This window comes from Pollicipes pollicipes, unplaced genomic scaffold (assembly GCF_011947565.3).
Source record: "Pollicipes pollicipes isolate AB1234 unplaced genomic scaffold, Ppol_2.1 Scaffold_3216;HRSCAF=3773_pilon_pilon_pilon, whole genome shotgun sequence".
NCBI lineage: Eukaryota > Metazoa > Arthropoda > Thecostraca > Pollicipedomorpha > Pollicipedidae > Pollicipes > Pollicipes pollicipes.
This window is the reverse complement of record NW_023596251.1, coordinates 6,389,393-6,461,109: the sequence shown is the minus strand read 5'-3', so window position 1 is coordinate 6,461,109 and position 71,717 is coordinate 6,389,393. Positions and strand designations below refer to the sequence as shown.

At 52.4% G+C, this 71,717-nt stretch overlaps 2 protein-coding genes and 1 pseudogene across 2 annotated transcripts; 2 read left to right on the top strand and 1 right to left on the bottom strand.

The window, feature by feature from the left end:
• The first annotated feature begins 14,986 nt into the window (after nt 1–14,986).
• On the top strand, nt 14,987–36,947 carry LOC119090932 (protein transport protein Sec23A-like; annotated as a pseudogene).
• On the top strand, nt 18,836–20,458 carry LOC119091055 (syntaxin-16-like). Its single transcript, XM_037213772.1, has 5 exons — nt 18,836–18,842; nt 19,533–19,660; nt 19,715–19,861; nt 19,943–20,128; nt 20,207–20,458. Exons 1-5 carry the CDS (start codon nt 18,836–18,838, stop codon nt 20,456–20,458), a joined length of 720 nt encoding a protein of 239 aa, XP_037069667.1.
• A 1,689-nt stretch (nt 36,948–38,636) lies between the features above and the next one.
• LOC119091054 (calcineurin B homologous protein 1-like) lies at nt 38,637–40,309 on the bottom strand. The gene is given in 4 exon segments (XM_037213771.1): nt 38,637–38,640; nt 38,899–38,974; nt 38,977–39,088; nt 40,124–40,309. Coding segments are annotated over 4 exon segments (378 nt in total).
• Nucleotides 40,310–71,717: the final 31,408 nt, after the last annotated feature.

Here is a 71,717-nt window from a genome sequence, read left to right as displayed (position 1 = left end):
TTGTCAAGTACTTCTGGTTTCTGTAGCAAGCGAAGCAAAGGCGGAAATGATCTTCATGCACATTACTTATCACGACTATCGGTAAAACCAAAACATGACCTCAAACAATCAGTAAAACCGTGTCCCCCATGCCGCTCATTTATCTTCGATACTGCGAGAATCATGTCACCATCAATCAGTGGTAAAGTGGCTAGCGATGTAAGCTTGCTTGTCTGCGCCGATTATTCTGCATGCATCTGTTGTACAGTCCACTGGCTTCCTTTATAGGCGTGGCTACAATGGTGCATGCTGGACAGTATAGGAAGTCTCAAAATGACGATGTTTTTTAAGATATGCGCAACATGACCTGCCGCGTACAAAAGTCAATAGCAGGACGTATCGCAGCCTTTCCGTAGTTCATCCTTCAGAAAGGAATTTGGCATTTACCAGCATGAATGCAGCACTGGGCTTCGCAGTGCTGATGTTGTTGCATCAGTAGTGCCAATAAAAGACGGTCGTCTGGTGCGAACTGCAAAATTACGTTTGAAAAGGGCCGATGAGTCATGCAAGCATGCGCTCAACTGCACGCCACGCGATGTGACCAAAGCAGAACGGTGATTGCTCTCCAGGATTGAAATTGCGTTGTCACGCAATATACTCGCAATATACTCTATTTCATCATGCGTTTGTCTCCTTTGCATACGGTATATTCACGCCCCTCTTTATCGCGCTGTCTGATCAATCCCAGCCCTTTGTGTCCAAGTCACTTCCGGTTGGAAATACAGAGCGAACACATCGGAACTTGTCTACATGGTACGCTTTCGTCAAAGGTAACTTTTCCTGTGCATTTTTAATCGAAACAGATGGTTAGGCTGAGGAGAGTACTTGCTCAGTCTCGGACCACTGACGCGTACATCCAGCGCACGTGTCCCTGGAAGACATTGGCGAGAGAACCGCCCTCCAGTTGCTAGGGATGCACGTGGCTTGGTGCGTGGTGCGCCCAAGTGGAGACCATTATGTTGCGTAGTAGCCGCGGTCACGCATCTCGCAGCGATCAATGCACGGGCCGTGTGGCCGGCCGCCTTGTCGCTGTGCTGGAACGGCATCGGATTGCGCAACAGGTTTGGCTGACGTTCTCTCCGACGGGAGGAGCTCGACTGTAGGCGCCAGTGCACCGGTAGGCACTCGATCGGGCCAGTTCAGGTCAGCAGTTCAGACCGTTCTCACCAGCGGAAGAGAGAAATCACTCGAGAAATAATTTCTTTCACGGCTTCATGATAATCATGATAATCCACGGAGAGAACTGCCACGCCGGTGGGGGTGTCCTGTGGGACCCCTTCTTCCTTTTATGAAAATTCCGTGTTCACTTTTATAGTCTGACCTGCGGCTTCCATTTCGCTGTGTCCGGTGGTGTGAAGGAACTCATGCAATGCTAGGGAGGTTTCAGATCCTGATTAACATCAGCCCAAAAGGCCTAGTTGACTAGAGCGCCTTCTTTTCGATGTTTTCACCGGTGGCCAGGGGGGGGGGGTGAGTCGCTTTAGGCGCTTACTTTTTGTCCTTGACGGGTAGATGGCTTGCGGCCGGTGGCAATGGCCGCGCTAAAGGGTCAGGTGATGTCACGGGTCGGCTGAACCATCCCCAGATTTCCGACACTTTAAACGTCCGCCACCACATTCTACCACTGACCTGGCATTGTATGATTGGATGGTAGAGGTCGAAGCCCACACAACAATCAATTCTTAGCGTCAGCTCTGACCCCAGAAATCCATCCATTCAAAGGGGTCGGATCAAATCATTGAATGTGTTTGCGATTTTGTCACTTTAACACAAACACTGCGTACTTTACATGTACCATGTCATGCCATGCCGCAGTTCAGCAAACAATGCCAGGTCGCGTGGTAACAAAGCCTCTGTTGGAACCCGACCGCGTCTTCCGTAATTACCTGGCGACTGGACTTTGCCAGCAGGAACATGCGTATGACGTATAGCCTGCAGTAAGGCGCCACTGAGCCCCGGATGTGACGCCAGGGCCGGAGGTGCTGTCCTCCTCCTCACGACGCAGTTCGTTTGCCCAGCATTGCTGGTGCGGCGCACGGGCAGCGCCGTCGTCGAGCCGGCGATCCGCTCGACCCAAACACCGGCCCATCATTTCCAGTAGCGCAGCGCCACTGAGCCGGGGCGAACCACTTCCAGTGGGGCATGTCCGGCTGCCAGCGTGCTGCTGGCAGCGGCGGATGTGCCCGAAGCGACTGTACCGTGGATGGGGAACGTGCCCACAGGATGACGAAACTGGCGGCGATGACTGTCTTGGTGGTCTTCGTTTCCTGGTCTTGTGCCTCTGAACCACTTTACAAGCATATTTTGCACTGTTCCTGCTAGTCAGAGAAAGACGCCGAAGTCGTTTTTTAAGTAGGCACTGAAATGTGCCCGGCGGCAAACTCTGCACTAGCTTTAAATAATATGTGCGAAGACAGCTGTCTAAAAATCGTCGCGGCGTACCGACGAAATACAGCTGCGTCTGGCCGTTAAGTGTTCCACCGGCGCCCGGCAGCCGTCCGGCGCGGCTTCGGTCTGACGGGCAGCACCACTGTGGAAGCCGTCACGCAGGCACCAGCCGACACGACCTGGACCTGTGGCCGCCGCTGCCATGCGCGCGCCGCCGCGCGGCCCGCGCCTTCGCGGAGACTCTGTGACGGTCGCCGTCACCAAGTCACCTCCCGGAGTTGACGGGTCGCCGTCACCAAGTCACCTGCCGGAGTTGACGGGTCGCCGTCACCAAGTCGCCTGCCGGAGTTGACGGGCCGCGCCTGATGGCATGGTCACCCCATTCACCAGGTGTGAACCTGAGTGAGCCGGCGCTGCCGGAGCGCCGCCGCCCGGCATAACTGAGAGCCGTCGCGCTCCCGCCGGTTCGTGACCTCAGGCATCACACTGCTGTGAGATCACGCAAGTTGTTCAGTGCATTTGCGAGGAACGTTATTCAAATAGATAGTAGTAATAGCCTTATTCCTCCGGCAGAAACCACAAGATGCCCATCTATATTTCCATGCTCCTGGTTTTCTCCGAATAATAAGGCTATTAGTACTGTCTTATCTGCTGTGAGATCACTGAAGGCCGCCCCCCCCCCCCCCCCCCACGCGTCAGCACGGACGTTGGCCGGGCCATCGCCGCTGATCGGCTGCCCGCCGCCGATGCCCCGCGGCCGTCACGGTGGCCCGAAGCGTCACGTGACGCCTGACAGTGCGCGACCGTCGGACCCAGAACTGGGCCCGGCCGAGGCTCGAGCAGCGGCCTGGAGCCTGGGCCGACTGCTGCCCTCATGTATCAATGTACTGCCGCACGTGCCAACGGTAGTTCTTGGCAATATCAGAAGAGTCCAAAGAGCACCATTTACAGACTGCAACTAAACAAAATGCAAACTTTATGATGCTTTACAATTTTTGACAACGCATTGGTGACAAGATCAGGGAGGCTTTTCCTGCACGTGTTATATCGTTTGTTGACACGGTCGATGCAGCCTACTCATGCCGGGATTGCGGGAACTCAATAAATCTCGCCAGGGTTCTTGACCGAAAGCACCGGGAACCAGCTTGTCAGAACTTGCTTTGGTAGAGAAGCGAGGCGATGCATGAAAGTGTGTTTTAAAGATGGAAATATTATGTTGACAAATGGCTGCTTTTGACTCAAATACTTCAGGCCTGATGAGCCGGAATTGCTTCGCCGATTTTACGGGTATACCTAAAATCTCCACGCGATTTGGCGATCAATGTTGCCGAACTGCAGCAGCCAGGCAACCCAGTCTTATCAAAGCTGGAGTAGCTAAGCAAACCAGATTTTACGCGGAGATGCATTAAATGTCCAGCATCGGGGGAAGAAGGCACTCCCCCGACATACCAGAATGGGAAGAGGGCAGCGCAGCGTTGCCAAACGATAGAATGAAATACGATACCACATCTCCCAAGGGTTCGATGCTGATGCTTTCTGTAAGTTCACAAAAGCGTGGTATAAGGCAATTCCTATCGTCATGCACGGTTTTCGTCGTTTAGAAGTGTTACAGAGGTATATTATAGGTGCGGTATTATGTGTATAAAAATAACAATTGGCGGTTAAAATAATAACCCAGTGGTGTTAGCCGGGTCTCCTATTGTAAAAATAACATGTTTTGTAGGGAAAAGCATTTATTTCAACCAGATCCTATAACGGGCTAATTCTGCATGGCAGCCTCCTTTAAAAAGGCTGCCTCAGTGCAGCAAAAGCCCATTTTGATCAATGGCATCACACCCAGATATACAATGTTACGGCATTATATATCTACTGCTATGATGTCCGGCTCGATGAACGACCGGACGGTATAATGAAAACGCGTGTTGAACTGAGGCCTTGTTACCCAGAGCCTTGCCTTCGAACCGGTGGGGATATCATCTTTGCATCAAACTCACAAATATCGGGACATTTCCCTTCTGTTCGTGTCCAAACAACTCGGTTGGCCCGCCGTGATGTCACACAGACGTTCAAACGCCACATCAGAGCATAGGCGGGAGTGCGTGAAGGTGAAAGCGCGTATGAACCACCTCTACCCTTCTCAAACCACTGGCCTCGGAAAGTGACGTTATCACTTAAGTCGAATTTTGATTAACCAGCAAGGCACAAGATCTATTTATCGGGTATTACACGTCAACACCTTATTAAACGGAGCCGACTCCTGAAGCAAATACAAACGGAGCCGGCTCCTGACGCAAATCCAAATAGATTTCGATTTCGAACGTACCCACATCCAGTTTGTTCCAGCGAGTGCGTGATGGCACGGACGTACACACGCGATGGTCGGAAATGCTCGCTTTTAGGCTAATGAAAGCCACAGTCACGACGCGCGACGAAAACACAGCTTTGTCCATGCCTTGATGGCCGTGTTTGGGGATCACTCATTGCGGCTCGTCACAGGCCACCGGCTCCTCTCCGTCTTCGGTTGAAGTTTCCCGGTGGGGCCGATGCCACAATTTCAGGGTCGATGTTCGGATCGAGTCGTCACGGCCCGTTTATCTTCATTGTCGGTCGGACGGCGGCGAGGATAAGGTCGAGCGAGACAGTGCGTGTCGTGCCGTGCCATTACACTCTGGAGCAGAACCAGCCAAACCGCCGCCCGCAGCGGTGTAGCGCGTGGCAGCGGTCACGGGTCATGGTCAGTGGTCACGGGTCATGGTCAGTGGTCACGGGTCATGGTCAGTGGTCACGGGTCATGGTCAGTGGTCACGGGTCATGGTCAGTGGTCACGGGTCATGGTCAGTGGTCATGGGTCATGGTCAGTGGTCACGGGTCATGGTCAGTGGTCACGGGTCATGGTCAGTGGTCACGGGTCATGGTCAGTGGTCACGGGTCATGGTCAGTGGTCACGGGTCATGGTCAGTGGTCACGAGTCATGGTCAGTGGTCACGGGTCATGGTCAGTGGTCACGGGTCATGGTCAGTGGTCACGGGTCATGGTCAGTGGTCATGGGTCATCAGACGCGCCGGTCCACCATCGCTGCCGACTGGTAACGAGAGACACATGGGCGGGTCGCTGGGGAAAACTGCTGAGTTTTCTCAGACGTTGAGATTCTGAATTTTTTGCAGGAGCCATCACCATTCAAAACGTGCTGGAGCGTGCCCACAATAACCACTGCGCCTGCAAGTGCAACAATATGGCTCGATTCGTCAAACAATAACCGATTCCTCTCGGCTTTCGTTCGCTAGTAAACAAACTAATCATCACAATAGATATAAGAAACGATGAACGAAGGAGCAAAACAACAATGAGTTGAAGATTGTCCGATTCATGCTCGCTTTCTAGTCCATTCCGTGTCGCTGGTGAGAAATATACTGATTTCGTAACAAAAAAAAGATCCGCGACAAGACATGCTGCGGCCCGATTTCGAGAGCAGAGACCGGACACAAGCAGAAGCGCTTCATTGTTTTCGCAAGATTCATCGAGCCAGACGTATGCATACTGAGCGCGTTTCCGTTCTCAAAATTTCACTTGGGTGCTGCCATGATCACTGGGGCTTTGGCCCTGATCTTTATGGGTCGATGGTCTCGATCATACCACCTCCTCGTGCGAAACAGAGACCGCAGTGATCACCGACTACGCATCTCCCCTATCATTGCGTTGACTGTATTATTCCGTACCGCTGCAGAGCCTCGGACAATGAATTAGCACTGGGCAAGCCAATCTAAAGAATTATCATAGCTCCCACTCCTCATCAAGTAGGCCTCTCGTAAGTTGTACAGTGCATTAGCGATGAACGTTATTCACATAGATAAGACAGTAGTAATGGCCTTATGCCTCGCAGAAAAACCAGAAGACCAAATATATAGCTGGGTTGATATTTCGGCAACATGCCTTTATCGAAACAATAGCAGAAGCGAGTTCAAAATTGTCTGTCGATCATCCCACTCGATTTTTCAGTTTTTTTTAGCAGTGTGCCACAGTTTTTTTTACAGGACACCAACACTCAGAGGATTGAACAAAGTGCGATTGCCAGCCATTACCACGACACAGCGCATATCTCAGAAATAGCATACGCGATCATACGTGTACATGCAAACGAATTCAAGCAAATAGGCATCACGCATTGCGCTTCATTCAACCATGCAAGCGAGTTGAAGTAAACAGGCATCACACATCGCGCATCAGTCATGCATACAAGCGATTTCAATTACACAAGCATCGCACATCACGTGCCAGGCATCACTTACATACGTAAACGATTTTAAGCTAGCACACATCACACATAGAGGCACATATTCCGTTCGCATAATCGGCCATGATGAGCCCTGCATGCTAGGATTCGGTCGCCGACTTTGTGTTAGGTGTCATCGTCATCGAAAGGGGTATTCCCTGTTTGGATTTTAGCATCCCGCAGGTGTTCATTATATCTCAAACGAATAGGGTGCATGGACTCCCCGACATAGACTATGTCTCGCCCTTGTTTTCACGCAGCCTAAACTTGATTTCTTAAACCGCGCTTTTGCAGCAAGCCCCTTGAAACCCAAAACTGCATAAATTGCATCTAGTGCCATCCGGACACATAGGCTTCGAGATGGAAAATTTCACCAGATATTTTTCTAGCTTATTGTCGTTCTTCCGAGCTATGCCTACGCGCACTTTAGTTTTTTTCGCGATGTTTTCGATTTCCAAAAGCACATGCTCTTCTATATAAGGTAGCGTCAAGAATCCGTCTTCCGATAGGACGTGTTTCCGCCTGCTACCACCCATCCCCCCGCGCTCTAGACTTTTATACATCTTCCAACATTCTGCCTAAATGTCGCAGAGAATATCCATTGCTCAACAGCAAAGCCCATAGTTTGGTTACGCTCTTTCTTTTCTTTTCATCACTCGATGAGCTGGTTAGAGCGCTACGAAATATGTTACGAATTATGTTGTGCTTAGTGGAAGTTGGATGCGCAGATTCGCAATCCAGAATTACACCAGAGTTGGTGAGCTTGATCAAGAGCACTAACTTTGTGGGCTTATTCTTCCAATACCGAATACTAGCCGTCAGAAAGTGCTGGCTGACACTCTCACGAACACAGAAAAACTACCTAAAAACTCAACCACGCATTGAATTCTTAATCGCCTACGGGAAGAAAAGCTTAGTCCCACCATTTATTGAAGACTCACTGTAGCCTGTGGCGCATTTTCTCTTCAAGAACACCAAGAGATTAACTCGTTCTGTTAACTGCTAAGTTTTTATTGAACGCGGCAGTCATGGAAACTTTTCGAAAGGGAACCTTTTAAGAACAACACTCACGGTTATTTGGATCAATCTCATCCTTCCTGGAGTGCAAAAGGTACGCTGACATATGTGTAAACGAGGCAATCACAGAAACTTTTCGAAAGAAGGCCTTTTTAGAACGACAACGCTCACGCTTATCTCGATCAATCTCATCTTTCCTGGAGGACAAAAGGTCCGCTTACATATGTGCGACATGCGAACGAGTTTTTGAAATCACTTTTCGCGGAAATAGAACAAGAATGGTTAACAAATTTGCACAAGCTTCAAGGCAAGCGCCCGGTGAAGCATTGCTATGAAGAACTGGTTGACAGCCAAGCAAGTCAGAGAAGTGTGAATTATTTATCGTCCACAGAACTTAATACCGCAAGACTTCATCTTTTACCCAATGGTGCGAATCCTGCGCAAACGCAGACAGCATCTAAGGACATTTTACTTCAAGTAGAAAAAATGCGAAGCGTTTTACATACGGCAAGCGGTGAAGAGACTACATCTCGAAATTGCGTAATGGCAGCAACACAACAAGCACTGCAACTGCACCGGGCCAAGATCGACCAGCTTCAGTAGACGACGCAGCAGTACCATCAGCAGGGGAGGTAAAACTTGCCGACTTGGTGGATGGAGTCGGCGAAAAAAATACACTCACGCAAAGCTCGGCTCCAGAAATGCTTTTGCTGTCAAAAATGAAAAAAAAATGAAATGTTTGTCAATGTCAGATGAAATGTCAGAAATGGTTTTGCTTCGAAATTGGGGATAGGCCGAGGACCCAGGTGAAACGCATATTTTGTGATAGGGTGAGACATTTTCCGCACTCCCCCCCCCCAAACAAATTTTTCAGCGACAGTATGCCCTTGTGAGGAACTGTGAGCCTAACCTCGCCCTGAATATATTTTTATCGACCCTTAGGCCACATGATTTAAATGTACGGTAGTTTTTTTCAAATTAGTGGCACGGAAAAGTCATTTCTTTTAGTAGAACGGTCATCAACCGCAGGTCATGTCTGAAGAAGATCTCTGTTACATTTATATTTTCCGGAGATTTTGTAGCATTGGGGTCAAGACTTGTGAACGGGGAGGGGCAACCAAATATGGTAGACGGGTGTCAAACGAGGGCCCTCGCATACCCACAAAGGGAACAAACCGACTCCTGCCTACATGAGATCGTAGCCGTCAAACCCTGCTGTCGCTGCTGTTTGACTGTTTTTGGAGGAGCGCAGTGAAGGGGCGCTCCATTCTGCCCACAGATCTTCATCTTTATCACAGTGCTCTCAAAAAAATAAATTGGCGTGATGCGTTCTCGCCGAGGTGGGCGCGGAGGCTAGCTAAGCACAGATGAAAAAGAGCCATTTTGTCTTATCATGGGGCCACAGCGCCTGACAAGGTATCCTGTGTCAGCAAGGGAATCCGAGTCGGCAATGGGCCCGTTTGCTAGAAGGGGACAGTGACGGGACCTGGAATGTCAGCGAGCCTCTTGCAGTGTTGGGGCCCCCGACAATAAAGGGAGATAGGAAATCAGGCAGTAATAGGGCCCGCATTGATTAACACAATGGAATGGTTATGTGCCGGACAGTGCGCCCAGTAACCGACAAACGACCTTGTTCTGTGTTGCCCAGAGGCCTGATTTTGTTAAAAGTGATCCCTGTGTCATTTAGTAGATCTCCTGTACCTGCAATAAATTATTGTGCGTCACTGAAAGCCTCTACTCCGAGTCGCACTAACTGCTCCCGTCAGAGGACGGCCAGCTTCATAAAGGAGACCAGTGTTTCTTCAGAGGGCCTCTGAATCGATCATCAGGCCCGGCGACCGTGTCACCAGAATGTCGCACCATAAGTATTCTGTGGCCCCCCAGTGTTTCACTGACGACGCAGCCTGAACGAAACAAGTATGTGTTGTCAGTGTCCATTCCATGGCCCCTTCATTAATACGCCCGTCGGAATAAGTGGATAAAAACAGAAACGAAAGAAAAGGAATCTTTGATGCCCGCTCTAAACCTAGAAACTTTCACCAGGGGCCTTCCATAAAGCCCTGTGTCACTCCTGCTCCACCAGGATTCTGGGTGCGACCCTGGGCACGTGCACATGGATAACACAGAAACCAGCGCCGAAAGAAGCGGGGACAGCGAGAACGGCGAGCCCGATTGCGTGAGCCTGACTGCATGCAGTGACACCAACGTCCCGCTCGGTATGGGAGATGCAATTTAGGTTAGGTTTACCGACATTGCACCGAACTAATCGTTTGATGACGCAACGTATTTTTAGAGACGGAAGGAAGGAAGGGTGGCTTTTCCCAGCAAATTTGGCATGCAGTGCAGCTGTGACCAACGGAAACGCAGATATCCAGATCGTAATCTGCATCATGCGGGGCTGTGCGCTGCTCTCGCTGTTTCAGGACTCCAGTGACGTCACGTCAACGTTGGGCGTATGGGGTGCTAGAAAGCCGGTCAGGCGTACTTGTTTGGCGTCCTTGGCAACGCCGCTGATTGGCGGCGACAAATTACACACAGCGCGGAGTTTTACAACTGCAATTCTACAACTCGCGCTAGTTCTACGAAACAGTTGTGAGATGTAGTTTGTAAATTCTAAATTACAACTTACAAACACAAACCATTTGCAACCACTCTTTGTGAGAAAGGCTACTGGAGGGGGATAGGTTCGAAGTTATTTCGCGGCACCATTGATTTGGGCAATCTGTCTAGGGATGAGACGTGTGCTTTTGACGGGTCGTTGGAAACACCTTTGTCTTGGCCAGCATTTTTAGAGAAGCCTTTATAGTTGTTGAATTGCTTTTCCCGTCGGTGTTATCTCAGAAATCAACTGAGAGGATTCCTTAGATAAGACAGTAATAACAACGTCATTTCTCGGAGAAAAACGAGAAAAACCAGGAGAATGGAGATATAGTTGGGTTGATATTTCCGTAACCTAGCTTCATCAAAACAATAGCCCAATCGAATTCAAAATCGCCTGCCGATGATGCTACTCGATGCTTCAGGTTTTTTTTTCACAGCAAGCCACTGTTTTTACAGGACAGCATTCATTAAGCAAACAGGATAAGGACAGGATTAAGGAAAGATAAATTTGTCAAAGGTAAAAAAGAACAATTTGTTTGGGGGGGGGAGTGCGGAAAATGTCCCACCCGATCACAAAATATGCCTTTCACCTGGGTCCTCGGCCTATCCCTAATCACTTGGAAAAGGTGAGGCCCCTGCTTGCAGGATGATAGAAACACCAACCGAACCAATACGACTATGTTTGACACTCTAATCAAAGTTTGAGGGACTATTAATTGCATTGCTTCCGACCACTTTAAATGCTGCATCTACCCAACGTTTCCGCTACGCCACGGCGATGGAGACAGCAGCGGCGGGGCCCAATGACACAGGGCGCCAGTGACGTCATTGCCCTGTGCTGAGTCGCACGGGATTCCACCAATAGGAAATCCAATAATGCCCCCCCCCCCCCCTGCAGTTTTTCACCCGCCAGCTGACATTGCCAATGCCCGACGAGCGCAGAAAAAAAACAAATTATGCTATGGATCATCATAAATACCGCAGTTTGTAAACAAAAACAAAATAGCAAACAAAATGAAAATAGCAACCCATCTTACTTCAATTAGTTATGCTTCATTTATGTTCTCCGTACCAAAAGATACCGAACCGAACCGAACGGAACCAATACGACTATGTTTGACACTTCTAATCAAAGTTTGAGGGACTATTAATTGCATTGCTTCCGACCAATTTAATTGCTGCATCTACCCACTCACTCCAACAGTAGTGCACTCCAACAGTAGTGCACAATTTTTCTTAGGTTCCCCAATACCAGGTTCCCCTTTAGGTTCCCCAATACCAGCAATCAAGTACATTTGTCATTGTATTCACCGTGCGTCTTAAACAGAATACTGGCACCATCATGGCAGCCAGCAAAACAGTGACTTAGTGAACCAGCATAATACTAGTGTTCTCTTACCATGATAGACACCTATATTTTACTTACAGACATGGGATTTATGCATCGTTCATACCCGGCGATAACTGTCTCCCTGTCTGGCGTCAAGGTGAATGTCGTCGCATGCCCGCAGTTTGATAGTATGAGTATACCTGCTTTCGCTTGCATGAGTAGAAACTACACTTAACATTAAGACATTTCATAATCTATTGGTGCAGACATTTCATCCTGGCAGTGACTTAGATGCCAGTAGGCCTGCTCACGGAAAATGATCACCTTCGTGTCATCCCCCCCCTCCCCCCCCCCCCCCCACCTCATCAACGCGCGAGCACAACACAACGCAGGATTTCGATCGGATCGGTGCGGCTGCCAAGGTCACTTATAGTGATGGGTAATAGCGCAAAGGAATACATTTGCTGCACGCTTGGCTGCACGGGCCGTTCACCGAATTCGACATGATTAAATCCATTAACACCACCACTGGGCTGCTTCCTCTGAGCGTTGTGTTCTGCGAGCTTGTTTGACCTTCCACTTCCTCTGAGTACTTGTTTATTTTGCCCCGGGGGGATTCTTGCAGGCCTCCTTCTTATGCGAGCTTTGCGTCCACAATCCATTTTCGCTACTGGCATTGCCTAGGCCATCGTTGATTAGGTAAGCCATCGTTGATTTGTAGTTGTAATTTGTACTTTTAATCTTACAAATGCACCGCGGCTGGAAAATCAGTTAGCCTCCATGAAACATACCAGGTTAAGGTTGTAGAAATTCTCGGGAGATTTGCCAATTTTTGTGTGTGTTTTTGCGGGCTGCACACAAACGAGACGTGTCTTCTTTAGCTTTAATCATCTCCACGGTGCACCTTTGTTTTGCTTCTCCCGCAAACACTGGAGGAACCGCTAATATGCTTTTGTCACGTAGTAATGGAGCTGAATATAATGAAAGCTCGCGCCATGCATCCCACTTAACTCATTTTCAGCAATCCGGCTTCAAGTCTTCAAGTCTTCAAGTTCAAGTAAATGCAGACTTATTACATTGGACGCCTTTACCATCTTGCTGAGGCTCTGGAGCTCTTATAACAAAACAAGATGGCATGCATCGGGTTTCGTTATTTCCAAGCTCTTTTACAATCTCGCCGCAAACGATTTTTGACCTAAATGAGCTTTTAACTTTCCGCTTAAACAACAGGTAGGTTTACCCGGGACGGTTTTGCTTCGCGTACATCCTGTATCATGCACGTAACAGTGCATGATGCATCAAACCTGGAAACATTCAAACGAAAAAACTTCTATGACGCCACAATTCGCTAACGCGCGTGCTCCCAACATGACCCAGTACACCAGCGGTGCAGCCAGGGCCTTGGCAAGGGGCAGGCACAGGGCAGGGCAAGTGGCAGGCACCCAACAAATCGTCGGAGATGACCAGTTGTTATTGAGGACATGCTTTTTTCCAAATATATATATATATATATATATATATATATATATATATATATATATGCATATATAGTAAATATCTTGGATCTATATATATATATATATATATATATATATACATATATAGTAAATATCTTGGATCTATGTATATATATGTATATATACATATATATATATATATATATATATATATATATATATATATATATATATATATATATATATAGATCCAAGAAGAACACAGCCGAGCGTACCATTACACTTTTGCCACCCGGAGCGCACGTTCAAACAAACACGAGCGCACTGTGACCCCAACCCAACACAGGAGCCCCCCATTGTGTCAGGAACCCTGAAAATTGCAAATCACGGACCCGGCCTCGTTTGTGCTTGGGGAAATGGGTCTCAAAGGCTCAGACATGGAGCCGACTGTTCGGTGTTCGTGGACTTTGACCGACTTAGACACCCGCGTTGTCTCAGGGGTCCCCAAAGCGGTGCATCTCTGAGGGTCTCTGATGCTTCAGGCCACGATTCTACGGACCCCGATCCTTGATGTGACCTACAGCCAGTCCTTCGGCCCCTTACGCTCTCGCAAGCGGGCCTTTGATAATCGGTTCCAGTGGGCCGCCCGGGTCCCTCTTTAGCCCTCATCAAACACTTCCCTTGGTCGGCTCGGGCCCTTGCGAGCACAGAGCCCTCTGTTAGGCTCTGTGGGCCCCCTACAGATACAAGACCCCCGACCAGTGTAAACCACTGACCCTGGCTTTATGGCTGATTGGGAAGTGGTTCCCCAGGTCCATGCCGACACCAGGTCGGCTATGCGGTACAGTGGTACCTGACCAACATTTAGCCCCATATCGGCTCAGGGGGTCCCCGATCGGCGCAAAGGGCCCTCTGACCATTATATGAGGGTTCATAATTGCAGGTCTGGCCCCTGCATAAGACTCCGACTAGCCCTTTATGCCCTAGGCCCTCCAAACGGGCCTTTCATCGTCGAACTCGGTGGGCCTTCTAGGCTCTTCGGACCTCCCGAACACTGCTTCCTGCGGGCCCGGGGGCCCTTGACAGCACGGGGCCCCAATAAGGCGCTGTGGGGTCCCGAACAATGCAAATCACCGGCCCCGACTTTTTCTTTGCTTAGGAAATGGGCCCTTAGGCCCATGCCGCCACGGAGCCTACTGTGCATTACTGGTGGCGTCTGACCAAAATGTAGGCCTTTATCGACTCAGTGGGCCCCTGATCAGCACGCAGGGCCTTCTGGCCGACATTTGAGTGCCCGCCCCCCCCCCCCCCGGCCCTGTTGAGTATATATATATATATATATATATATATATATATATATATATATATATATATATATATATATATCACGACTTGACAACACTCGGCTCTCGGAATGCATCAGCCTCCGCTTCCGCATGGGTAACAATCTGTTAGCAGCTGCAATGAAGCATTTAATCGGCGTAGTAGAAACAGCAGATGGTTTGGAGTATGTAAATATCCTGGTATGGTATAGATACCGAACAGTGCAGATTGTTTGGGAATCGTACACTCAATGCTTTAATGTCCTTTCCAAGGCAAAATGTCTGCAACACTCATTTACTAAAGGCTTTTTGGTAACATGGCTCACATTTATCGACGTGGTCGCAGATGACACTGCCGCGCCGTGCGTGATATTCGCAATCCGTTTATCTTGACTTTTTAACCAAACAGGCCTCCCCTACGCCAATCATATCGTTCACAGTAATATTTTGACCAATCATAGCGCTTCAGCAAGGAAAACCTTTAACTGCACTGCGTGTTCGATCACGTTGCAATAATACGTGGAACTTCAATGGATAAACAGCCCTCTGCTTATTCCAGAGGTGTCGGCCCTTGCACCGGAGGTCGAGGAGTTGAGTGGGGAGTCTTTGTACATCAAGCAGGCATACTCTTGAGTCTGACAAGTACATACAAGAAGTTTTGCCCTATTTGGTAGGTACTGAGTGAATGTTTGTGTACTCCGTGCGGTTTCAATGGGTTCCAGGCGGTGTTCAGCGCAGTTCTGAAGAACTGCGCTGTGGGTGGCTTAGTTATTCGGCTAGGCCGAGCCAGAGTCAATTTTTTGTACGGATTTAAATTCAGTCAGTGTTTGCGTCTTGTAAACATGATGGTAATTCAGTTCTCAGCCATATGATAGGTAGGTATTTCAGTTCTCAACCATATGGTTGGTAGGTGGTAAGGATTCCAGTAAAAAACAATCCACTTTTAATGATTTAAGCCATGGTGAAGCAAAATGGAAGCTGTGATATTCCTAGATAAGACAATATATAATAGTTTTAGCTTTATTCCTCAGAGAAAACAGAGAATGGAGATGTAGTGGAGTTGAATGTTCGTAGCTGATATTCATCTGTGATGCAGATGTGATGTGCCAACAAAATTGTGAGAGGTGCTTGTTAGGTCCTTGGCTGCTCTGGCTCAATTTTTGAGTTGTGCTGAGAATGTGTGTGCTCATCATGAGAAATACGTCAACCAAGTGGATCTTAAATATGGATGTGGAATGAAACCCGGAACAAATTGCTGTCTGTTTTTCATTCTATCATGAACAGTTCTGAATTTGAAGAAAATACTGCACATGCACAATCTGAGAAAGAGAATGTGGTCAAACATTTGGCTCAGGTATTCTGTAGCGGTTAGAAGGCTGGTGAATGCCCAGCTGGACTGCCCACATTCAAAAATAACCTTTGACAGTGAATTAAACCACAGGTGATGCCTTTCCCCGCAGCCCTACTGATACCATGCTAGCTATACAATTGCCTTACAGTGTAGTTATTTTGGAGTGATGTTCAAGTTGGCTGTATGCTTGTCAAATTTATGATTTCCCTGGGGTGCAGTCATTCAGAGCCATGTTTCACATCTGGCTTTAGCACTGGCTTTGTGCCATTTTAATAGGTGGGGATGGCATCACAATTTTCAGCTGTATGCCAAATGCAAGGTTCTCACAAATTCCCAATTTTGGGCATCACACAATGAAAACACTGCATGAAAGCAAAGCCTGATGTGAACACCAGAAAAGCCTGATAGAGAACTTCACTCCATATATTTCTTTTCCCCAAAAAACTTGACCACTAAATTGCACCACCCATAAAATATTTCAGTGGAAAATTCAAGAAATGCCTCCTGAATGAAATCTATAAGCTGAAGGTCAATGTAAGCACTCATTTTCACAGATGTCCAATCAATCTAGTTTATTACAAAAGTTGACCAACTATCTTTAAGTCTATATTGTGACAACTGCCAAACTATGGTTTATTCAGGAAGTAGTACACTCTTGAACTAGACACTCAACCTGCACAACATGCAAAGGGGTCAATAGCTGGCAACAAGCCATACACATCATGCAGCCTTGGGGGCTAGCATAAGGGCATGCAGCACACAGCAACAACCATGTCCATGACTACATGAGCCAAGCAACCATCATGCAAGCCACAACCATCATGCAAGCCACTACTGCATGTGACACCAACAGTACATGCACAATCACCAAGGCATGCACATACAGCATGTCACAATATCTATTTGGTTATTTTTGTTTCTCTTGACCTCATGTGAGTGTGATGCAGCTTCATTTTTCCTCCCTTTCCAAGTCATCTTTAAAGACATCATCTATAGCTTAAAATTTTGATGAATTTCTGTGCAAAATTATCCAACTTCAAGCTTACAAATATTTCATACATAACTTGGATTCATTCACCAGCTGCCTAAACATGTTTGACACCACCCAAGAGAGAACAATTTGTGGGGAATGAAGGAGACAATTTGAAGTACCAAACTCATTTTTACTGCCATTTTTGCTGTGCGAAACCCTCAGTTAGCCGTTTTTTGGTTCATGGTGGGGCTCATTAATGATAAATCTAAGCCACTCCAGTTTCAGTACCTCACAGCATTATATTATCTTGCTGTACATAGCTTTGGCATGGACCTGACGCAGCTAATACAGAAGTGTTTGTTAGCAAAATGCATTTTAGCTTGTAGGCTTGTGGGTATGGTTGTTATTTGTATCTTATGGGTGGATTGCATGACCCTGTTTGTCAGCAAACCATACAAGATATACTGACTTTTCATGTAGGGGGAGCAGAAAGAAGCCTGCCCCTAAAATGCAGTTTCTCCTGTAGAGTGACTAATTGCAAACCTAACCTGCTTTCATCATATTTGTTACCAGATGCATTCAGTTCCTGTTTAAATGTATCAGGTTTTGTTCATAAGACAAATTGTGATTCCCTGGTTTTGGTATGGTTTTGAGCAAATAGACCATCCCATTTGAAATGTGAAGCCAACATCTCAAACTTTAAGTCATTAAATATGAATGACCAAACCTTAATGGATGCCCTTGTTGCACCTGAGACTGCAGCAAAAATGGTTTTGTGGCCATCTATAAGTTATATTTGGAGGAGAAAGAATGTTTTGTGGAACATACTCACCATTGTCCTTGACAGAGGCTAACCATGACAGTCAGAATAAGTTGTTCAAGGTGACTTGAGGGGTTTTTACTTGTGTGTTGTTAACCATCTGCTGTCAACAAGCTGACATGAATTAATTTAAGCAAAATACAAGTTGAAAACAGCTAAAAATGAGCTTTATCATGTTTTTATCACAAGTGCTGTGGCAAGAAATAGTTGGGTGACTTAGGATGATGTTCAGCATATGGGCTACTCTGAGGTGGCCTAAGTTGGTTAAATTTGTGACAAGTGGCAGTAGGAACTTTGCAAAAATCAGTGACTCACAAATCCTGCTGTGACACAAATATGTTAGACAGAATGAGAAGGTTGGGCTTCTTTAGGTTAAGCCTAGTTAGGTTACATTCATGGAAATAAGCATTGTTATTGTGCAAGAAACAATGACATGATATTCATACTTCCTGACCCTGTCTTAACAGAAGCTGGAGGTATTGCTGTGGTATTTGATTTGGTGATGTGCTGACATGGAGGAGTCCAAGGTTTTGTATTTGAATGCTTTTTGCATTTTTGCTTGCTGTTTTTTGTTGTTGAATTCCTTTGCTTTCTTTTGCATTAAAAAAATCATGTGGAAGGGATGCACAAAGTACAGCATAAAAACATTGGTGCTACATAGTTTTTCATGCTCATTACACTATTATGAAATGCTATTATTTAATGCATTATTTTTCACTGTCATGGGCTGGAATGTTATAAAAACACTTTTGTCATGTTTCTGATATTACATTCATGACAATTTGAAATGCAAGTATTTGTTTGCTTGTGCATATCTCACTGACTCACAAGTTCCAACATTGTAACTTGAATTTCCCACTCTTCTATGGCCTTGTGATGTATTATTTCACTCCCACCCTAGTTCAATAGCAGTTCCAGCTCACTGTTCAGAAGGAGGCGCTACAGGTTGCTGAAGACCACAAACTGTGATGAGTGGATGCAAAGGCATGAGCTCTTTGTAAGCGTGATGCCGATACCGGGATGGGCTGGGTTAGCCTGCTCATGCTGTAATTTTGTCCTTGTTCAGGTGGTATTCGCTGGCATAGCGGCCTCGCTCATAACACAAGTAATCGAAACACGACCTTTCGTTTATTCACGGGTGACGGTACATGTCGTAGCTCTAGCGGTGGCGTCACCAAACATGGCACGAGACTGACGAGCTGAGGTCCAAGCAATGGTGCTAGGGCGACGGTGTACCGAGGAATAGGGATCTGAATTTGGAAACAGTATGGTCGGTACGGCCACCGTGGGCACGCTATCCTCCCTCCACCCGCCCCCGCCAGTGGCCAAGCCCCTGGGATCTGGTGGATCGATGATGGTATTGGGAGCACCAGTCGGCTTCCTTTGTGTGTTGATGCACAAGTCAGTGACGTCATCAGTTTGTCCGGGCCACCTGGTTATTTGCTTTCATAGTTGTGTTTATTGAGTTCGTGCGTACCTTCCTATCTTGTGGTGCGTCTGGCTTTATTAATCAGCGGCAGATTCGCAGATGTGACCAACACCATGGGTTGTCATTTGACTGAGTGCAGCAGCTTTTCGGGATATTTTGGTACAGCAGGTCCTGAAGCAGCACTATCCGGGGAAAGTGGTGACGTCGTAGTTGTTCTAAGCATTTTCTGCGTCTGGCGATAAAGGCGAATTTTGCGGTCTCGTGGAAGTTTTGGTCTGCTTGATATGGTAGTATGGATCACTCGATTTGTAGGCTAAGGACCGTTTATTGTCACACAGTGACGTGGGTTCTGCCCAATCAAGCACATATGTGGACAAGCTCTTCTTGCATACGTATTGTAGTGTTCGTTGTTTGTTTAGTTGGCGACATCGGTCGTAAAGCAATGCTACCAAGACCGGCGGGCTGAGCGCTCGGCCCTGGCGGCGGCCGCCTGAAACAGTGAGCGTCAGCGCCAGCTGTCTGTTTCCTGTTTCAGGCGCCGCCGCCATGGCCTCGCGCAGTCTCACCGACGTCTTCCTGCTGATGCGCAACAACGCGCAGCAGACGCGTCACATGTACTCGGCGCACGGCACGTCCGACTCGGAGGCGCTGGTGGCGCGCGAGGCCGACCTGGAAGCCGGTGCGCCGCCGCCGCCCTGGCTGGCCACCGTGCAGCAGGTGCAGTTTGCCGCGCGCGACGTCCAGGAGAGGCTGCACGAGCTGGACGCGTTGCGCCAGCGCCACCTGACGCGGCCCACGCTCGACGATAGCACGGCCGATGAGCAGCAGATCGAGGCGCTCCAGCACGACATCACGGCGGCGCTGGCACGCGCACAGCGCAGCCTGCTGCTGGTTCAGCGCGCTGGCCGCGCTGAGCCGCCGCCGGCCGCGCGCCTTTGCCGCCAGGTGGTGCTGGCGCTGGCCACGCGACTACAAGAGCTGAGCGGCGAGTTTCGCAGCTCGCAGGGGCAGTACCTGCGCCGGCACCAGCAGCGCGAGCAGCGCTCGCAGAGCTACTTCGACGCCATGATGCTAGAGGAGAGCGTGCCGCCGGACGCGGGCGAGGAGGACCGGGCGTTCATGCAGCACGGCGCGCCGCTCAGCGAGCGCGAGCTGCTCCAGCTGGAGGAGAGCAGCGCGGCGCTGCAGCAGCGCGACCGCGAGGTCCAGGAGCTGGTGCGCTCCATCACCGAGCTCAACGTCATCTTTCGCGATCTCGCCAGCATGGTGGCTGGTCAGGCGCAGCTCGTCGACCGCATCGACGTCAACGTGGACAACACCCAGGTGAAGGTGACGCAGGGCCTGCGGCAGCTGCAGAAGGCCGACCAGTACCAGCGGCGTGGCCGCAAGATGTCCTGCATCTTCGGTCTGGCTGGGCTCATCGTGCTGCTCCTCATCATCCTCATCTCGGTGAAGTCATAGACCAGCGGCGCCGGGCAGCGTTGACGTGCAATCGGAAGCGATTGTTCGAGGCTAGGGGTGCTCGGAGGGGAAAGAGGCTGGCGACTTGCCAATTGAAGCAGACTGGTCGTGCGTCCCGGGCGGCGTTCATAGGAGCGGCTGTGCCTATTGTCGCTGTTGACCGTTTCCGATGTTTTCCTTAAAGCCGCCCTCCTGCCTTCTTCTCCATTCAAATATTGCGTAGGAATGGATGTGGCTCGATTGCTAGTGACTAGTGACCGTTGAAGTGATGGTAACGTGCTGCAGTTGGCGGATCGTTAGTGGCGTGGCGCGTGGTAATTGGTCGACGTTGCTTTTACCAGGCTTTCGCTGGTGCATTCCGGATGATTGCCGTCAAGGTGTACACGGGCTCTGGAATATTCTGTGCATTCCTTACTGATACAAAGGCGACGTTGACCTCAAAATGGTCAATGATGGACGTGCGCCTCAAACCAACCTTAGCTGAAGACAATGTCAACTGCTATAATTTGACTGTTTTATTCAGCTCCTACAAATAGGCAGAGGCATTGTTCATTGTACCCGACTTACCTGAAATCACTGGACTATAAAAACACGCGTGTGAATGACATGAGATATTTGAGCAGTGTAAATTTTACGCACTGTAGTTTCCAGGACTTGGTCAGGATACAAACACTAGGAGACTCAAAAAGTGGCTCCAGTTGATGAAACCATTCCGGGGAGCCATCAAAACGTCCAGGATTGCAACGTCTGGTGTTCATACCGTCCAGGATCGCAACATCCAGTGTTCATAACGTCCAGCATGCCCCATTTCGTGCCCATTGGGGGCATTTATAAGGTCCAGGCGTGCAACGTCCAGATTCGCAAAGTGCAGAATTGTAAAGTCCAGTCTAGAGCTCCAACAGAGGCTTCAGCCAAGACTGAAGACCCCGTGGACATCCCGATTTGGGCTGAGGGTCCTTTCCGTCCACTTTCTGATTGCCTACCGGCTACTATTGATACACGTGATACACTGGTCTCCTCTCTGACGCCGAAGGCCCTCTGACCGGGATGGTTGACCCTGGATCAACGCGGAGCCACTCAACGACCCAAAAGGTCCCAAGGGTAGCGGGTTAAATAAACGGCACAGGGATCCCAGTTCGACGCATTTGGACGCTGAAGAAAACGGGCAGAGGCATCCTGTCCGGTGCTGGTCGCCTGATTGATACGAGACACTTCCATTAAGACACCCGTCAAGAAGGAGGGGGCCAAGGAGGAAGAGGGGGGGGGGGGGGGCGGGAGGCAGCTCCGGTCCAGCACGGGCGAAGTGCTGGGATGTCCGACGTGTCAGGGGCCTCGGGCTCTGACGCGAAAATGGCAGCACACCCGACTGAGCTGGTAGTGTTTCGACCGTGGACGGGCCGCCCCACCGACGGGCCTCGCGCGCGTGTGGCGAGGCTACGTTTTCGGACGATGGACGGCGCGCGCGGCGTGCGCTCTTCATTTGGCGGCCGGGCTGCCTCGTTCGCCGGCCCGCCACGGGCGTGGCTGCCGGCCGGACCGTCAGCTGGGCAGCCTCTGGGCGGGCCTGTGTGCCCGGGCTCCGCGTCCAACCGATTGCACATTATTATTCCCACATATGTACAGTGATTGAGCGGAAGCATTGCGAACTTGGTGGTCGTCGGTCCGTTTGTCGGACGGGCTGTAACACCGATCGAGGCTTAACGTCTCACCGGCTGTCACGGCCATTTCGAGTCAGAACGCCTCTGTTGCGTATTTATCAGGCATTAGGTACGTGGGATGCGGTGGTAGTGTGGCCAGGACTACATCCCAGAACAGAAAAGTCCGGAGACGAGCACCCTAATCACTAACCAACATGCCCCCATCGCCCCTCAGGCGCGCCCTGCACCCGTCTCGATAAACCCCAGACTGGTGCTGCTGGATCCCAAATGCTACATTCAGGAGGTTCTGAGGCGTAAAAGAAATAAAGCGTGTTAAGGTTGATGAAGTGGATGGCGAATGCAAGCTCACGATTCTTCCAATTTATCCCGCTTATATATGGCAAACTAGCTCAGTGACATACACTCAGCTCCACTGTTGAGATGGTGAATCACCAACGCCTTTCAGCGTGGCACGTGCGTAGTGTTTTGCATGACCTGTGGCAGGCGGTGAAATACGTTCGCAGTCAACGCTTGCTTTTTTACTCCCTATTTACTTGCAACCGGGAGTGCGGTTCCGCATTCAGTTGCAGCAGTCTCATCCCCCGCCGTGATTTGGGTTGCAGTCTGCAGATTTATGAAAAGCGAGCCAAATTCGGAGTGAAACCAAGCTGTTGGCATGTTATCGCGGTGCTCTTCGTTGTTTTTCATCGCTCAGCCAACCAACTTATCTTGGGAAACTACGCCCCCGTTTTAAAGGGACCTAATTGAAACGAATTGTTTGTAGGCTGGGCCATTGAACGTGTCTGACCATGGAGTAGTATCCGGATTCAGCTGATGAGACGGCCCCCACCATCTATTTGAGAGGAAAGGCATGTAAAGTTCGGAATAAGCCCTGTTTGTGAGAGCGTGTGAAAGCATTTGCAATTGGAGAAGTGAGGGGAAACAGCCAAATAAACCACCAATAATATAGGTTAGCGTGGCAGGAGCTGGAGATCTACATGCGCGTCTACCTGGAGCACTCGTCAAATCAGTCAGCCTTACACATCAGTCATCATTTCCTGAACAAAAACTAGTTGGGAAACATCACCAACACATACAGTAAACAACGGAACCAAGTACCGCGGATTTTGTTCATAGCCCGCAATACCAAACAGCGGGCACCCGAAATGCCTTCCACGATTACCGCGCAGCTACTGCCGAGTAACCGGCTATTTCCGATGCCACGGGCCAGAGATCAAAGTTTTGAATTATTTAATGCGCCTGCTGCCGAGGTCGTGCTGACGCGGTACAGTTTGTGTGCTCCAACAAAGCGTTGTCCACATCCATCCACAGCCGCTCAACTAGGGCAGCGATGTACCGCGTGACGTCACTCGTCGGGTGAGACGGGCGGAATCGGCTACGGTAGCCCTCTATCGGGCGATATCCAAACCATCATGTGAAGGGCTGCGATGCGCGATGCCCCGCCGCGATGTGCGATACTTTCCCCGCACTGAGCGGCGGGGTGACGGTCTGGCGTCACCGCTCCGCCGCGATGTGCGATGCTCTCCCCGCACTGAGCGGCGGGGTGACGGTCTGGCGTCACCGCTCCGCCGCGATGTGTGATGCTCTCCCCGCACTGAGCGGCGGGGTGGCGGTCTGGCGTCACCGCGCCGCCGCGATGTGCGATACTTTTCCCGCACTGAGCGGTCGGACCGGGAAACCGCTAAAGACCCTGGGGTGCCGGACATATCGAGGGATGGACATCATCGCCCTCGCCTCCTACCCCACAGGAAAGCTGTTTGTTTACCTCGCCAGTCGAGCGTGGTGCGACCGTACATCTTCCCAAGCGGCAGAACTCCTGCCCTGCCGCCGTCGGCGGGGGTCCGGCTGCAGAGGACCCGTTCGTGTGCGGTGGCCCGCCCTGCGGGTCATGGTGGGCGATCGCGCCAAATCAGGGGCCCTAACTCTGCCCTCTGTCTTGCAGTGAGCGATGGCGACGTACCAGGAGTTTATCCAGCAGCAGGAGGACCGGGACGGCGTGCGCCTGACGTGGAACGTCTGGCCGTCCAGCCGGCTGGAGGCCACGCGCCTGGTAGTGCCCGTGTCGGCACTCTATACCCCGCTCAAGGAGAGGCCAGGTGGGGCTGGCGCCGCGGACGTGCGCACGGGCGGCCCCACGGCCCGTCCACAGCCGACCTGTGTTCAGCTGGAACACTAGTGTTGTCTGCACGAAACACCGACCGTGGCCTGCTCGTTTGGTTCCTCCAGCATTACCAGACCTCTTGCCGGAGGCTCCGGTCCTCCAGCATTACCAGGCCTCTTGCCGGATGGTTTGACCGGTTCATTATCACCAGACCTTCCGCCGGATGATCTGACCGGTTCATTATCATCAGATCCCTGGCCGGATGGTTGGGTCAGTTCAGCATCACCAGACGTCTGACCGTCCGGCGCGACGTAGTCATCTGACGTATAGCCTGACCCCTGTCTGACGGCCTCGCCTGTCGTCGCCAGACCTCCAGCCGGTGCAGTATGATCCCGTGGTGTGCACGCGCACCAACTGTCGCGCCATCCTCAACCCGTGCTGCCAGGTGGACTACCGCGCCAAAATCTGGGTCTGCAACTTCTGCTTTCAGCGTAACCAGGTGAGTGTTGCCGTGGCTCGTGTTCGGTGATATGAAACGTAACTGCACGGATAGGTTTAAGAAGGCAAGTGGATGCAATGTTACTGAGGGCCGAGTTGGCTAATTCCCTGGTACGAACAGACTTCGAGGTCTGCTTAACATGTCTAACTTTTATACCGTCTGCCCAGCCTGTGCTTTCCGTTCGCGAGGCTTACTAAGGTTCACTGACCGAAATGGAATGCGATAAACCCGATGTTATTCGTTTATTTTCTTCAGTTTCACTTAGTTTGCATGTAATTAGGTGTCTTGGATGGCCCTTGAAATGTAATAATGTATGAATAAAAAGCCATTTGCGTGTCGTATTACAGTGCGTCATTTTCCGACATGGAAGTGCCATCCAGCCGTAATTATAATGCTGCTCATTGATGTGGCTGGTGTCGGAACCGCCGGTGCGAGCGTGCCGCCGACCGATGGGTGTGGTGCGGCGCGGCGCCGGTGGCGCTGCGGCCCGTGGCACGCGGGGGCCGTGTGTGACGTGGGCTGGCCTCGCGCGCCGCCAGTTTCCGCCGCAGTACGCCTCCATCACGGAGCAACACCAGCCGGCCGAGCTGATCCCGCAGTTCTCCACCATCGAGTACACCATCACGGTAGGTCCGCCGTGCTGCGACGCCGGCCATCGGCGGACCTGGCGCCGGCTCTTGCGTCAGTGGCGTGACGGGGCCCTTCCCCGATGTACGCCGAGTGCGGTGCTGTGATGTGGCCGCCAGACTGCGAGGCAAGGCACACCCTCGTGGAAAGTCCTACACAGTGTGTGTGGAGTCCATCACCCTAGACACTCCCGCTGTGGCACAAGACACTGACGGCAGGCTCCTCGCCGTTGTCCATGACACGCCAGACCGATTGCACGCACGGGTGGCGCGACTGTGGCTCGTCCGTCACACGAGCGCAGGGTGGTAGGTGCAGGTTATGCGTGGCGGTGTGTGTGATTGGGCGGCGCTTCACTGTCCTTCGACCGACTCTGGGCGGATCCTGCTCGGCAGCCTGCAGTGCGGTAGATGCAGCGAGTCCGTCTACCCCACTTGAGGATGTGACTGCTACCGGGTCACACGCCGGCCCGACCAGTGCAAACACTTATACCTTTGGTGGGATAAGGACCCGCCACGTGCCGTCCCTATGCACCGCTGCGGCCTGCTGGACGCAGCCACATGGCATGGGGCCCGAACCCGCCGCGTGTCGCCCCCACCGACGGTCGCGCTGGGAGGGACCGCGAACGGCCCCACCGCGACTGTCCCGGCGCCGGTCTGTCGTGCCGCGCCGTGACGCTGCGTCCGTCCGTCCCGGCCCCGGCAGCGGGCGCAGTGTATGCCGCCCATCTTCCTGCTGGTGGTGGACACGTGTGTGGATGAGGACGAGCTGGCGGCACTGAAGGAGTCGCTGCAGATGTCGCTCAGCCTGATGCCGCCCAACGCGCTCGTCGGCCTCATCACCTTCGGCAAGATGGTCCAGGTGGGTGTGAGGACGAGTCGCTGGACGGCGGTCAAGCGGCAGAGCACACTGGTGTTGGCAGAGAGGCTCCCCGCCACTGTTGCTTCGGCCGTCGCTGGAAGCGGAGTCGCAACAGGCTCTGTCGTCCGTCAGTGACGTGCTTGTGACATCATAGGCAACGAGCTCAGACAAGTGTTTTGCCATTGAGAGACTGGCGGGACTGATCTGCGCCAATGTGAACTTACCTGGCGCTGAGACGGAAGAGCCGCGCCGAACACGTGCCATATATTCATGAACCGTTTCCAGCAAAAGTTTCATCTTGCAGCTGGCGGCAGTGTGGTACCGCCTGTAACACGCGACCGCGCGGCAGGTGCACGAGCTGGGCTGCGACGGCTGCTCCAAGTCGTTCGTGTTCCGCGGCACCAAGGACGTGACGGCACGCCAGGTGCAGGACATGCTGGGGATCGGACGCGGCGGCGCGCCGCAGCAGGCGCGCGCGCCCCAGCAGCCCGGCCAGCCGCAGCAGCCGCAGCAGCAGCAGCAGGCGCAGCTCAATAGGTTAGCTGGCAACCAGTGAGTGCATGGCGCTGGCGGAGGTGGTGGTCACCGCGGCGTGTGTCGGAGGCTGTACCCGGCCGCCATGTCGGAGGCTGGATCCTCGCGCTCGTGGCTGGGGAGGCTGAGAGACGAGGAGTCGAGCTGGGTGATCAGTCTAAAGAGGAGTTAGTTACCCGACTCGTCGAAAGAGGAGTTGCCTCAGCCGCACCTCGGTTGACGTTTGGTGGCTCAGGAGGACAAGCACAACGGATGCCTATGGCGGGACACAAACACACGCACTGCAGTTGTGCCTCTATACAGTCTGCGGTGCGGTCGTACTCACAAGTCTTACGTGATGGTGGTACGTCGCGGTCTACAAGTGTGAAGACCTTTGGATCCATCCTATTGGGTGGTGGTACAGACTACGCGGTTTGCTTGCGGGTTCGGATCTGGGCCAGTTTTGCAAGGGAATTTTGTTACAGTCATAGCATGCTGCTGAACCTCACTGGGGATGGTATACTCAGTCTTAAATGAGAGCCTGAATTTCTGTTGCGTAACTGCCACCTTGTCATTTGCGTTGTATTCAACCTCGTCTCTTGTACCAACGCCGTTGTGTTGGTTGGGTGATGGGTGCATGAACTTAAAAACATCGGCACACAAAACGGTGACGGACCAAGGCCACGCCTTCTTTTGTGTGTAAGCTCATGATTGCGAGACCCTCATGGCTGTTTTTTTGTTCCTTGGCACTGAGTCTCACAGCTTCTGATGCGAGAATTGGGCGAATTTTGCGCTCATGACAAAGTAAATTATATATTTAATATTTAGGTTTACATAACCATAACTATATATATATATATATATATATATATATATATATATATATATATATATATAATATGCATGTCATCGGAGGCATCGTCGTCGTCAAACTTTGATATTCAAACCAGTGACGCACAGGCGCGGTTTCATCCCAGCATAGTGCATCGCCAAGCCCCCATGTATCCGCCGTGGCCCCTGCCCGGGGAGCCTGACCTGTCTTGCCGCCGCTGCTGACCCGCCCGGCGTCGGTGCTAGATTCTTGCAGCCGCTGCACAAGTGCGACAGCAACTTGACGGACCTGCTGGGCGAGCTGCAGCGCGACCCGTGGCCGGTGCCGCAGGCCAAACGTCCGCTGCGCTCAACCGGCGCCGCGCTCTCCATCGCCGTCAGTCTGCTCGAGGTCAGTAGCTGTCCATAACGCGCCGCGCCACTAGCTGTCCAGGAAAACCCCGTCTGCACTCGAAATGCGAGTAGTCATTGCTGATTGGCGAAAATAATGCACGTGACACTGGCCGATTGACACGTTCTGTGCTGGTTTTAACAGCGCCATCTGGCGCAGCCTAATTTGACGGACGCGATGCATTTGAGAGTTAACCAAGATTGAGCTGTACATGGCGCCTGATAACGACATGGTGTGGTATGTCGCGCCACAGATAGGGCTAGTGTATCTCAAGTCTTTCCTGTCTTTCCTCTGCTCGCTTGCTTTTCTGTTCTCTGCTCCCGGACTGGTACGTGCAACTGTTCTCTGATCTACAGGTGTCATTAGGGATTGACTCCTCCTCTAAGGAGCCGTTCGCGAGGGTAAACGCCTGTCGGGCAGCCTGTGCTCGTGCTGTGTTGTCCCGGCCTCGCGCCATTGGGCGCCCAAGTCACGTGCAATGCCAGCCACTTTGTGACGTCCCGATCCACGTTCGGTTTTGGCATAACAACGACAGACATAACTGGATTGCATGACTAACTCCTTACATGGGATGTTGGGCTTGAGTATCATTACCACATAGCTCTGCTTATTTCTATGGTATCCAAAGTGGTTTGATGGCCGTTTCCATCTTTGGAAATACCAAGTCATGTACAGTGCTACCATTTTAAGCTGATTTTGGCTGGGATGTGGTGGTTTAGTATCATGGTGGACTACCTGTTCTTGGTGGTGGCTATCGTTGCGAGTTTCGTCGGGACTGGGATATGGTGATTTGGTATTGTTGTTTTATTACCTGTTTTTTATGTAGGGTATCTTACAAGCTTCGTAGATCGATTAATCAGGAAATCCTCATGCACATTCTTATAAGCATGCACTCATTAATGGCATATGTATTCCAGTATGGCTTTGGTTCTCCTCCAGTCAGTGCTTTGGTCTATTTTCCCATCTAATGTCAACACCATCTGAGTTGATTAATTTTGTACGTTCTTTTCTGTCGAACATCATTTTGCTCTGATCTTTCTGCCTTCCTATTCTTGGCCTTCCCGTCACTGACAGTATTCACCGTTACCGGCTGGTAGAGCCGGCCTCGTTGCCGGCCCGGCCGCCGGGCGGCGCGGTGTGGCGTCCCGGGCCGGGCCTGACGTCCATTGGCACGGCGCGCTTTCAGTGCACATTCCCCAACTCTGGTGGGCGGATCATGCTGTTCGTGGGCGGCGCGTGCTCCCAGGGACCGGGCATGGTGCTCAACGATGATCTCAAGAACCCCATCAGGTGAGCTCCCCCCCCCCCCCCTCGGACGGGGTACCGGCGGCCGGCGGCGGCTGGGACGCTCGCCTCTAGTGAGCAGCTGGTGATCTCTGGCCATCAAGCTGGCCGTCCCTCGAGGTCAGTGGGTTGTGAGGGTGCGTCAGCTGCAGTTATCAGCCGCATTGCGGCCATCAGCTGCAGATATCAACCTTGGTGTGGCCATCAGCTGCAGTTATCAACCGTAGTGTGGCCGTCAGCCAAGCCATTGGTCTCTTGGTTGCTGCTGCCAATGGGAGTTCGCTACCATTGGTTCTGGCAGACCTCGCGCGACGCTCTTTTACGCCCGTGCGCCGTCCATTTGTCCTACAAAGTGGGACTCTGGCGAGGTCGCGCGTCTGATGCTTTAGTTTACCTTAGCCAGTGCGGTGATGGTGCTAAGCGTGAGACCGCAGAACCTCAGATGGCCCGCTCATTTCGGCCCGCTGGTGCAGGTTCCACAACGATATCGAGAAGGACAACGCCAAGTACATGAAGAAGGCCATCAAGCACTACGAGGCGCTGGCGGGCCGCGCGGCCAACAATGGCCACACCGTGGACATCTGCAGTTGCACGCCGGAACCAGACCGGCCTCATGGAGATGAAGTACTGCTGCAACCTCAGCGGGTCAGTGGGCATGCGGGCTGGCCACGGGGCGGGGTGTCACCGGACCAGACCGGCCTCATGGAGCTGGAGCACTGTTGCAACCTCAGCGGGTCAGCGGGCCTGCGGGGTGGCCACGGGCGGGGTGTCATCGGGACCAGACCGGCCTCATGGAGCTGGAGCACTGTTGCAACCTCAGCGGGTCAGCGGGCCTGCGGGGTGGCCACGGGCGGGGTGTCACCGGGGGCACGCCGGGACGGCTAGTTCTCGGGGAGGCGCAGGCACGGCGTGCCGTCGCTGCGTCCGTGTATGGGGCGCGGCTGGTGACCGCTGCGCGTGGGTCTGGTTCGGCAGGGGTCACATGGTGATGGGCGACTCCTTCAACTCGTCGCTGTCCAAGCAGACCTTCCAGCGGGTGTTCCCCAAGGATCAGCGGAGCGAGTACAAGATGGCCCTCAACGCCGTGGTGGAGGTGAAGACCTCCCGGGAGATCAAGGGTAAGAACCCAGTCTGTCAGCGACAGCAGCAGCTGAACGAACTAACCAGAACGCGACTGCGTGGTGCCGGCAACAAATCGCCGAACCGTCCGCAGCCGTGTCACTTTTACTTGATCCCGAGCAGCTGTGAGAGGCCTTCGTAAGCCACTGACTCCATGCCCCCCCCCCCCCCACATTGACTTCTTATTGTTGTTTGTCTCCCCTGCGCGAGTCCTCGTGTGTTGTGCTCGGTTGCCTGTGCAGCTGCCTGTATCTGGACCCCGTACTCGGTGGCAAGTCCCAGGGCGTCATTACTAGTGATTCACCACTTAAGCTGACCATTCGCCAGTGTCGGGCTGCCTGGGACCGTGCGTGTCGATGAACAACACGGCGCCGAACGTGGGCGGGGTCGAGGTGGGCGTGGGCGGCGCGTCCCAGTGGGGGTTCTGCTCGCTGACGCCCAACACCACGCGCGTTATCGTGCTGGAGGTGGTCAACCAGGTGAGGGCCCGCCGCCGCACCAGGTGCTGGAGGCGTCTGAGCACACCTCAGGGTCTGAGCTCCTCACGCGTGACCCGTGCGTGGCCGTGTTCCGTCGTGTACTTTGCCTCAGTGCTTCACTGTGACCCGTGTCTCGTGTGGCACGCTGACCCGCAACCCGGCCGGCAGCACGGGGCGCCGATCCCGCAGGGCGGCCGCGGCTGCCTGCAGTTCATCACGCAGTACCAGCACTCCAGCGGCCAGAAGCGGGTCCGCGTCACCACCATCGCCAGGAAGTGAGTCCACTGCGCCCGCTCGAGGTGCGGACAGGCACGCACACCATGCGCACGGTCCACGTTCAGATCAGCGGCCGGCTGCGGTGTGGCGAACCGCGCAAAGATGTCATTTTCTGGCGCTGTCGGATCACGTCCGCTGGCTGGGCCAACGTCCTCTCCTGGTCACTTGGCCACCGTTGCGCCGGCGGACGGGGCGTGGCTGGGTGCGTCGCGGGCGTCCGCGGACTCCAGGTGACGCCGTCTCTCGCCCGCGGCTGGGCCGACGCCACCACGGGCATGCAGCACATCTCGGCCGGCTTCGGCTCGGAGGCGGCGGCCGTCACCATGGGCCGGATGGCTGTGTGGAGGGCCAAGAGCGCCGACGGCCAGGACGTGGTTCGCTGGGTGAGGTCGCGCCCAGCGGGCGGCGCCACGACCGCGGCCCGGCCACGCGGCCGTACCGCGCAAGACCGGGCGCCGGTCTTGTACAGCGCGATCTGAAGACTAGTGTCCTGCCCATATGGCCGGACGTAAAAACGCCTGGTCAAAGCGTAAGTGTGAGAGGTGTTGACTTAATGGACATGTAACGCTTTCCTATGAATGTTAGTTGCTAATGCTTGATATACCCATATGTTGTCCCCTCTTTGTTTGCCGAGTGCCGACAAAATTAGCCGGATATACCACTGAACAATGAGTATGTCCTGTTTTTACCAGAAAGAACGAGATGGCGTGGTGGAAGCCCACTGCCGAAAACTTGAACTTGGAACTCGCCTGTCACCCGCGTGAAGAGGTAGAGCAAGAGAGGACAGTCTAGGCTCGTATCCCATTGGACTGGCCCCCGCCGGCCGGGGGACTATGGGCGATGATGTTTCTCCGAAATTGTTCCGCCTTGTGCCCGCGCCCGAACCCGCATGCCATGTCAAAAGACGCCACCTCCTGCCCTGACCCAACCTAACTTGACCTAACCCAACTTGACCCCACCTGACCTGGTGCGATCCGACCTGGGCACCACAGGTGGACCGCATGCTGATCCGGCTGGTACAAAAGTTCGGCGAGTGCAGCAAGGACGACCCCAACAGCTTCCAGCTGTCTGAGAACTTCAGCCCGTACCCGCAGTTCATGTTCCACCTGTGCCGCTCACCGCTCCTGCAGGTGTTCAACAACTTGCCCGACGAGACGAGCTTCTACCGGTGAGTGCTCGGACGTCCTGCCAGGGCACAAGACGCTGCTCCCCGTCTGGGGTATCGGACGTCCTGTCGGGCACGGGACGCTGCTCCCTCGGCTGGGGTATCGGACGCCCTGTCGGGGCACGAGACGCTGCTCCCTCGGCTGGGGTATCGGACGTCCTGTCGGGGCACGAGACGCTGCTCCCCGGCTGGGGTATCGGACGTCCTGTCGGGCACGGGACGCTGCTCCCCCGTCTGGGATCGCGGACGTCCTGTCAGGGCACGAGACGCTGCCCCCCGTCTGGGTCTCGGACGTCCTGTCAGGGCACGAGACGCTGCTCCCCCCGTCTGGGTCTCGGACGTCCTGTCAGGGCACGGGACGCTGCCCCCCCCCCCCCTCCCCGTCTGGGTCTCGGACGTCCTGTCAGGGCACGGGACACTGCCCCCCGTCTGGGTCTCGGACGTCCTGTCAGGGCACGAGACGCTGCCCCCGTCTGGGTCTCGGACGTCCTGTCAGGGCACGAGACGCTGCTCCCCCGTCTGGGATCGCGGACGTCCTGTCAGGGCACGAGACGCTGCTCCCCCCGTCTGGGTCTCGGACGTCCTGTCAGGGCACGGGACGCTGCTCCCCCGTCTGGGAGATCGCGGACGTCCTGTCAGGGCACGAGACCGCTGCTCCCCCGTCTGGGTCTTCGGACGTCCTGTCAGGGCACGGGACGCTGCTCCCCCGTCTGGGATCGCGGACGTCCTGTCAGGGCACGGGACGCTGCTCCCCCCGTGTGGGATCGCGGACGTCCTGTCAGGGCACGGGACGCTGCTCCCCCGGCTGGGGTCTCGGACGTCCTGCCAGGGCACAAGACGCTGCTCCCCCGGCTGGGGTCTCGGACGTCCTGTCAGGGCACGAGACGCTGCTCCCCGGCTGGGGTATCGGACGTCCTGTCGGGCACGGGACGCTGCTCCCTCGGCTGGGGTATCGGACGTCCTGTCAGGGCACGAGACTCTGCTCCCTCGGCTGGGGTATCGGACGTCCTGTCAGGGCACGAGACGCTGCTCCCCCGGCTGGGGTGCCACGATGGACCGGGCTGTGCGGATGGCGGTTGCTATGCATGTGTGCAATAGCAGCGGAAATGTGAAAATAACGGGAAGGTCATGAAAGGCGCGTAAAAATGGTGGAAACTGTAACACTGTGGGAGCTCTCGTATTTGGATGGCCTATTTGTCCGGACAAAACATCGAGCGTGATGCAGGCGCGACCATTTAAGTGTTTGTCTAGCAGACATCGACGTTAGATCCAGGGGTGGCCAATCACAGCATCCACCCACCCATGTCGCTCGAGAGCACAAGTGGCAAACTCGTGCTGTCCGTGAGCAGCAGCCGTCACAAGCCGCCCCACTGCGCGCTCACGACGACCTCTGGTCCCTGCAGGCACATGCTGATGCGGGAGGACCTAACGCAGAGCCTGATCATGATCCCGCTGATTCGGTACAGCTACAGCTTCAACGGGCCGCCGGAACTGGTGCTGCCCGACACGAGCAGCATCCAGCCCGGCCATGTCCTGCTAATGGACACGTTCTTCCAGATCCCCATATTCCACGGCGAGGTGAGCCCGGGACGTGAGAACGCCCAGCGGCCGGCTGTCGCGTGCGTGCGCCAGCTGAAGCGCGTGGGAGACAGGCCCAGCGGAGCGCTGTCTCGTGATGGTCACCATGTTGATTGTTTCGGTTGGCGGCACTATGCGTCGCTTGTTTGCGGTGATGCTCTCGCCTGCGTAATGAGTGGAGATGTGTTTGGCCAGCCGGCGGGGTAGTCCCGGCCTGTTGACCCGGCGGACGAGGCTGGAGCGCGGAGCCCGGCCCGGAGGGAGGGGAGGGCCAGCCGGCGGGGTAGTCCCGGCCTGTTGACCCGGCGGCGAGGCTGGAGCGCGGAGCTCGGCCCTGAGGGTCACCGCGTCTGTCCTGCAGACGTCGCCGCACCGCGGCCCGTGTGGCTGGTGACGTGCCCCACGTCTCTGTCTGTCCTGCAGACGATTGCGCAGTGGCGCGCCGCCAAGTACCAGGAGCTGCCCGGGTACGAGAACCTTAAGCAGCTGCTGAAGGCGCCGGTGAACGATGCGCAGGAGATCCTGCAGACGCGTTTCCCGATGCCGCGCTACATCGACAAGGAACAGGGCCGCAGGTGCGCGGCGCGGCACCGGCCCGGCGGAGCCCGGCGTTGTCGGACGGTGCAGAGAGCCGGAGTCCCGCGCCGCGTCGGGAAGGCTCACTCGGCCGTGCTGGAGTGGCTTTTTTACGACGCCCGCCTCTGTTGTTAGAGCCGTGCCGCGGCCGTAAGGGCCGTCGGCGGCGCGGGATGGGTGAAGTCGCCGCCGCGGTGCCTGCTCAAACGAAGCCTGTGCCGCTGTGGTTGGTGTGTCGCAGCAGTCGTTGCCGAACCGCCCACCGATGCACCGCCCGCCTGTGGTGATCGAACCGGCAGATCGCAGAGCGCGCCATTGAGGAGCCGTGTCAGACCAGTGTAGGCAGACTCGTGCGTGCAGACCCCGACCGCCACCGCGATGAACTGCTGTGGCACCCGCCACAGGTGGCCTGAAAACCCGTGATTGGGTAACATCGCGCAGTCTGACCCACGGCGGGTATTCTGCTGACCAACAAGCGCGGTTCCTGCTGCATAAGGTGAACCCGTTGCTGACGCACATCATATACGCCTTCGGCGGCCAGGAGGGTGCACTGCGCGCGCAGGGCATGCCGCGCCGTCGGCGGGGATGGCCGGGTCCGGCTCGGCGAGGCCGCGCCCTGGCGGTGCTGGGCCCAGTCGAGCAGGCGCAACAGCCGCTGGTCTATGCTGGTGTGCGCAGCAGATGGAAAGCCGCTGTGTTTGTGGGGGATGTACTCAGTGCCAGCGCCAGTGTAGATAGACGTCAGTGTTAGTACTCAGAGCCAGTGAAGACGTAATCTGAAACGCACGTTTAACGTAAGGTGTACTTTCCGGTGGGATGGCACCCGTTTTATTCATGTTCCAGAGGCTGTAAAGCCTCAGCTTAGCGGGGTAACATGTCAAGCGAGGTCGAGTTGATTGATTGGGCGCATGGGACGCATTGTCAGTGCGTGTCCGAACGGCGCTTTGGCTTGTCCATCGGCGTGTCGTAGATGTTCCGCGGTGGGAAGTCGCACCAGGCTGGTGTCACGCGAACGCACATAGCTCTCGACTCCTGGGCTGTGGCGCGTCTGCGGCGTGCGTCCGCGCGTGGGCGGTCGGCGGCGGGATGGCAGGGCTCCGCGCCACCCGTCCTCCGGCTCCGCCGGTGCGCGGCCCTCCCCCCCCCCCCCCCCAGGTCACGTGACCCTGTCACCAGCTGACCTCCCCCCACAGGACGTGGCTATCAGCTCATCAGGGGTACAGTATTGACTATTTGTTGTCTCGGTGTGGGCCGGTTTCGGGGCACGCTGCATGCTCTCTGGCGGTCTCCCCCAGCTCATCCTGCTATGTTTCTGGGTCTTCATTGGGCCTTCGACGCCCCGTCCTCTCTTCCTCTCCGTGTTGTTGGGATGCGGCGCTTCTGTGGGGCGCACCACTCCACCACTCTGCGCTGTCTGGTTCCGCCTTTGTATCGGTACCTCACGGACTCGCCCTGCTGTACATAACTGGTGTGCGAGAGCGGCTGGTGGCGACCAGACCGAGGCGACTGGTCCGGCGGCGATGACCCTGTTCCCGCTGATCCTGCCGTCCTCCGGCGGCGCCCTCCGCGCCGTTCTCGGTCGTGGTCCCGAAGCGCTCGGTGGTGGTCGTTGAATAGGTGGTGGCGCACGCTGGTTCCTGAAAAGAGCATCCCCACCGCGACTGTGTCTCTACGATCGTGACCGAGCTTTATCATTTGATGTGAAGTGGAAATTCAAGTGAATTGCCATCATTGGCCGTTAAGGCGGGGTGTAAGGAGGCCCTGTAGCCTAACGTAAGGTTGTATTGTTCATTATCATTTGCATTCGCGCTTGCAATGCGTTCTTGACAGAAATTGTTGTGTGATAATTCGCAAACGTTGTTGGACTAGACGCCGCACGCAATTAGTCAGTTCACAGTTGGTCGGTCTTCTAACATTCTGGAGACATTACACTGATGTATCTTAGCTTGAGAACGTGCCTGACTGGCGCGTGATCTCCAGAAGCCGCGCCAACGTAAGGCAGGGCATGGTCAGCTGACTGACCGCCCCCTGGCGCGGGTTCGAGGGGCGGAACCTGACGCGGCGCGTGCCGACAGGAGGGCGGAGCACCGGTGCTCACCGACGACGTCAGCCTGCAGGTGTTCATGGAGCACCTCAAGAAGCTGGCCGTCTCCTCTCAGGCCTAGGAGGCCTCTTCCGCAGCTGCGGCGCCCGTCCGATGAGACGTGGCCAGCGAAGGTGCTGGTCCAGTGGGACGGCAACGGTGGTGCTGGTCCAGTGGGACGACGGCGGTGGTGCTGGTCCAGTGGGACGGCAACGGTGGTGCTGGTCCAGTGACTTGGTTCAGCTATTGCCCAGTGACAAGCGATCAGCTGCACTGGGGTCGACGGTTCGGTAGCGTGTGATCTGGCTGCGAGCCGGTGTTATTTTGTTGGATGTGGGTAACGTGTGATGTGAACTGCTGTTTATTAGTAGATTTTCAATCTCGCTCGTGCTATACTTTATCGTACAGTTAGGCGCCTACAACAGTATCAATATACAATGCTACGCTATACGCCTTGTCTCCTAAATATATGGATCCATCGCGGAATGCGACCGGAACGGAAGACGACCGGAGCGGAGGGCGACCGGAACGGAAGACGACCGGAACGGAAGGCGACCGGAACGGAATGCGACCGGAACGGAAGGTGACCGTAGCGGAAGGTGACCGGAACGGAAGGTGACCGGAACGGAAGGCGACCGGAGCGGAGGGCGACCGGAACGAAAGGTGACCGGAACGGAAGGCGACCGGAACGGGAGGCGACCGGAACGGAAGGCGACCGGAGCGCGCCACCGATCGCACGCGCGGGCCCGAGCAATACATACTATGATCATCATCGTGCACGGCTTGGCGCGTGCGGACAGCAGCTCAGAAGTCACGTGCTCTGCGCCCGAAGAATACCGACCCCGCTCCACAGACTCCTGCCGGGGGGCGGCCGCGCTCGTGCGGTGTTGCGCCATTGGCCACCCGCTGACACGGACGCATGCTGTCTAGCGCATTGGCTCAAAGCCGGCATACTAATCCTAACGCAGGTGACAATGTATGACCATTTTGGTCGTATCTTGTCACGTGCATTATGTGGGGCTCTCACCGCCGTTGAAACGCAATGTGATAGTGAAACTGGAACAGACTAGCATTCTGGTTTGACTTGACGTCGCCATTATTTGGCTAACGTTTAGTGCTTCGCCATTTGCCATGTCACGATCTTGAATACAGACAATCGTCCTCAAGTTTGGGCCTTGTGCAACTTGTGCTTATTTATCCCCGGCCGGCAGGAGGCATCAGTGAGCAGGCTGCTGGCCGCCAATATTCCCATCCCTGGTGAGCAGGCTGTTGGCCGTCAATATGCCCATCCCTGTTGAGTAGGCTGTTGGCCGTCAATATGCCCATCCCTGGTGAGCAGGCTGTTGGCCGTCAATATGCCCATCCCTGGTGAGCAGGCTGTTGGCCGTCAATATGCCCATCCCTGTTGAGTAGGCTGTTGGCCGTCAATATGCCCATCCCTGGTGAGCAGGCTGTTGGCCGTCAATATGCCCATCCTTTGTCACAGTTCTCGGTCACGCGTCTGCGTTGGAATATCACGTAAGCTGCCCATGATGCGCATTCAAGCTCAGGCACTAGAGCGTTTTAGGCCTTGGTAAGGTTATGACTGCGAATGGACTTTTGCAAACTGCAGATTGACAGCTAGGTTTAAAATGTCATGCACAGGCGTATGTGTGAGTCGTTTCTTGAACGCCTGAAGCACTGTTAGACATGCCCCGGATTGTGATCTGCTCAATACGTCGCGCGCTGTCTCTGAACACCTGCATCTACTGTAAACTATGCAAGTCGTTGGGACCAAAAGTGCCAGCGACCTGTCGGCGCATGTCTGACCTGATCCTGACCTGCTGGGGCACGTCTGACCTGATCCTGACCTGCCGGGGCACGTCTGGATTCGTCGGCTGTTCCCGGGTCCGTTCCTGATCCTCGGGCGGGAAGCGGGACTAGACCTATGCTCACTTGATGCCGAGCAGGCGACAAGCCGTTGGCCAACTCGCCTGTTGTGAGCCAGTGCGGACGAGTGACCGAACAGTAACCCGTACCTACCCGATGTCGAGCCCTATTGACCTGCTGTTAGGCGGCGACCACACAGTGATTAAGGACTGATTCGGGGCGGGTAGGCTGATGCTAGGCTACTGTCCCATGACCCGACAGCGGTCTGTTCTCACCTGAAGACGCGGGAAAATGGCCGGACACGTGCTCGCCTGATGTTGGCGCCGACCATTATGTGCAGGACGCAGAGCAGCACCTCCCGCGAGATCAGGTCACACGTGCTCGCCTGATGTTGGCGCCGACCATCATGTGCAGGACGCAGAGCAGCACCTCCCGCGAGATCAGGTCACACATGCTCGCCTGATGTTGGGGCCGACCATCATGTGCAGGACGCAGAGCAGCACCTCCCGCGAGATCAGGTCACACGTGCTCACCTGATGTTGGCGCCGACCATCATGTGCAGGACGCAGAGCAGCACCTCCGGCGAGATCAGGTCATATCCGTCCAGGTGTACATCCGGAAGGCGAACTGCAGCTTCTGGCCGCGCGAGTTGTGGCGCGTCTCGCGCCCCTTCCGTATCAGCCGGAAGATGGCCAGCGTCTTCAGGAACCGCCGGAAGTTGATCTGCCGGTGGGAAGGCCCGGGCGTCAGCTGGAAGTTGATCTGCCGGTGGAAAGGCCCGGGCGTCAGCTGGAAGTTGATCTGCCGGTGAGAAGGCCCGGGCGTCAGCTGGAAGTTGATCTGCCGGTGGGAAGGCCCGGGCGTCAGCCGGAGGTTGATCTGCCGGTGGGAAGGCCCGGGCGTCAGCTGGAAGTTGATCTGCCGGTGGGAAGGCCCGGGCGTCAGCCGGAAGTTGATCTGTCGGTGGGAAGGCCCGGGCGTCAGCCGGAAGTTGATCTGCCGTTGGGAAGGCCCGGGCGTCAGCTGGAAGTTGATCTGCCGGTGGGAAGGCCCGGGTGTCAGCGCCACCTCAGGCATCCATATCACGATCGCAGACGTCCATGGAAAGCGTGTCTCCTTGTTCGCATGCTCGTGTTAGTTGTTTATGAGACCTTACGTACGCACATCCCATGACTTTTTAGATAAAAAGAGCCCAATGTACACCAGCCTCACATGCCACCTTAGCAATCAGGGCCATAGTGCAGTCGGGGCTCAAACCCGGGCCCTCACGTGGAAGCCGAAGGTGTCAACAAGTCGAACGTTATCAAACATACAAAAGCCGGCGGCATACACATAAGATTATGCAAGATTATGCAAGATATATCATGGATCTTCACTGATGGCCATGAAGATCAACAACTTCTGACCGACCTTTTGCTAGAAATTAGGTGAGTGACCACCAAGAGTGACTACTTTCTTTCTCTGCTCAGTTCTCACCCCTGCTCACCCCTGCTTTCTCTGCTCAGTTCTCACCCCTGCATGAATGCAGTGTCATTTCACCTGCTTGGCTCTTCCCACTGCCGGCAGTTTGCACACCGGTTACCTCGCTGGGATCGTTGCGTCACGCTCCCAGTTGAACTGGGGGCGTGAATACATCACTCCCACCCTCCCACCCACCCGCCACGGCCTCCCTGGAGCCCGCTTGCCGTCGTCACCTCGCTCGCGAACGGGGATGAGGACGGGACCGGTGAGGCCGGTCGCGCCCCTATACCCGGCGGCGCGCCTCACCGACCCGTCCTGGAAGAAGGCGTGCACGTTGCGGTCTCCCAGCGGGTTGATGGCCAGCTCAGGGATGCGCAGCAGGTCCTCGCGCGACAGCGTGTTGGCGCCGAACGTGTTCAGCGTCGTGAGCCGGCTGCACAGGCGCCCGATCTAGCTCGGCGTGAATACGGGCACGGGTAGCATCAGCCGGCTTATAGCAGCTGGAGGTGCGCGGCAGATGAGGTCGTGCTTGAAACAATACACCTTTTAGGAAAGAAAGAAACCCATTCGCATGTTTTCAAACAGCACTAAACATGTCAGTCTTTACAGACGACTTTGCAAAGATTGATAGAAGCAGTATGTTCTCACGAGACATTCATGAGCATTTGGAAAATGTCGGCGACATGGCTCAAATTATACAGGCTTTGGTTACAGGCATTTAAAGGCCCCACGTTTATTTATGACATGCATGTAAATGTGCTGAGCAAAAACAATGCATACCCATTGGGACTTTCCAATCTCAATGCCAACCACTTTTTAAAAAGTGGAGAAGACAAGCAACTTTGGCTCAAGTGTTCTTTATAACACATAACCCTAGCAAGCTCCATAGAGCAGATATCTCAATTAGCCAGACTATTTGTTAATGCCAGAATGAGGCTCGGTATTTTAAAATGATTGTGTTTGGTCAGGGTAGACCTGATTAGGTCAGAAAAGAAGCTTCACAGCAGGCTGCTGAAGGAATGTATAGGACTGCATCTTTTTCGGTGAGGGAAATCACTTTTTATGATTTATCAAGCAGTGTGCGAACCATGAACTCCACACCCAACATTGAAATTTCAGGTGGGCGACAGAATTCAAGCAAGAATTAAGCAAATGGGCATCACGCATCACGATGCATTTAAGCACGCAGGCGAGTTGAAGCAAACAGACATCACACATCGCGCATCAATTACACATGTAAGCGATTTCAATTGAACAGGCACCGCGCACCGCGCGTCAGGCATCACTTACACATGCAAACGATTGTAAGCTAGCACACATCACACATAAAGACACATATCACGTTCGCATAATCGGCCATGATGAGCCCCGCACGTTAAAATTTGGTCGCCGATTATTTATAAGAATAGATTCACTTATTTTCCTGTCTGGGTGGTCCTGTGCTCTGTAGATGACTTTGAGCTCTAAAAGGGGCATAGGGTCCATACCTCTCCCGAGCGTGCGTTGCCAAAAAATTGTCACCAAAGGGGGTATTGTTCCCTGTTTTATTTTTGGCGTCTGTCAGGTGTTCATTATATCTCAAACGAATAAGGCGCATGGACTCCCCGACATAGACTATGAGCGTCCAATTTTTTTCGCACAGTTTACACTTGATTTTGTAAACCACTTTTTTGCGTGCAAACCCCTTGAAACCTAGACTTGCATAAATGACACATGTTGCCACCCGGACACTCAGGCTTCGAGATGGAAGATTTTTATCAGATGCTTTTTTACCTTAATGTCATTCTTCCAAGCTATGCGTACGCGCAGTTTGGATTTTTACAATGTGTGACTTTCCAAAGCAAATACTCATTTACGTAAGGTATTGTTCAGAATTTGTCGTCCGAGAGGACATGTTCCCACCTCCTACCCCCCCCCCCCCCCCCCATGCGTTCGAGACTTTTTTACCCTTTTCAACATTCTACCGAAAAGTCGCGGAGAATGGCAATTACCAAACAGCAAAGCATCTACTTTGTTCATGCTTTTTCTGTTCTTCTCACCACCTGATGAGTCGTTTAGAGCCGTATGAAACATGTTAAGAACTATGTTGTATTTAGTGGAAGTAGTATGTGCAAATTCCCGGTGCAGAATTATACCAGAGTTGGTGGGCTTGATCAAGCACAATATTAGAAACGGAACTCTGTATCAATCCCACCAACTCTGGTGTAATTCTGCACTGCGAATCTGCGTACCCAACTTCCACTAAGCACAACATAATTCCTATTCCACTAAGCATATATATGTATATACACACACACACATATATATATATATATATATATATATATATATATATATATATACATGACAAATGGGCAGATGACAAAAAAATGACTAGTTCGTCAGTGAGGCGGTGAGGCGCGCATTGTTATCCAGCCTTTAATAAAGCTCTTAACCTTGATTTGATTTGTGGTAGGTAATTGTGAGTTCAGATGGCCCATCATGAGTGTAATAGCCTGTGCACAACCGAACATCGGAGTGGTGAGAACGGCTGTATGGCTGAGGTGCGAAGAACCGCCAAGTATATGACACTGCGCGCTGTGTACTTTGAACACGCCTTTATGGCGTTGATAGCCCATGTAGATGCTTGAACTTCCATACGGAGCATTTCATTTTTCCAGCACCCTTTAACTTCCAATACAACGGCAGCAGAGATGAGGTTAGCCAATTGACAACAGCATTACAAAGACCATGAGCGTGTTGTCTGATGGGGGCATACGGAGGCATATAGTCCATGTTAGGTCCAGAGCAACATGAGAGCACCATATCCACTGATCAGCTACAATACTCCAATCCGTATCGCAACAACGCACAGCGAAGCAAGCGTGCAAGTTCTGCGAGATTCGTCTCTCTCGTAAAAATAACACTTATATAATATGAGAAACCATTGATTCGCAAAGTTGAACGATGTTGAATTACTTTGAAATCATTTTGGAAATGTTTAGAGAACAAACGCAATATGCATCGCTCGGCAGATTACTACCGCGGACTAGCACAGGTTATTAGGCACAAACCCACAGCATATGTTAGGGCCGACACAGCACCTACCCGCCTGTGAGCGTGAAACAAGGTTCGCATGCAGCTGTATGTGCATGCCATGAAACGCGTGTTTGTCTGAATTGTCTAATGTAATAGGTATGACATGACAGAGACCATCACACTTGAGACAGGGAAATCAATCACATACTGCCTTTTGGGTTGCACGCGTAGAAACATGCTTTCTGTAGGTCCAATGCCACCCCACCCCACCCTAGAAAACTTAATATGTACGCTATGGCAACAAATGAAAGACTTAAATGCAAAGGATAAAAGGTCTGCCGCTGGCACCCAAAACCCACACGGAGGAGCGGTTCAGAAAGGGAGGGTGTCCATAGTCATATTGTAGTCGATTTTTCCCATCAGTTTCCTAAGTTTAATGCTCTACATTTTCAGAAAATGGGATGCAATTACGCTGAAACTTTCCTTCGTCTAGGAGCCATAGCCACATTATCATAGGATATGTTTCACCATATGCGACCACTGTCCTTTTTTGTCAGATAAACACGCTTCATAGTTGGAATATGTTTATAGCTGCAAAACAACCTTTTTCATGCTCGCGGGCAATTAGGTACTAGGTCGGTCCCAATGCAGGCTAATTGAAACTATATTGTGCCTCGCAGTCTGTGGTAGTGCGCATTAGTAATCTGCCGAAGATTGCACATTTCAATTGCTTGTAAACACTTTTAAAAAGGCATCCGCTGGTGATTGCACCGGTGGAAAGTGTGCTGAATATTTGAAATATAGATAGTACTGGCGGCCTGAACGCAAAGAGTTTGCTTAGGCACATCAGCGACGCTCTTCGCAATTCGGAGTTTTCTACCTCGAATGACATTTTGTTCAGGAATGATGAGATCATTTTTTTCCACGATATGAGGGAAATTTTCTGTATATTCTTAGAATGGTGTTGCTCTTGGTTGCATCAACCGAAGCTATATTGGCACCTTTGAAATGGGTAAATGAGGCTGGCGGCCGAAAAGTAAAAAAAATACGATTGTGCCCATCAACGACCATCTTATTATTTCTAAGTGGACTCACTTAACACCTTGCAGTCGTTTCCAAACGCAGCAAAGCAATGCCATGCATTGAAATTGGAAAGTTCAGGGCAGACGGCCGGAGGGTAACTTGAAGTGATGGGCTGCAAATGTAACAGAAAGTCTGGCACTGGCATCCGAAAGATATACGGAGGAAGGTTTCAGAAAGTGAAGGTACCCATAGTCAAATGTAATCGATTCTTCCCGTCCATTGCCATAAGACCAATGCTCTACGTTCTCAGATAGCGTCGAATGTTCAGGTGCCATGACACCCACGGAACACGCGTTTTGAGCCTAGGAGAAACTATTGCCATCTAAATCATGTCAAAATGGTGTCCGCCAGTGGTCGCACCGATGGACACTATTCCAGCCACTATTCTTTGGAGTGTTTTTGAGAGACAGATCATGCCGGTGACCCGAATGTTGAGTCAGTCCATGCCTTTCTCCGGCCCCATTGGCAACTCAGTGTGGACACGCCTAAATGTGGTTTTTCATGGATTACTTGGACTTTCTTGCAGTAGTTTCTTAACGCAACAGAAAAGGTCGCACAGCTCCGTTCAAAACTGCATGGTAGAAGAGAGTAAGGCGAATGGAAGCCTGCTGGGAAAGGTGGTTTGCTGCCGTCATCAGCTTCATTCGTGACACGGAACGAGGACCATAAGTCGTGTCACGTAACGTCGTGAGCAGCAGGTAAAACACAGCTCATTTTTTGGTTTATTTATTTTTCGAGTAGCATCACCATAAGAATGTAGACCACGAGTGCATAAGTAGATGCAGGTAGACCGTGACAGGCTCCTGGGACGTCGTGAGCAGCGTGACAGGCCCCTGAGCAGTGCAAAAACACACCCCATAAAACTTGTCCCACTGGAAGTTTTAAATTGATTATTGGTTCAGTTTTTCCAGTGACGTCATCAGCAGAATACAGGGCACGTGTTATTACGATTAAATGCTTGATTTTTAATGTTGTCGTCAAAAGCAGCCTGTGAATCCCTGTGATATCGTGGGAAGCAAAACAAACCAAATTTTCACATTTCTACCAGTGACGTCATGAAGGGCACACAACTTGTCATTGGAATGATTTACTCGGCCTGACAGTCACGTTTCGTTACCTAATTGGCCGGCCCTCATTACAGACCTGAGCCGACGCTCTTCCGTCCGCAAAGCATTGTTGGCCGCCAGGTAAAGAACATCGATGTCAGGCTTCATTTTCCAACCTTGAGCTTCCTTTGACTGCCTTCCAAGCGAGCTAATGCCTGCTTGCGCTTAAATATTGCAGCAAGCAAACCATCAAGGTGATTAAAATCAACTTTTACCACATCTCGAGGTTGCGGGCGGACACGTTCAAGCCTTTTTATGTAATTAGTTTCACCAATCTATTCTGAAAAACGAACGTTCTCATGAAAACATAGGGTGGTCTTGCTGATTTTCTTTACACTCATTTCGGCCCACTCTATTCAACAGCAGTGAGACCCCACCCTACCTAGCAATAATGAGGCTCTTTATTTCCTTCCGGGCAAGGGGTCCTTTGAGAAGAACACCAGGCGCACGTTATCGTTCCCGGTCAAGGGTTGAGGGTCCATTCCGTCCCATCGCGAAGTGTCCTCTGACTGTCATTCTGGAGACACGGAGCCATCATCCCCTGGTCAATCCGGAGGTCATTAGAAGGATATGTCGTATCACGTTGCTCCCTCCCGGACACGGGAGGCCTTCTGATCACCCCCAAAGGTGATCGGCATGTTCGAATATGTGCCGGTGTCCGCTGGTGCTAACGTCGACGATCAGAAAGCCACAAGTTTGCGGGAGACATTTCTGAGCAGTACTGGTTTCAGGGACAGAAGTTCGCCAGGTGCGTTCGCCGGACAGGGACAAAACAGTGCAGCACCATGCACCATGAATACCACAAAGCTTGTGCAATGTGTTTGTCTAAATGTCGAGATTCGGCGCCATTTGCCAGCAAGGGGATTGTGGCAAACGGTGAAATTTATCGGTGCCACACTAGCAAGGTTTTAAAGCGGAAAGCTGTCGCTTTCCATAACTGAATGCTTCTTGCGTTGAGCCACGCAATACATGGCAACATTATTCAAAAATACATTAGCCTTTCTTAGTTAAGTCAGAACGGCTTCGAGATACAACTGCGTCTGACTACCACTTCGCGCATTTCGTCTGAAAATGCTGCCTCGCTCGTCAAGGGAAGCACTTTATGTGTCATGGAATGCATTGGCACAGCCATACCGTGTAATCGTGGAGACTATTTTGTCTCCCGTTCACTGGCATCTGTCAGGTCAAACAGGCGCTTCAAAAACGCAACCACAGGTGCCTACCACATGTTTAAGTGGGGAGTCTGAACCACTCGGACACGACTGGGGGAACCAGTATGGATATGAATATGTTGACAATATATACTTCAATGAGCGACCACTGGTCGAAGCCTGAGGAGAGAGCGCATTTCGTTCTATCATATGCGGCGAAATATCACTGAAAGTGATGAGTTTCACCATCACTGAATACTGATCATCAAATATAATTGAAAAATTAGGTGGCAATTCAGATCCGGCTGCGCACAGTAAAGTCCACAGTCTTTATTCTTATCTATTCAAAGAACACCATCTCTGTGGCTGGTGGTCTTTACTAATTTTATACCGTACACTACTGATTGCAGTCTCGAACTTCAGGCAATACCATAAATAGGTTACGAAGTTCACCATTTTTCGGCAGACATGCTGATATAAGGTGAGTTTTGAAATTTTCCTTTTAACCACCCTGTGGTTGTCGGTCGCTGAAAATGGTATTCATAGTTGTAATTCCGTCGGGCCTCGATTTAGGGTGCTTCATAGATTCCCGTCAGTTGCTGTAATTGTGTGCATTTTACGTAACTAGCATGGAAAGCCAGTCTTTCAGGAAGCGCTAGCTTCTCCCTAAAATACCATACAACGAGAAACATCTGCAACTTTATGGCGACATGTGGACATGTCTGCCTTCACAACACCTACGAATTTGTCCTGCCTGTTACGCTGCACCAAAAACTTATCCAGCTTAACAGGAATGCTCCATATTTGTCTGAGGTTTTGAATTGAAATAGCCATCTCGAAGATCATTCGGTGCAGTTCACAGTCTTGTCCTTCTTAAGACATGAACCTCTCTAGTTTCTGAGCTACGCGCCAGCAAAGTCGAGCAGACTGTTTGGTGCAGACTATTCTAAGGTCACAGAGGCATCCATGACGCTATAACAACTTCATTGAAATCCTCTCATTCCATTAACCATGCGACAACCAATATTTTTAAAAAGGCATTTAGGTGTCGAGTCGTTCATTTTTGGCGTTCGTGAGCACAATTTCTAAATGCAAAGGGCGTCATTTGGCGCTCCATCAATGTTGTGCAGGTACGAAGACGCAATCAACCACTGACGTAATTGCGAGCACGTTAAGTAGCTTTTTTTGTTCTTTAGAGCAGTCTCTTCCACTTCAAAGTACAGCCATAGCTATACGTGAGCCTACGTCATCATATCTGATGCTTGCTTCAATATCCTCAAAAGTGAAACCTTCCCTTTAAGTGGAGCTTGAAAAGAAGTCGGTGAAATTCTGATGCATACAAACTTTTGCGCACTATTGACACTGCAAACTGTGAGTAGCCGGGCGAAGAGCGTACTTTGGTATCTAAACCGTAGAGGTAAATGCCTCTCCAGTGACCCAAAATGCCTGACTGCTTGTAGAATTTCGCCTCCCCAGGGGACTGTCGAAATGGACGAATACATTTCAGGAAGTTGAGTACGCTTTGCTGAATGGTGTAAGTGAGAGTAAAAAAGTTAAAATTGTGCACAAGTCGGAAAGAGAGATGGGTGCAAATCTAGCATAGCAACCACGACAGTGTTATATGAATCAAGAGCATGTAAGGTTCTCAAGCTCTGTCCTCCTCCCCCACTGGTCGTCGGGCTTGCCTCCCAGTAAAAGTTTCTTCAGTATACCCCGAAACTTCCCCCCCCCCCACATTTTTTGAAACGTTCCCACGTCTTTGCTCCAGTCTCATGTGAATGGTTTCAGTTCCGAGAAATCGCGACCTACGGCTGCTCAATAAGCCACGGTCACGGTCAACTCCTGCCGTGAATATCCTCCGTGCGGAGGACACTCACGGCAGAAACATGTGACTTTGCAGGCCATGTGGCGGCAGATCGGCTAGAGGATGTGGGTTTTTGTACATACGCAAAGGCTCAGAGGTTTCCGAGACATCAAAACAGCATCCAAAACAGGGAACGTCCCTGAAGGAACAAAGCAGGACCGCTGTAGCTGTGATGATGGTTCCCGTGGCTGCACAGGCCCCCTGCGACCCAATTGCCCCACTTGGGTGAAAGACCCCGGGGTACGCGACCGCCTTGAGGCGAAAGTGACTTTATCATGATGTTACTGGCGTACCCCTGAGGCCGCCCCTGCTCGCGCCGCCAGTGCTGCTGCACTTTGGTGCGCCAGCTGCCCCGACTGGCGGTGTACTGCCTGGGGCGCCGCCCGCCGGGGTCGGCGCCGCCCGCTCGCTTCGCGGGTGAATACAGTTGCCGTCTCGCAGCGCTCGTGTCTGGTCTGGGCAGACAGAACACATAAGACTTGAATATGGCGCAGCCGCATTGAACCTATAGTAAGCTTAAGTAAGCGTGAGCAGCACATTAATTTAAGCAGTGTGAGTTGTGAACCAAGTCGAGATGCCGGGATTTCGTCCACCTGAGGAATTCGACTTCACATCGCCTGAGAGGTGGCCGACCTGGCGTGATCGGTTCGTCCGCTACAGACTGGCATCGGGACTACACAAAGAGGACGGTGACGTTCAAGTAGCTGCGTTGATTTACAGCATGGGTCCGCAGGCTGAGCATATCGTACCAATATTTAAGCTTACTGCTAAGCAGAAGGAGGGTTTTGAAGTCGTTGTCTCAAGGCTAGACGGGTACTTCATTCCGAAAAGGAACTTTATTGCAGAGCGTCACAACTTCGAGCTTAGATCTCAAAGCTCAAGCGAGACTAATGAATCGTACATCAGAGCTTTGTTCTCTCTAGCTGAGCATTGCAGCTTCGCTGACGCTGATGGGCGTATCAGAGATCGTCTCATCTCAGGAATGTCTGACATGGAGCTGTCCCGTAGAATTCAGCTGAAGTCACTAGACAGCTCTGGTCCGCCTGATATCAGTAGGGTTTGTGCATCAGCGCGGCACAGGCAGCCGCGCCAGCAGCACCAGCAGTACAGACGTCAACAGCAGCCATCCACCGCGCAACGGCAACAGCATAGTCAGCGTACCGACTTTTCAACAGCATGCAGATACTGTGGAAGAGCACGTCATGCGTCTCCGAAAGATTGTCCTGCTAAGGGAAAAATCTGTGACAACTGTCAGAAAATGGATCATTTTGCGTATGTTTGTCGCTCCAACGGTGTCAGAGCGAGTGCGCGGACAGAGTCCATTGAACAACTATCGCCGCCCAACATTTTTGTTGACGAAGTAGACAAAGCTTGCGCGCCATGGAGAGTTTCAGTCCTTCTAAATGGTCAACGAGTCGCTTTCAAAGCTGACTCTGGCGCTGATGTTAGCATTCTGACGCTGAAAACGTGCAAGAAGCTGAAACTGCCGCCGCTTCAACATGCTTCAAATACTCTGACAAGTGCTTGTAGCGTGCTAAAAGTAGAAGGAAAGATGCACGGAACACTCCTGTTCAAGAACAAAGCCGAGCCTGAAGTGTTCTACGTTGTTGACTCAGCTGATGATCTCCTCTCCAGGTCTGCTTGCTCGCGCCTGGGCGTACTGAGATTCACAGGTGAAGTCAACGAAGACGTCTTTGGAGAGGCAGTCTCCTGAAGACAGCACCGGTCGGCATTCAGCTCCGTGAAGATGCTGTTCCATTCGCCCTTGCCACTGCAAGAAATATCCCGCTGCCACTGATGAAGCCGGTGGAAGAGGAGCTGAAGAAGATGGAGCATCACGGCATCATCACGTCGGAGACCGAACCAACGGACTGGGTCTCTGCGCTGGTCCCCGTCCCGAAGCCGAAGAGCAGCGGTGTCCGCATCACGGTTGACTACAAGAGACTCAACCAGTCTGTGAAGCGACAGGTGTTCCCGATCCCTACTCTGGAGCAGCTGACCTCCAAACTGAGTGGCGCGACGCTCTTCACCAAGCTGGACGCCTCTTCCGGTTTCTACCAGATCCCGCTGGACGAGGCGAGCTCCAAGATGACCACGTTCATCATTCCGTTCGGCAGGAAGAGGTTCCTGCGACTGCCGATGGGGATCTCGCTCGCACCGGAGTGCTTCCAGCGGAAGATGGAGGAGATGCTGGACGGACTGCCCGGAGTCATCGTCTACGTGGACGACACCGTGGTGTTCGGAGATGCTGCCAGCCACGATGCACGTCTCGAGGCCGTCATCAGGAGGATCCACGAGTCTGGCCTCAAGCTGAACAGGAAAAAGTGTGAGTTCCGGAAGAACGAGGTCAAGTTTTTGGGGATGAAGATCAGCAAGAACGGCATCAGCATGGACGAAGAGAAGCTCGAAGCGATCCAGCAGCTCCAAACACCAAAGAATGTCGATGAACTAAGGTCTCTGCTCGCCGTAAATCAACTTCCTGGGCCGGTTCGTTCCACGCATCCAGGAGTGCTTAAGACCACTGAACGAGCTTCTGAGGAAGAACGTAGCATGGATCTGGACACCACAGCAGCAGCAGGCGCTGGATGACGTGAAAGCAGCAGTCACTTCAGCTCCAGCTCTGGCGTTCTACGATCCAGCACGAGAGACGGTGGTTAGCGCCGACGCCAGCAGTTTCGGCATTGGAGGATGTGTTCTCCAGAAGCACGGCTCCGTTTTCAAACCCGTCGCGTTCTGCAGCAGAAGCCTGAATGACACAGAGACCAGATGGGCCCAGATTGAGAAGGAACTACTCTCCGCGACGTGGACGTGCGAGAAAATGCACATGTTCCTGTCCGGACTGCCGCGTTCGAGCTGCATCTGGACCACAAGCCTCTGATCCCGCTGGTTAACACGAAAAAATCTCGTGGATGCGCCGATCAGATGCCAGCGCATGCTCATGCGCGTGATGCGATACAACCCCGCAGCGGTCTTCGTTCCAGGGAAGCAGCACCTGGTGCCCGACTTCCTCTCACGTCACCCGCTCCAGAAGCAGGATGAAATCAGCGCTGTGCTTCAAGAAGACATACATGGATTCTGTGAGAGAATCTTCAGCGATCTTCCCGCCACACCGCAGCGTCTGGTGGAGATCAGCAAGGCGCAGCAAGCAGACGAACCCCTACAGCGCGTAGTTCAGCAGACTCTCTCTGGCTGGAAGGAAGGAGCGAAGCATCCCGACCTGCTGACTACTTCGCCTCTCGGGGGAGAGATGAGCGTTCTGTACCTAACGTGTGGTACACTGCTGATGCACGGGCGACGCATCGTCATCCCTCCGAGTCTGCGAGATGAAATGCTCACCCGACTACATGATGACGGACGCTTCGGTCTGAACAAGTGTCGCCAGAGGGCAGCAGAATCGATCTGGTGGCCTCAACTCAGCATCGACCTGAAGCGTCATCTCGAGAGCTGCTCGTTCTGTCCGGTGAACGCGCCCGCCCAGCACGCTGAGCCACTGGTGACAACCCCAACACCATCAAGACCGTGGACGCACGTTGCAGCAGACGTCTTCCACTTCAACATCTGCAACTGGCTCGTCACGGTGGACATCTTCAGCAGGTATTTGGAGATATAACGCCTCCCGAGTCTCACCAGCAGCGCAGTCATTCGAGCGTCTGAAGCGCCTGTTTTCCCGCTTGGGGATACCAGACCTCGTGACAACAGACGGAGGAACGCAGTTCACTTCAAGCTCGTTCGCCAACTTCACAGCGTCCTACGGCTTTACAAACCGCATCACAGACCCGCACACGCCGTCTTCCAACGGAGCAGCTGAACGGGCCGTGAGAACCGCCAAGTGGATACTTCGCCAGAGGGACCCCCACCTCGCCCTCCTCAACTACCGGCACGACGCCTGTGGAAGCAACCGGATACTCCCCAGCCCGTCTCCTGATGGGACGCGAACTTCAATCTCGTCTCCCCATCGCTCAGCCAACCGGAGAAGCGACATGGCAGCATGCCAAACTCCGAGATCGGCAGAGGAAGAAGCTGGAGACGTGCTTCAACCGGAGACACGGGCCCGCGATCTTCAGCAGCTACAGCCCGGGGATCATGTTCGGATCAAGACGGAGAAGGAAGCAAGCTGGTCCGAGCCAGCCACCGTCATAGAGAAGCTCTCTAGACGCAGCTACCTTGTGGAGCTCAAGGGTGCTCGCTATCGTCGCAACCGACGTCATCTGATGCAGATCCCTCCGTTTCAGGTGTTGACACAGCACGGTTCCATGCGGCGTGCTGACTGTTCTGCACACAGGGTGCCCAGCTCCAGACCTCCTCTCTGGCCGCCATGCTGAGGTGGCGCCACCGGCGCTGCTGCAACCACAGCCGCGCGAAACCGGCGCCTGCACCACGATCGGCGGTTGCCACGGCCACCACCAGCTGTGCCGTCGCCCGCGTCGAAAGCGGAGCCGCCGCCGTCGCTGCCCGCCGCTGACAGAAGCTGCGGCCCAGCCCTGCAACGCGCAAGTGCCCCAGACACAAGGCCCAACGCCACTGCTTAGTTTCAGTCCGCGTAAAACACGCATGGCCGCGTTTTCTGAGAAACATCAAAGAGAAGCAGCAGAGAAGCTGCAGGAAAGCAGGTGGGGAAGCAGCAGGAAAGCAGCAGAGAAACAGTCCGAGAAGCAGAAGGGAAGCAGCAGCCTCAGAAGCAGCGTAGCAGCAGCAGGGAAGTAGCAGGGAAGCAGCAGTCTGTCGCCAATAATTTCGTTTCGCAAGCGTTTTTTTAATATATTATACATTTATTTGCATTTCCTCAAGGGGGGAGATGTATCATGATGTTACTGGCGTACCCCTGAGGCCGCCCCTGCTCGCGCCGCCAGTGCTGCTGCACTTTGGTGAGCCAGCTGCCCCGAATGGCGGTGTACTGCCTGGGGCGCCGCCCGCCGGAGTCGGCGCCGCCCGCTCGCCTCGCGGGTTAATACAGTTGCCGTCTCGCAGCGCTCGTGTCTGGTCTGGGCAGACAGAACACGTAAGACTTGAATAGTGACTCTACGTATGCATGTAGTATGATATATTTTCATTATTCATGGTACAATACATGATTCCGTACACTGTTGGCAGGACGCAGATCAAGGGTGGGGAGCATGCAGGATGCCAAAAGGACGGATGACCACAACTAAAACATTTCATTGGAATCTGAATTTAGCACATCGCAAGCGCGTTTTTGGCGTGGCGTGAAGCATGACTGTTTCTGAATTATGTTATACGTGTCTCCCAGCAATTTTCTATTGGTATTTCGTTGGCTTACATAGCAATGAAGTCACAATGACGACGCTCTATGTGCCGGTCTGAAGCCAGCATTAACCAAAGACACCGAATTACGTTAATAATAATTCACAACGACCAGTTGTCTCCGTGCTCCAATCGGGAGAAGGACGTGGGGAAAGTGGCAAAAATGGGTTAAGATTGGAGCTGCCACACGAGGTACGGCTTCACAGTCCATATTCCCGCCGTAACTTTTACGAAACTCATTCATAGCGCGTTCGTTAAAACAATTGCATGCCAGTTATATATCCAAATCTTTCTTGCCCAGCACAAAATATAACGCAAAACGCCCTCGCATACAACAATTACCAAACGTCAATGAAGACAGGGGCGGATCTAGACTGCAGTTGTTTTTTTTGGGGGGGGGGGCAACCGTTTGTCGCCAGCTGGCTGGTGTGGGATCCGAGGTCCAGCGCACTTATCAAACACGGTGCTTGCGTCGAGTATGGCTAAGCCGCGTCAACATGCGTTTTGTTTGCTATTCAAATCGCTGCCAACTTTTCTTCAAGTTCTCCACAAACGGAAAAAATGTTTTGGTACCAGCACCATCAAAGTTAAAGAGACGGTAAGTAGAAGAAACTTTTATGATGTTCTGGGAACGTTTCGGGGGGGGGGGGGCAAAACATACTCTGAGTTTTTTGCGTCGAGTATGGCTAAGCCGCGTCAACATGCGTTTTGTTTGCTATTCAAATCGCTGCCAACTTTTCTTCAAGTTCTCCACAAACGGAAAAAATGTTTGGTACCGCACCATCAAGTTTAAAGAGACGGTAAGTAGAAGAAACTTTTATGATGTTCTGGGAACGTTTCGGGGGGGGGGCAAAACATACTCTGAGTTTTTTGGGGGCCATGGCCCTTGGGCGCCTCCCCCCCCCCCGCCCCCACAGGATCGCCCTATGAATGAAGACCGCTTCGCTGGCAAGCCCGGGCACAAAATACACAATTAAGGCTAATCGGGTATCATACAGAGCACGTAACCTTTGGCATAAGTCGTCCCCGAACTATGGCGATCCGTATTATCACGTATCAATCCGGCTTACCGAGCATCCCTAACTACAACGACCATGCCATGCCAGATCGGAGTCCCGCGGAGTTAGCTCTGCCATCTGGTCAAAGTCGCGTTCACATTGTCAGCTTGCAGCTTGATTTGCCAGCCCCTTTGTTGAACGACGGCGACCCGCCGGCGTTCAACGGCATCACTTCTGGATTGGGCGGTGTCCAACGACGGCGCCCCTGTGCTTGGTGACAGCCGCCCGCCGGCAGGGGAAGGCTGCCAACTAGCGCCCTTTGCCGGGTTCTATTCTGGACGGCAACAACAGCCAGCGCGTAACAGCGGCGCTCTTGCAACGGAGGGACAATTGCTATCTCGGGGGTCTTCCTTCCCTGGATGGCATCAGTCAAACATGAATGATGCCATATTGCATGCAAAACATCTCAGGGTTGGGATGTACTGAACTGAGGGCTGGACTAGGCCGGGGGCTGAACTGGTCTGGGGGCTAGATTGGACTGGGGGCCCGGACTGGAATGTGTGCTGAACTGGACAGGGAGTTGGCCTGCCCCGAGGCTGGGCTGGATGGGGGATGGACTGAACTGGGGCTGGACTACACTGGGCTGGGGCAGGATAGGCCTGGACAGGTCAGGTCAGATCAGATCAAGTCAGAATATGATATGGTCTGTGATCTGCAGAACCAGGCAGAACCGAGTTGACAGGGGATATGACCAAGGCTGGTTGGGGCATCGAACACGAAGTGGTCTGACCACAGATCAAATCACATCTTACATGTCTAACACAGCCCCGGCCCTAGTCCGCCGTCCCCGCCCCGGCTCTGGACCGAACCTGACCCTGGCCCAGGTCCCGGTCGTCGTCGCGGTCGCGATCCTAATCCTGGCCCTGGCACCGGCCCCGGCCCCCACCAAGCCCGGCCCGGCTCGCCCCGCCCTACCTCGCCCCGCCCCATACCCCGACCCGACCCGACCCGATCCAACCCGATCCGATCCGATCCGATCCGATCCGACCCAATTTATCCAATCCTACCTGATCCGATACGACCCGATCCGATCCGATCCGATCCGATCTGACGTGGTCTGGGCCTTCCCGCGGCCCTGCTCCAGTCCGCTCTCGGTCCAGACGCACGGTTACTGTGACAGTCCCGGTTATGTTTCGGGCGCCGGCCCGGCCCAACCAAAGTGAGGCAGACCAGGCTAAGCCGGGCCAAGCCAACCGAAGTCCAGCCAAGCCCATCCCGTGGGCCCGAGCTGATCAGTGACGGCAAGCAGGTCGAGCGCTCGGCGGCGCTGATGATGCAGCAGTCCGAGCAGGCAGCGCAACGGAAGGAGCGGCTGACCTTCATGCTGGAGCGGGTGCCTGCTAGCCAGAAACGACCGCCAGCCGCAGCCGAGAGCGGGAGTGGAGCTCTTAAAATGTGACGATCCCGGCTAGCTGCACAAAACTGAACATAACAATATCAGTCATAATTTGGTGTGTTCATTTTAGCTGGAAACAATTAGCACAAGCCTTATTGAAATTTAAAGATCATCATGGACTGCCGTCCAACGTCGGCGTTGATAATCGGATTACCTGACAGCTGGCCGGCCCGTGTCAAGCGCCGGCAGTTCGTGGTTATGGTGTGAACCGATATCGCGGCTTACTTAGTTAATCAGCTGTTGCATTGTGAACATAGTGACAATTCTGGCGTTATTGTATGCAACTTAAAATAAACTGATAGCATCTTGAGTTCGAACTCGGCTGAAACACGGCGTTCCAAAATTTGTTCAAAATTGTATTGACCACCTAAAACGTCCCATAGGTCTGTCCGATTCAGATATGCTCTGAAATGGTCCGGTCGACAGGTGTGCTCATCTATCCTTGGTTTTAAGTTTGTGTGCAGTCCGTCAGTGCGTGGTTTGACTCTTATTCCGGACGTCATGCATGGCATTTCGATTCGCTAAATAAGTACAAAGCATACTTTTAGCTTCTCTATTTTGATTTAACACGACCCAACGGGATGCGCGTGACGTATCAACCAACTGGTGTCATGGAAAATGAAGACCAGCAACCACAACTTTAAACAATTGGGGACCCGTTATTTTGCATACAACATTGGCTAATATCATGACATTATTTGTAGCAATCATTTGTATTCTCACAGGTGCTGTCATGAATGTTATGGCAACAAGGTGCCGTTACAGGTAGGCTAACCAGGGACGAAAGCGCACGCATTTCTCAGCCCCAACCTAAATGCCTAGCCTTTTAAACATACATCAGTGTCAACCAACCATTCAATGGCCTGCCGTCCATATCATCGTCCCACCCGTTATTGCAATGAGCACATTCGTAGGGCTCCAGTACATGCACGTACCGATGCGTGGATGTGCTGCCACGCATGCAACGTAGTTGTCCATCGTGTATAGTTTCTCTTAAAAACACGGAATCATTTTCAGGCAGATGGTGAGGGCGCTCCGGACCTGCCCCCGGGAAGACAGGAGGTCGAGGAGGAGCCCTGGCCGTTGCCTGTAAGTCTGATCTCGCGAAGGAACGTTTATCCTCAAACGTGCTTGACGTCACATCGAAAACAAAACAAACCAGCCTGTTTCGACTTCAGCACGATTTGGTGAAGGAAAGACATATCATGGATGACGCTGTGCCACGTCTCATTGTTTTGAGCGTTGGCCCCGGGTCACTGAGGGTAGGGTTCCTTAACAATGTAGTTTGGGGTCTAAGTTCACAGCCCGTGCTAATCGATGCTTGTTCCACCGGCCCCGACCTCAGCAACCCATGTTGGTACGCGGGCTCAATGAACAATGTTTTTCTTACCTCGGACTGAAAACGAAGTGCCACGGACGAGTCCTAGCATGCTGTCCAATGCCGCCACGCTGTTGCTTTGTAACCAACCTGACTTGCAAGTCGATTGCGAAGCAATATTCTCATAAAACACAAGTGGGTGTTGATTATATGATATGAGCCCAACGCGGCGAGATATTCTACACCGTGAATGCAGTCAGCAGAAGCCCGGCCGCGCCGACTGGCCAATTCGAGAAACTGTTTATTGCAACAACGGCACGTGGCAAACTGTTGCAGGTTGAATCGGCTTTCATTGTTGAAGGCGCACCATCCCTTTTTACTTCCACACGTCAGAATGCAACCCGAATCAAATGATAGGGTCATGAAAAGATATAACGTGCATATGCTTGAAATAGATTTGACTTGAAGACATCCAAGTCACGGAAGCATGGACCCAGAGGCTAGAAATTTGGGGAACAGAGATATTTCAACACAATACATTAAAATGTGCCGCATTTAACTTTTATAAAAGTGCCAAACGTGCACGCTCGGTGCTCAAGTCTGTCTGTTAGTCGCTTTTTGGAGATTGGTGGTGGCATAATTATGGGTCACGGTTTCGGCTTCCGTCTATACCTGCCTCACTTGATACATGAAATAAATTATTCAGCATGTGCTTTGTCCTTTGCATACCAAAATAAGGTCATACCACGTTTGAGTCGTTTAACCGTCGCGCTACGGGAGTTTGCTCACCTTTACCCTGGGAAGGGGAGAGGGGAAGCTCAGTTTGCTCACCTTCGCCCTGGGAAGGAGGGAGGGGGATGCTCATAGGCCCTCCTCAATATTTCAAAAACTAAGCAACGTACAGCGACAGAAACAGAACATTGGAGGACTTCGCCAATTTCATCATGTATGTGTGACCTGACAATAGCAAATGTGACCTTTCACAAGTCCCATCAGGTGACCTGCATCGAATTATTGCTTCTTATATATATATATATATATATATATATATATATATATATATATATATATATATATATATATATATATTCCAAGGTTGGAACAAAGCACGGTACGACCAGGTACAAGATGGTGTCGAATAACACTTGAAAAACCCTATAGCGGTAAGGTCCTCGTGCATATCGGCACATGTGATTCATTGTGTGTCATGTCCGGTCAAAGGGGGGGGGGGGGTATTATTGCATTAGGCCGTTCGACGTTATCAAGGGCCAAAAACTGCATCAATGAGGGAGATATGGTTCGAAAAGCCTTCAAAGGTTGCAGCGCATATGCCATTAGGTTTTACATGGTTCGACTTTAAAAGAGGCAGTCAGTCGAAAACGCCAAGTCGTGACCTGGCTTTACCTTGGGTGGCCTGACCTTAAAGACACCGGAACGATACTAATGCACCCCAGACCAGGTACTGTGCCGAAAAAAGAAGTCTCCAAAACTCGCTGTGGAATGCATTTCCCGGGGATGAAACTTGTGGGGGATTTAACTTAAACTCCCGGGGATTAAACTTGTTGTCACTGCTAAGGAAAACATCGCTGGCATGACCTTGAAAGGCATGTCATAGATCATCAGTCGTCGCGGCTAGAAACATCCTCCGTGTGCAAAATGTGTCAAAATACATGGCAACTCAGCTACCCAAAATATCATCAACCGTGGTTACCACTGTTCGCAAGTTACGACAGAAAAACCGGTTTTGAATCCCTTCATGCCTCTCGTGTAGGGAGGGTTTCCCGTTAGTTACAGCGCTTATCTTCGGTTGTGATGCCTGCCTTCTCGCCTGCAATCAGGTTGTAGCAGCAGCTGCCATGGCTGGAGGAGCCTTCCGGGCCGCCGGAGCCGCCGGCATCGCCGGAGCTGACCAGGCCGCCGGAGTCGCCGGAGCCCCCGGACCTGCTCAGAACCGTCAGAGACGCCCAGCCGGCCGGAGCCGACGGAGCCCCGGACCTGCCAAGGCCGCTGGAACCGTCAGAGACGCCCAGCCGGCCGGAGCCGACGACGGAGCCCCCGGACCTGCTCAGGGCCGCTGGAGCTGTCAGAGACGCCCAACCGGCCGGAGCCGACGGAGCCCCTAGAGCCGCCGGGGCCGGTCAGGCCGCTGGAGCTGTCGGGGCCCCCAGTGCCCCCGGAGCAGCCCAGGAAGCCCAGGCCGCCCGAACCCATAGAGCCGCCGGACCGTGCAGAGCCGCCCAAGCCGCCGGAGGCCACGGAGCTGCCGGAGTCGTCCAAGCCCCCGAACCGCTCAGAGCCGCCGGGGCCGCCCGAGCCGCCAGAGACCACGGAGCCGGACCACCCGCCGGAGCAGGCTGGTGTCCCCGGAGGTTCCCGAGCCGCCAGAGACCACGGAGCGGACCACCCGCCGGAGCAGCTGGTGTCCCCGGAGGTTCCCGAACCGCCAGAGACCACGGAGCCGGACCGCCCGCCGGAGCAGCTGGTGTCCCCGGAGGTTCCCGAGCCGCCGGGGCCCAAGGAGCCCAAGGAGCCGCCCCAGCTACCAGAGCTGCTCCCGGAGTCGCCGGGGCCGCCCCAGCTAGAGGCCGCGATGGCCTGTTGAACCAGCCCAGACCAGTAAGTTTAAGCGAAGTTATCTGTCGTAGAAGATTCAAAGTTTACTTGTTAAATCCGCGTTGTGCGAAATCGTGTTATATTGGCTTCCGATAACGCGCGTAAACCATTTGTTTCGATACACTTCAAATGCCAGGAGTGATCCCTATTTTAACAAAAAAGGTTCGTTAGAACAAGACCCACTGTGACTCCAGGATACCATTAGTATTAAAGCAATTTCAAGAATAAAACGCCGACTGAAATTTTGACATAAGAAATCAATGGGGGTGCATAAAAGCAGTGAACCGTTGCTGACAACAACAAAACTATTGGCATGCAGCGTAATGGTTGAGTGTCTGCAGCGTTGGGATGCAGACCCCTTCAGCTGTACGTAAATAATAGCATATGGTCATCGTGTCAAAACGCACACAAATGGTGATAATGCGAAATTCTGTACTTGTTTCATTTCAACGCAGCAAGTGAAAAATTTCAAACATGCTAGGCTATGAATGCTGATGTGTTGTTCCCTTACCCCTTAGGAATGCCAAGTATGCCTGCAGCCGTGGGACAACCAGGTCCGCCGGGGCGCGGTCCTACCGTGCTTGCATGCCTACGGCCGCACGCGGTGCCTGCGAGCGGATCCAGGCGCGGGCGCCCGGAAGGCGGGCCAGGTGCCCATTCTGCCGAGGCCACTTCTGGGAGCCTCCCAGAGAGTTCTTTTTGTAAACGCGGGGAATGTGTCGCGGTGTTGTAACGCTTTTTAAAAAATATGTCTAGGAAACGTGCATGGCTGTTGATATTCGTCACTGCGCAGGAGAGCGGAGATGTAAGGAAACCAGAAGAGGCTGGGAGAATGCTGTCACTGCGAGGCGCAATGCAAAGGGAAAAGGGAACGTAAGCGAGTCGCCGCTGTTTCTGAGCATAATACCACTGAAGGAAAGACGACATGCACACAATGTAATGACAAGCGCATGATCCCTAACCCAGGTGTGCTCGCAACTTGCTATTGACACGAACGACACAACAACGCAGGGTCAGCACCTACAGCTGCTGATGAGATCCGGTGCTGGACACATGTTGGTGCGGAGATCACGCCTGCATTGTTAACAATCTACGAGTGCTCGCTTTTTGCTACGTTGGGGTCAAACGACTGGTTCAGTGCTGAGTGTCGTAAAAAATACCCATCAATATTTTCCAACTGCGTCACAATTGAAATCTCCCTGATCTTTTCCTAGAAATGCGGTTGTAAGGCTCCTGTTGAATTATCTCATTGGATCTGCTTTTGCTTCAGTGAAATTTCACACAGACACATTCAAGAAATGCGCCGCTTATCAGCAAACAATATCTCACCGAAAAAGTAACGGGGTTCTTTTCCTATTGCACATCACCGGTTACTTCATGCTCAATCAAGGATGTGGTTGCGCGAAATGAGAAGATCAGACAAAACTTCGCAAAATATGAATCGGTCTTTAATGTCATGTCATTTTTTTAATTAGTAAAACCGAAGTTGCTTGCAGGGTCTATTCGCGAGCCCCCACCTACGTTGTTTTTGCTGAACGACTTAGCTCTCAGTTCGCATGCATGTGGTTGAATTAATTACACGCGCTAGAAACAGAACAGTCATGCTAAGAAAAGGACTCATATTTGCTAAATACGTGTTACTAAGCCACGGACCAATTTCGGTTCAGCGAGCAGAAGATGAGCGGAGCATTTATGCTGCATGCAAAAGGGCTGCGTTATTCTCAAGATCCAGTATACCATGGAGTAGAAATGGCACTTGGTTCACTTAAGTTTTGAAAAGTGTTAGCAAAACAGCAGCTTGGTGACCATGTTGGGGCCATTGTGAATGTACGAAGCGAGGGGGTAATAAATGTGATTAGCGCTTATAGCACCTTGTGGGAATCCGGATTCAACCCCTGCTGCGTCATGGCCCCCAACGTTGGCGTTTGTAGGCGATGGCGCCCCATAGAAAGGAGACATATCAATATGTTTTGTCTGGACAACGAAAGTATAGGATTGTTTTGACATGCAAGGAAGAAAATACTCTTTTGCCTGACTTTGTGATGTGGATCACCGCTTGTCCTTGACGAGTCAAAGGTGTAAATCGGTAGCGAACATCCAGAATTGTTTCCAAGTGGAGCGAGATCCGGAGCTCGGTGAGCACACATTGTGCCGATTCTCAACTTTTTGTCAGAAACTATCTATGACTAAAAACCAGATGCGGGTCTAAGCGGGGGGGGGGGGGGGAGGGGATGGATTATGGCACCTGGCGTGAAATCCTTTGATTTGTGCTTCAAAATTCAAATTCCGGATTCTTTCCGCACAAATAATGCAGATCCAAAGCAAACCATCAAAATAAACAGCAACCATGAGCGTTATCCGCTGATTGCTACGGACGGCTTGTTGGCAAGGCATGCATCGGAATTTTCCGGATTATGTAGTATCGTATATCGTGCCCAGTATTTCCAGCTCTGGCGAGGCACTCAGAAGCAGTGCGAAAGCATAAGAAGAGAGCTTGCGAAATTTCTGACCCAACTCGGAGGCATGGAGCACAAATTTTGGTACATGGGTCGCGTATGATCAGACGTCCTGGTCGGTAGACCCAAATTTTCCTTACGACCCGGAGGAAAGCATCGTCAAGCCGCAAAGCAAGTAGACAAGTAGCCGATCCACGGCTACCTTCGCACAGGCGCAGCGAGTGTGGAGAGCGCAGGGGAGGACACTACAGGTCTCTCCTAAGAATAGCAGTGACGCGAAGCCGAGAAGGAATGGAAGGATGTCTGTTACTCTGGAAATGAACAACAGGACCGCGTACCGGGCTTTCCAAGCACTTGTAGTTTCTCACTCTTCGGTAGATGGCGCTAATCATAACCAGGCAGTAAAAGCCGAGCAGTTGTCAGGGCAGGGGAGGCGCCACACGGGTCCCCCACAATTGCTGCCGGCCCAAGCCGCTCTGTCATTGGACAAATACCTCACTACGTCATTCCGCCTACCGCATACGACAACGGTCGGCGGCGGACGGCGGGCCGCACTCCGAGTAGTGGTAGTGTTGTCGGCCGGATGTATATGCGCGGCGGAGGCTTCTGGGAACGCCGCTGAGGATCAATAGAGGCTAAGAGTCATACCCTGACGGCCGCCCCAGAAACAAAATTGGGCATTCTGTACTTTGGACATTGTGTACCTTGGACATTGTGTACCTTGGACATTACGTACTTTGGACGTTTTGTACCTTGGACATTGTGTACCTTGGACATTGTGTGCTTTGGCCGTTCTGTACCTTTGGACAATACATACTTTGGAAATTCTATACTTTGGACATAATGAACTTTGGACATTCTGTACATTGGACATTGTGTACTTCGGACAATGTGTACCTTGGACAATCTGTACCTTGGACAATATGAACACGTCAATGCCGAGCCATTTTGAAAGTTATTTCTCGTTTTGGACATTCTGTACCTTGGGCATTATGAACTCTGGACACCCTGTACCTTGAACATTCTGTACTCTGGACATTCTGTACCTTTGGACATTGTGTACCTTGGACAATATGAACACCCATTGACACCTCATCTGTGGGAGGCGACGTTTCACCTTCGGGGCCAACACCGCGTTCTATGCATTTTGGGGCAGAGTTGGTCATTTATTCCCTTGCTTTTCCCCCAAGCTTGTTGTGTGATGTTACGCCACTGCGATTGACATTTTTTTTCATCAATGGCAATTTCGCCTTGGAACGACCGCCCTCACGGGTACGCCGATCGCAGCGCAGGTAGCAGCACTAATGTGTCGACACCAGCGAGTGAGCACCCCTCATCTCCAAGCGTCCAAGTATTCCAATGTGTTCCTCTTACCAGGATTTGAGTGAGGGTCGCAAACAAGCATTGGCGGTAGATGCGATATCGCTTGTGAGTGAATACTCAATATATTTCGTTTGCAGTAGACACAATGGCAGGTATAATACTAAGCATCAATTTTGTTGTGCAACACCCATGTCATGCATGAGTTTTTGCATCAGAAGTAATGGCGGGCATACGTTTCTGCAGCAAAGTTCTACCGTGCGGCAGTCATGTCGTTTGTGATCGTTTACAGTAGAAGTAATGAGGGGTATACCTTTTTATCGTCTACAGCACTCCATATCGTGTGAGTATTGGGAGAGAAATAATGTCGCGTGTAAGCAAAGGCAGTTTTTGCCACAAAAGTAATGATAAATGTATGTTTTTAAAGTATGAATTCTGTCGCGTCCTTGCATTACAAGTATTTTCACCTGTCAGTTGGCACCGGCTGCAGACGCTTCGATGGCAAATCCCAGGACGCCTCTCCGCCAAACACAAGCCACCAATCGCACGCGTTCTCCGCCAATCAACAACCAGAACTAGTACTGGGCCCGATGTAACCCGCAAATCACATCCCGCAAATTTGAGTCGCCGGCGAACTGGCACCTCCAATCCGCAGTGAGCATCGCTGCCATAGTTTTGCTTTGGATAATTATCTCGACACTCGGATGCACGAGGATGCGTAGCGCCGCGGGATGTTGCCAGGTTCGTAACGGGAGCAGACTTTTGCTTGGGCCCACTTTGCACGCTTGCGTCGGATTTTCTGGAGCAGTTCATAGGCATTTAAATAAAGTTATGAGATGTTCATGCCGCGCAAAGCTCAGCCATGATTTATTTCATTATACGGTCAGGTGCCGGTCATGATAAGAACCTGCGCGGGCATTCGGCCTTTCCGTCAATATCGTCGGCTCTGGACATACGCTCCTTGTATTTAGCTGGGCCCGAAGCCTAGCCGGTATCTACGAGTTGTCCGGATGTGATGTGAACCACGTCGCGTAGAAGAGCCTACCTCGAAACAAAAATAACCGGACTTCAACCACCTTGTTTCGGGTGGCTTGGTGTTCTTCGTTTTACCTGTATGTGTCTCAATGTGTAACTGAAATAGAGAACACCATTCTACCGGTATTTATATGATAGTGCATGCCACATATCTGCACCAATACAAGTCAGCGGCATTGTTATCTCCGCCTGGTCCTCTAATTGTTGGCACGTGGCCGCTGTGGCCTCCCCTCCCCCCTCACCAACCTTCACCACTGATTGAATCAGGGGCGGATCCAGAGAGAGTGGTCACGGGGCCCCATGACCCATCGTGGTACCCCCGAAGTGGCGCATAGGCTCCGAAGGGGCCGTAGGTGGCCAAACAGGTACAGTTTTTTTAACACAAAACACAACAAATTCTTTGGATTTCCAGGCCACCGAGAGCAGCTGCAAACGAAAGTGAATGACCTACGAGAAAAGATAAAAATCTTCAATAATGGAAAAAGTTGTTTATTGGAAATTATCAGCCTTATCACGCTGTCCAGAGTCCTATCCTGTTTCCGGGGACCTATATGCCCACTTGCAAGGTCATTTCGATTGTTAAGGAGCCTTCCACGTTAGCCCTGACTGCTTTGGGTTTACTCGGAGGGACCTGCACGGTTTCTGTGCTCTCCCTGCTAGCGTGCCGGGGCGCTCTTGTCAATCAGAGGCCTTCCACGGATTCTTTCCAGTCGCCAGAAAGGCTCTGTGGGCTATAGCAGGGGACCCCCATTTTAACTTGCTCGGGTATTCTCGGTGGCTCGGGGGCCCTTTACGTTGGTTTCGGTTCACCTACCGACACACTTGCGATATGCTCGTGGGCCCTCTGCATTGGTCTAGGGCGCTTCCAGTCTTATGTCACTTGCTTAGGGCCGTATGCTTTTGTCGGTGGTTCATCTGTTAACCTGCTTATGCACACTCTGTCGGTCGGGGCCCTCGAAACTGGGTCCAGGGTGCTTTCCATTTGAATGGAGGGCCTTGCACACCTGTCGGGGCCCCATCTGTCAACCTGCTCCGGCACACTGAATTGTTTAGGGGCCCGGCACATTGGGTATTTTAATGTAGGGCCCTACGCTCTTGTCAATGCCATCTGATAGCCCGCTCGGATACACTCGATCTTTCGGGGGCCCTCTAGATTGGGCCTTGGGGAAGCCCTATTTGAATGGAGGCCCTACGCACTTGTCTGGGGTCCCCTCTGTTAACTTCTTTGGCCAAAGTGGATTGTCCGGGAGCCCTGCACATTGAGACTTAGCGTTTGAATTTAGGGACCTGCGCTCATATCGGGGCCATCTGATAACCTGCTTGGGTACACTCCATCTTTCGGGGGGCCCTCCGCACTGGGTTTTGGACACTTGTTACTTCAATGGAGGGACCTACGCTCTATGCTCTTGTTGCGGCCCCTTCTGATAAGCTGCTCCGGTGCATCCAATTGTTGGGTGACCTCTACGTCGGGTCTTGGGTACTTGCTTTTTGAGTGAAGGTCTTCACGGGGCTCTATCTGTTAACATTCTCGGGCACCCTCGATCATTCGGAGCTCTCTACATTGTGCCGTGGGTATTTCACATTTGAATGGATGGCCCTACACTCTTGTCGGCGGCCCCATCTGTTCACCACCTTTGAATTTAGGGCGCTGCACTCCTGTCCGGGGCCGTCTGGTAATCTGCTAGGGTACACTCCATATTTCGGAAGCCCTCTGCACAGGCTTTGGATACTTCTTTTTTGAATGGAGGGCCTAACGCTCTTTTCGGGCCTCTTCTGATAAGCTGTTGAGGTGCATTTTATCGTTCGGGGGGCCATCTGCATTGGGTATTGAGTGGTTCCTATTTGAATGGAGGGCCCTACGCTCTTGTTAGAAGCCCTATCTGTTGAGACGCTCGGACACACTTTATCTTTCGGGGCCCCTCTTTATTGGGTCTTGAGGACTTTCTCTTTGAATGGATGTCCCTGGGCTCTTGACGGGGGCCCGATGTAATAACCTGCTCGGAAACTGGCCACGCGCTCATGTCGCCCCCCCCCCCCCCCATCTGTTACCTCCTCGGGCACACTCGATAAGTAGCTAAATAACTATCTAGTTAAATATATTGTCTCGAAGCATAAGTGCCCGGGGTGCGATGGGTGTCATATATGCATGCCTGGGTTTTAAGGAGTTTGCACGTGAAGAAATATGGTTTACGAATTCAAGCGTAAACTGCGCGAAAAACGTGGGAAGTACATGAGTTATGTTGAGAAGTCCATGCGTCTTACTCGTTTCATTTGTGATGAACACCTGCGAGATGCTCAAAATGAAACAGATAATAAAAAGAACTCTTCGGCGACCATTTCTTTTTTTGACAGAACACGCTAAAGTTGTTGGCGACCAGACTTCAGTGTACAGGACTCGTCATGAACGATTATTTGAATGTGACTAGTGTCTTGATGTGTTATGCATGCTGGCTTAAAATCGCCTTCATGTATCAGCGTTGTCTGACGCTTGATACACGATGTCTGTTTAATTGAAATCGTTTACGTGTAAAAGTGATGCGTGATGCGACGTGCTTGTTAACTTGAAATCGCTTGCAGAAGTAAATGATGTGTTACACGTGACGACTGTTAACTTGAATTCATTTGCATATACAGGTATTTTTCGCGCATTTTAATTCTCAGTTATATGTCCACTGAATCGCAGAAATGACTGGCAATTGCTCCTTGTTTAATGTCCTGCATGTTGGTGGTCTGTAAAAACTGTGGCTAGCTATTTTTTTTTAGGAAAAAACTGAAACGTCGAGTAAAATCGGCAGAGAAATTTGAATTTGTTATTATTTTCGCTAAATGCATGTAGCCGAAATATCACATTTATTTTTCCATTTTCCTCTTTCTTCTTTGAGAAATAACGTGATTAATGTTGTTTATCTATACGCCTAATGTTCCTCACAAATGCACTTAATTTGCGAAGCGCTGCCGTCATGTTGATAATGATGGCGGCATGCCTTCTACATAACAGTTTAAACGTAATACCAAGATTTTGTCCGGTCACTAAGGTCAGCCTAGACCAAAGTCATGCCATAACGCCAGGTCGACTTCAGTTACAACTGCGTTGGGAGTTGTGGCTAAATGCCTATTCTGTAAATGAATCGTGTGCAGGGTTGATGTGTGGTCGTATATGCAACTCCTGCAACGGGAAGAGTATTCATTGCAATTGTCGAAGGGCGGGACGGCCAGCATCGTCTCGCAAAGGATTGTGTCGCCGAAGACTCGCCCTGCGGTAGAGTTTCTCTGCTGCCAGCGCAGTATCACGTGCCTGCCGCCGTCAGCAACTACAAAGCCCGCCCCTACAAACTCGAATTCAGTTAGTAGCCTGTGCCGGGGAACTCAGTTGAAATCGCCGGGCGCGACAGGGTCCGATACCTGCCAGTCAAACACGCGATTTCAAACAGCAAAACCAAGGTGATGCAGATGACTTCGTGGACTGGAACATATATCAATTTGGTGTTTGGGAGTTACCCTGTCGCCCACGCCACCTTTTTTCTTTCTCCTCTCCTTCTTCTTACCTTTCCGCCCACTTCCCCTAATCCTTGAGTTCCCCCCGCCGAACTCGCCGAATGTGCACCAGCCCACGTAGGTGGGCTACAGTACAGTACGAGTACAGGTTTACAGTACGAGTAATCCCGCGTAGATGCAACGTTGTAGAACGACGGTCAGTAGGAGCTTTTCCGAAGCACTCACGTCGTGATAACCCCCTGGCGGTGAGGCCAGGCTCTGTGGACAATTGGAACCTGTTCCATCGGTTTCGCAGACGCGCAGCCTAACTGCTACCCGACCGCCTTCTGCCCCCCCCCCCCCCCCCCCCTCTCCAGTGGCAACGGCAACCCGACAGATTTCCACATAGTGATGCCAAGTCAAACCCTGCATAGCCAGCATGGTAAATTTACCGCATGAAGATATAATTCGAGTTGCATAAAGCTGACACATGAAGGCAACGACAGCTTTGATGTGTGAGTTAAGATACATAGCTTTGGTAGCTCAGATAGATCGCTTTGCTTGGCGAAGCCGGATTGGACCACGGGCATTAAGGAAGACGCGTGGGCGGTTGGACTGGATACTATCCTTCCTGCGAAAGGCTCACGGGCGTCGATTTGTATTCTTTTATGAGGGCCCTGCCCCACCCCCAATGTTGAGTTGGGTCCCCCTCCCCCATGTGGACTTGGCCCCCCGCTTGCCCCCATGTTTTTGGTTGGAATACCACAAAGAACGTGGGTAAAAGATGGTCATAACACAAAGACTGTCTTCTTTGATGTTTTTTTTGCGCGGTGGCGTCTCGTACCACTCTCATAACAAAATCGTGGCTGCTCGCACCACGAGATACAAATTGTAACAGGTGAGCGGACAAATGGTGCAATAAACTTCACGTACTTAGCGCCATAAGACACACAGTGGTTTGTGAAGTTAAAGTGAAGAGCTCTGAATATGGGGATGACCTAGGTCCTTGATGGCTAACCCCGTCCCCGTCCCCCACAACCAAAATACGTGCCGCATCCCGTGGGCGCCATAGAGGAGCGCCACCGGCACGCTAAGGTGGCCTCTAAAGGGGCGCCTTCACGTGCCAGAGACGTGTGCGTCCAGTGCCTTCTGCTTGGGTTTAACCCTGCATGACTTCTTTACTACGTAAATTGATTTTTGTTAATAAATTATAGAACACGTAATTTATAGAAGAAAATTCTTGCGTTTAATCAAAATAAAGTGAGCTAAATCCGGTGAGAAAAATGGGGAAGGAGGTAGGTTGTCGGGCCCTCGGTTCGGCCCCCCAATCATTTACAAACATTGGCACTCCTGGAGACTGAAATGAATTCGGAAAATTCTGTCCGTTCTAATGGGCTTGAACGAAATGCCGAGCTTCATACTGCTGAGGCTTTCTACTTAAAAACGAGGGGCGTGTACAAAAAACTCCAATTACTGGCACGTCAGGCAGTCGCAAGTGGACGACGAAAAGCGACCTTATTTTGAAGAGAGCAACAATTTCGCCCACACGCGCCGCATTCCCCCCTGCGCCTTAATGACGCGGCTGAGCGCCAAAGTTGAGTTAAAAAAACACACACAGCGGACGTCGACTTAAAGCCTTACACCAACACGCAATGCAGAGATCTCTTGGCCCTAGCAAGCTGTTGCAGTTGCGTTTAGGACTGGCAACAATCGCAGCTGCTCGCTCCTCCAGGACCAAGATGGTCACCAAGAATGAAATGACGTTCCTGTTGTTTTCAATTATAAAGGATGGAGATTTCTCCACGCCGGAGGTATCCATCGATAAATTATCATGGCAGGTTGGCTTCTCTGGACCAGAGAGCGCACACCAGATGAATGGCCTCGCCGCCAAGGACATTGCACCCGGGGCCTACTCTCCTTTTCCAAATGAGTGCCCAGTCCGCACCCTTAGTACGCTCCAGGGAAATACAAGTGTTGCAACAGAAACTCCTAGAAGGCTAATCACCAGCAGTTTTATGCTGCGCTCCCTCCGACGCAAGCTGTGTGCATGATGTGATTCTCGCAATATGCAAAGGTATTTCTGCGCTGTGAACCAGCACTGTGCGCTGTGTGCGCTGTCCGAGCTGCTTCGTGGGAAAAATATGTGACACTGGTGGTCCCTGGCCACCAGACGGTCTGACGTGTTCGTCTTTTGGTGTGGTCCACGCCCTGATGTGAGTCATGTAGGCGGCCCAGCGCGTCTGGACGGGCAGCTTCCGGATAACACAAACGCCACAGGTCGTCACAAGCAGCCGAGGGCAGCACAGCTCACTGTATGTCAGTCAGGGTCAAACGAATCACACACGCACGCACACACACACACACACGCGCGCGCGCGCGCGCGCGCGCACGCACGCACATCACACCGTGTGTGTGTGTGTGTGTGTGTGTGCGCGCGTATGTGTGACTGGTCGCCCGGCCGACACATATGCCAGACTTTGTTCTGTGACTGTTTTGCTCTAGCAATATTACAATTAGGAAATAATTTAGCAAGCCCAGATCCATCAATGCTTCATGGAATTTCCATGATGTAATGAGTAAACATATGTGGCAACATAAACGGTTGGACATAAACGTGCTCACTGAGAGCCCGAAGTTTTCTCTTTTCTCACTCACTCTCAAGCTCACGGGTTTCCTGAAAATGCGAGACAGGAAGCCAGCTGTGGCGCGGCCAGCGGCACCCACCGACGATTGTCTGCACTGCACTTGGCAAAAACAGATGGAGTGCCACCACAGCGGCACAAGTGGTGGAAACTACACCCGGTTCGGACAGCTATAAAAAACAACAAACATGGTCTGACAAATCCTCGTGCGGGAACTTTTCTGTCTGCCAACACATCCCCCAGACGGCCGCTGTCCCGAATGGCCACCTCTGTCTGCCAACACATCCCCCGGACGGCCGCTGTCTCGAATGGCCACCTCTGTCTGCCAACACATCCCCCGGACGGCCGCTGTCTCGAATGGCTAGTTGTCTGCCAACACATCCCCCGGACGGCCGCTGTCTCGAATGGCCACCTCTGTCTGCCAACACATCCCCTGGACGGCCGCTGTCTCGAATGGCCACCTCTGTCTGCCAACACATCCCCCGGACGGCCGCTGTCTCGAATGGCCACCTCTGTCTGCCAACACATCCCCCGGACGGCCGCTGTCTCGAATGGCCACCTCTGTCTGCCAACACATCCCCCAGACGGCCGCTGTCCCGAATGGCCACCTCTGTCTGCCAACACATCCCCCGGACGGCCGCTGTCTCGAATGGCCACCTCTGTCTGCCAACACATCCCCCGGACGGCCGCTGTCTCGAATGGCCACCTCTGTCTGCCAACACATCCCCCGGACGGCCGCTGTCTCCAATGGCCACCTCTGTCTGCCAACACATCCCCGGACGGCCGCTGTCTCGAATGGCCACCTCTGTCTGCCAACACATCCCCCGGGCGGCCGCTGTCTCCAATGGCCACCTCTGTCTGCCAACACATCCCCGGACGGCCGCTGTCTCGAATGGCCACAGGCTGCCTCGGTCCGCTGACCGCTGTATCAGTGATCAGTGTCAAATGCACGCACTGATCGAGGAACGACGGGCTGTATTACAAAACATCGACGGCAGAGTAGATATTAGCATACTTCCTATTGTTCGGACACGGTACACTCTGTACAGTTAGCTCCTAAGACAGCGCGCACTATAGCAATGACCAGCTCATCCA

Excerpts from the sequence above, each read along its gene's own strand:
- LOC119091055 (XM_037213772.1), top strand. Across the intron at positions 19,862-19,942 it reads ACGACATCACGGCGGCGCTG|GTGGTGCTGGCGCTGGCCAC; the intron begins GCACGCGCACAG and ends CTTTGCCGCCAG. Across the intron at positions 20,129-20,206 it reads GGGCGTTCATGCAGCACGGC|GAGCTGGTGCGCTCCATCAC; the intron begins GCGCCGCTCAGC and ends CGCGAGGTCCAG.